This window comes from Ambystoma mexicanum, chromosome 3q, assembly GCF_040938575.1.
Source record: "Ambystoma mexicanum isolate Mex_15411 chromosome 3q, UKY_AmexF1_1, whole genome shotgun sequence".
Lineage (NCBI taxonomy): Eukaryota > Metazoa > Chordata > Amphibia > Caudata > Ambystomatidae > Ambystoma > Ambystoma mexicanum.
In genome coordinates this window covers 502,972,062-503,044,150 of record NC_090926.1, presented here as the reverse complement: position 1 = coordinate 503,044,150, position 72,089 = coordinate 502,972,062, and positions in this window count along the sequence as shown.

Sequence of the window (72,089 nt, the reverse complement as noted above, 5' to 3'; positions counted from 1 at the left end):
CACACACTTCACCTCAGTCACATCCATCTGGCCCCAATCACACCGAACACAGGCAAAACAAGGGTAAGTTGGGTGCGTCACTGAATCTGTGCATTGTCACACACATGAGTCATGCATCCATGGCATGCACAAGTCACAGACATGCAGGTCAGGCACACAGACATGGCTACCATATATGTACCTGGCATCAGCACCCATCCTTCACCCCCATCCATGTCCAGGTACAGAGACTGGCATGCTCTCATGTCCCAAATCTGCATAGTGCTCCCCATGCCGCATTTCAACACATGCAACAACCATGTGGGTCACACATCACTGGTCGCACATGCATTACCATGATGTCCCAGCACACATACATGCATACATGGCCCATGGCACACATACAGGCAAGTATCATAGAACCAGCACACCGCAACATGCCCTGTCTCACACAGTGATGCTTGGACACTTACCGCTCAACTCCAGACGGGTCTCCCTCTCAAGGATCTGGGCTTGGAGCGCTGGGCGTACGCGTTCCAGGACCCTCTTCTGGATGGAACTCATGTGGCCCCGGCCCCCCTCCATGAGGCGCCGGGCCTTCACAAGGGTCCTGGACCTCAAGTCCTCCCAGCGCTTCTTGATCTTCAAGACGTTGCGGGTTGCCACCCCCTCCGCGTTGATGGCAACCACACAGTCGGCCCAGATCCTCTCCCGTCCTTCCTTGCTGGCGCGGGACGATCCAAAGAGGGCATCATACTGCCCCAGGACATGCTCCACCAGGACACCAACTTCGGTGGCAGTGAAGCTGGTGCCCCTCTGCCCCTCTGGCCTGGGGTTGCCACTGGTGCCAGATGTAGAAGTGCCCGACATGGCAACCCCAGAGGCAGGTGTGGGTGGGCAACTGGGTCCTGGGGCTGGGCTGTGGAGCGATGTAATCCCAGTTGGGAGTCTTCAGTTCCAGCAGGGGTGGACACAGCAAGTGGACCCCTGCAGATGGCTGATGTGCAGGCACCAAATGGCAGGGCACGGTGGCAGCAGGCAGGCAGGCAGGCAGGCAGCAGCAGATAGCACGTGGGAGGCTGCTCAGGGCACTGGGGGGGCAGTAACTCGGCCTTCGGGGCAGGAGCGTGGTGTTCCGTGTGTTTTCGGGTGGCCAGCTTGATACGGAGTGATTTGGCACGTGAAATTCCTGCACGTCAGCGTGAAATCCGAGGAAAGGCCCTTAGCGCGTAAGTGCGTCAGCACGCATACGCGATTCTATTGGACCAGAGTCCCTCATCGCGTAAGCGCGTCTGACGTGATCCGCACGGGCGTTCCCCACTCAGCACGTGAAGACGGAGCACACGTGGAAATACTGCACGTCAGAGTGTCATCGCGTGTAATTGGCCAAAAGTGCGCGTACACGCCATTGGCCTATGTACGTGTATTTCATCGCGTGTAATTGGCCAAAAGTGCGCGTACACGCCATTGGCCTATGTACGTGTATTTCATCGCGTGTAATTGGCCAAAAGTGCACGTACGCGCCATTGGCCTAAGTACGTGTATTTCAGGGGCGCGCGGCCACTTACACAAGCAAGTACGTCAGCGCACCTGTATGCCTGCTGCGTGGGAATTTCCACACGCGATTGGAGTGGGAACTCGATTCCAGGGGTGCGAGGCTCACACGCTCGCCTACAACACGCGCAAGGCATTAATTTGCGCACTTTTCAATAAACAAGCCAGATGCCAGGATGAACATACCGTTCCTAGCAGCAGTGGCAGTGGGCTACCAAAGGAGGAGGAGGAGGAGAGTCAGGGCCAGAATATTCACACCCAGAACCAGCCTATTCGGGATGCCTGATGACCAGGTGTATGGGAGGTACAGGTTTCCAGCACACATCATACTGGACCTGGTCAGTGAGTGGGAGGATGACCTCACATCACCCACCCTGTGCTCCCAAGCACTCAGCCCCCTGCAGAAGGTCCTGAATGTACTGCACTTCTTGGCCACTGGATCCTTTCAGCGGACAAGTGCCATAGTGGGTGGTGTGTCACAGGCCACGCAGTCACGCTGCCTACACCAGGTCTTGAACATCATCACTGCACGGCCATCAGTCCGCAGGCACATATATCTCCCCAGGACTCATGCAGAAAGGCGGACGTGCATCCAGGAATTCTATGGTGTGGCTCAATTCCCCAAAGTGCTTGGTGCAATTGACTGCACACATGTGGCTCTACGTCCACCCAGGGCAACAGAGCACATCTATAGAAACCGCAAGCACTGGCATTCCATCAACGTGCAAGTTGTATGCAATGCCAAGGGAATAATCACATCAGTATATGCCAACTATCCAGGGTGCACCCACGACAGCTTCATCTACAGAATGTCTACCCTATGCCGGGACCTAGAGGCTGGCCAGCATGGAGATACATGGCTGCTTGGTGAGCATGAATGCCACTGCACATGCATGCATGTCATATACTGGGTCATGACACAACACCACTAATGATACCCATCACCACCTCCGCAGGGGACAGTGCCTACCCTATCAGCCCCCACATGATGACCCCAATCCGGAACCCCACCACGCCACCCCAGGTAAGGTACAACACAGCCCACATTGCAACACGGGGCATAGTGGAGCGCACATTCGGAGTGCTGAAGTCACGCTTTCGCTCCCTTGACCGTTCTGGCGGGCAGCTGTTATATGCTCCCCGAATAGTGTGCAGGATCATAGTGGCAGCATGTGTCCTGCACAACGTTGCAACACGCCGGGGCCTGCCCGTGGACATGGTGGTGCCCCCACATCCACAACCACATGCACGCCCGCTGCGCATGGGAGGGGAAAGGGCACGGGGGGAGGCAGCCCGTACGCAACTGGTGGCCAACTTCTTCACCTAGGAATCACAGTGCTGGCTAGTGCACACTGCTCTGGCACATACCATCTGACAATCAATGATGACACTACCTGACAATGTCTGAAAATTACTTGACAATAAACAGTCAGATACACATCAGCCTGAGATTGTTAACATGGAAGTGTCAATATGTGTGCACCCCTAGCTACACATACACCAGCAATGCATCACAACGCAAAGACACAACTCCATCAATCTAATATGCATTGCCACAGGCGATTCACTACATGACAACATTGCCATGTCACCCATTCCCTTCACAGTCCCGCCACTGAGGACACCATGTCATGGTATGTGACAGCAAACAAACTGGCCATCACAACATGACACCAGTGTCACAAATAGCAGTGCCCCAAATGGAACATAGCCGCACTTGAGCAGCTAACCGCCCTGGAGCCACTACTACACACCTGTGTAAGAGTATTTTCAATCAAATTACACACCAACCCACCCTGAAGCCCACCCAAACAAGACACATTGCATGTAATCAATGGTAGTCTCATTACCTGATTCTGCTGGTATGTCCTCACCGTCCAGATGTACAGTGATGGCGCCATGCAAAAGTGTCAGTGCACATCTACCGACATGTGGTCTGACTCCAGAGAGTATGCCCTTGTGAAGATCTGTGTGAAATACCTGCAAAACATGAGCAACATATGTAAGTAGAGGCACATATCAAACCATCATGCATAGTTAGGTGCAACAACAATGAACACTATGAATGTCTACACAGTATTGACTATGGACTGGCCAACAGCTCATGGGAGTCCAATGTCACCGTGTAATTTGCTGTCACTTGGGCACACCCTTTGCAAGCCCATGGAAACGAAAGCAGGAGGGGTGTGGATGTCTGCTACCCAAGCATCGAAACCAAACTCAGGACAAGCCTGCATGTGCCCAGCCACAATACAGTGTATGCCCAGGTACCCACACAAGGCAACACTCTTGCAAAATAAAAATAAAAATGAGAAAAAATGGCCATGAAAGGGCCGGCGGGGGGGGGGGGCACCTATGAGGTCCGAGGACAGGATGCACGCCACAATCCACCTGTGTGGATCATGGGAAAGGAAAACACCCCATAGGCTCGTGGCCCACACGGCTACTCTGTTGTGGGAGATGAGTCGCTATGGCTCTGGCCAGACCCTGCAGCTGACTCTGGAGGTGGGGGAGCTGCCTCAGAAGATGGTGTGACAATGGGAGGCAGCCCACGCAAAGCACGAGTTTGCTCCTCCATGGCTGCAAGCAGGCGGGTCTGGTAGTTCTGGTTCTGGGTTATAATCATGCGGAGGTCCCCATGCAGTAACTCCCGGGATGACCTGACCTCCGCACGAGTTGCCTGCATCTCGGCCGAGAGCGTCCGTGTCAGACGCTCCAGCTGCTCCTCTGTCCTTCTATGGGATGAAGCCTCAAGCTCTAACAGGGTCGACCTGAGGTGACGGAGTTCTTCCCTCAGGCCTTCCCTGTGGCGCTGGGACTCCATGGAAAGTGATTCCCGCAGAGTCGCCAGTGCCGCCCGCCTGTCCATGTTGGACGCCAACATATCCTCCCTGTGTGCCTGGCAGATGGACTCTGTAGCCTGCTCCAGTCGCTCCATCAGCCTTTCTGGGGGGACAATGGAAGTGGCCACCCTATCCATGGCCTGTGCAATCATCTCGGATGATGCTGCCTGTTGGGTGGCCATACCGTAGATGGATTGCTCCCAAACGGTATTGCCAGGTGGCATACGGCCACCACGTTGACGGGCACCACACCTGCCTGGGGCAAGGCGGACTGCGCCTTGCTGTGCCGGCAAGGCCTCAGGCTGCAGGACTGCATTCCCTCTCTGATCTGCAGCCCCAGGAACAGGATCAGAGATTGGGTGGTGTGGCCCTGCATCCGTAACCACCGGAGGCTGATCTGCCGACACTGACATCCCCATTGAGGGCAATGGCCCGGCTGCAGGTGGGTCGGACAGAGGAGATTCTCTCCCAAGAACACTCACCTGCGACTGCACATAGGTGTCATCCTCCGAGTCTACACCTGAATACTGCTCGGGGGAGGAACCCCCAGAGACACCCCTCGACAGCACGGCCTGCAGCACTTGTGGGTTTTCACCCACAAACACACCACGTCCCTCACTTGTGGTAGGTCGGCCCGGGTTGCCCTCCTGGGACGGCTCCACCACCACATCCCCAGCATCAACAAGTGCTTCGTCCCCTGCAAAGACATGAAAGAGAAAAATGGAAACAGGCATTAGCACCATGGCATGCAACAAGGGCTGATGAACAACAGAGGCAGTAGTTCTACGACACATGTCCAACATGACTGGGAGACCTCCTATGCATTCACCATCACTGGGTCTGTAGGGGAGGCTCAGGGCATACAATGTACAGATTGGAGAGCAACGCCTGCTCACCTTGCTGCCTAGCACTGCCATCACACATTGGCCGGTGATTGCCATGTCAAAGGCACATGCCATCACACACATGGCATGTGACATAGCCACCAAGTGAAGAGGGAGAGGAGGGCTACTTTTTTGGATTTCAACCACTCTGGTCCTGACATTGCATCGTCACATCCATAAGTATACATGTTGTACATGGATCTGCTAGTCCAAATTGGCAACGATGCACAGTGCCTTGTCTACATCAACAAAATGCAGTAAACAATGTGATTCCACCTCCCCATCACCTGTAAAGGATTCATATTGCATTCGTGAAGCACCGGTCAAGTAATGTATGAAGGTACAGCGGAGCACTGAGGGGTGGTGGGGCAGAAGGGGATGCCAGTCAACAATCCTACTGGTGCTGGTGTCATTCATGTCACGCAAGTGCAGGGGTGGGTGGCACAATGAAGTGCAAGGGGAAGTGGCGGCTGGAAGTGCTGTACAAGGTAAGTAGGACTTGACGTCAAGGGCAGATGGTGTTAGGCGCAGACAAGTGCTGGGGGGGTGGCCTATAGGGGTACAGAGACAATCATGCAGTGCTGTGGGCTCGGAGGGGACAGGGGAGGTACACACTGCTTCTGGCTCGGCAAGGTCCTTTCAGATTTCTATGTGTCCTGCAGAGTTGTCACATGCCGCAGATATGTGCCCTTGGATTGGGGATCTCATCTTGGTGAAAAGGGTGAGGCGCTATTGCCTTTGGAGCATGTGGCAGGCCAGTTTGCCAGAGGATGGCCATGATGCAGGACATTCCCTCTCTGCCACCCGGCACCTGTGGTTTGGGTTCACAAGATCCGAGTCATGCCAGGACTCTGCATTGGCATGGGGCTTCAGACAGGTGGTCATGACCGTGGCAAAGACATCCAGTGTACCTGACATGGAGTGGAGCATGGAGTGGGCCCTGTCAGGATGGGAGTGAGCCTAAGGGGGAGCTGGATGGGGGGGAGATTTTGGCTGCATGAGCCTCGACTGACACACACTTCATGGGTCGGAATACCAAGAAGGTGTGTGACAGTGGTGAGGGTGGCTTTGCCTGTGGGGTGGTGAGGGTGAGCTGGGAGGAGAGGAGAATGTGATCACTCCAGGAGAGAGGAGTGCAGAGATGGACGGAGAGGGGAAAGTCAGATGAGATCAGAGCATCAAGAGTGTGCCCTGCAGAATGAGTAGGGACAGACGGGAGTCTAGAGGGTGAGAGGGAGTTGCTGAGGTCACAGAAAGGTCACGTGGGGGCGTCAACAAGCATGCAGGTGGATGCGTACAGCACCAAGGATGAGGATTTCTGTGTCTGGGGACATGAGTGAGGAGGAGAGGTGAGGACACTCAGAAAGGAAGTAGTACATTTGACCAGTTTTCCCAGACACAGTACGCACTGTTTGAGAATGTCAAGGTGTGGTGGAGAGAGACCTCACACAAGCCATTCCAGAGTGGAGTAGGTCTAAGTAGGAGTGACAGTGGCAGGAATACCCTCAGGGAAGCCAAGGGCACACCCCCCCTGCACAGTAGTGGCGGGCCAAGGAGAGGGTCAAGGATGCAGACAGAGCTGGCCGTCAGACATGTTTCCATGAGACCAAGGATGTCAAGGTGCATAACCTCATGTAAGTGACAGATATCGGAGGAATGCCTGATGCAGCCGCAGTGAAAGGAGTGTAATTGTGGAGGAGGTTGACAGCCTTGTAGGACTTACGGGGAGTGCTAGAGATCAAAGGTGCAGCATGTGTAGGAGTTGGAGTGGGAGGCGGAGAAGGTTCATGGGAGGGTGCAGGGAGGCAGTGCAGGATTGATGAGGAGAGAGGAGGGGGGACAGCAGGAGAGGTAAGGAAGTTGATGAGATGTGGGTAGCATTTCTCAAGGAGATTGAGGTTGGCCTAAGGGCCTTGGACTGAGACGCTCCCATTACCATGCACATCAATAGTGGCCTCTGAGGATTGGAAGGAGGCCAGGAGTACACCCCAACGGGTCCCACCAATGATGGTGGAAGAGGAGCAAGGAGAGAGGACAGGGACCATGTGAAGGGTCTATGGGACAGGCAAAGGCATGTATGAGCAGATGTCAGTGAGAGTTAGCTTAGAGTAGGCTCAGATGCACTGGTCAGCAATAGGGTGGGTCGCATTGGAGGGCAGGGTGCCCTCATTTGACTTTTGGCAAGCAGGTGTCGTGAGTAGGGCACGATGGTCTGAACTGTAGGAGTCATGGAAGATAGACCATGAAGAGCAGCATGGAGTGTGAGGGAATGGGGCTCGAAACCAGACGGTACCAAAGCCCACAGGTAGGAGGTGGATGTCAAGGCAACATCCACAGTATGACAGCATGTTGGTTGGCATTTATATACAGAGGACGCATTAGCATGTGGTATCATTGCATGTCAGGCATGTGAAGATGAAACTTGAATGGCTGGGGGAAAGGATAGGAATGGTATGTAAGACATCAGATGAATAGACAGGGGAGTATGAGCAACAATGTAGTGACAAAATGACAATTCAAGGGCAACTTCCATGGTGTCGGCCCATATGTGCACTGTTGCCAGTAGGGATAGTGCTGTGGCCAGATGGTGTTGCACTGAACATACTGGATGAGGCACATGGGTGCCACTATCAACTCTGCCACACACCCCCTTGACAGGCACCCAACATGAATGCTTCACACACACACCATGCACATGGATAATACACACATGCATGTGCACTCACCGGATGATGCCTCGTAATCAGGGAGGTCTCCCACACCTTGGAGTTGTCCCTCGGTGACGTAGGATCCAGCTACAGACTCGTGTGGTGTGAGTTCTATATCCTGTGCTGGGGACCCACCTCCAGTCACCAAGGTTGCGGCATGACTTGAGGCCAGCTTATCCTTTGCCCTGCGCTTAAGGTCATTCCAGCGCTTCTGGCAATCACTAGCTGTGCGCCTCACTACTCCAAGGGCACTTATTCTGTCAGCAATGGTCTGCCAGTGTGCCTGGCGTCTGGCATGTGTGGTCTTGGACCCTGCAACGATGACCATTTCCCTATCATGATCTGACACATACTGAACAAGTGCATTCAGTTCGGCGTCTGTGAAGCTTGGCTTCCTTGATGGGCCGGACTGTGCAGCCGTGCCTGGGGCATCAGCCTGTGCCGGACGTGCACTCTTCCTCTTGCGCTTGGAAGGGGGTGGGGATCCAGAGTGTCCTACGCCGCTGTGGACACTAGGGGCAGGAGTCGTGGTGGACTCAGTACTGGGTGTGTGGGATTGCCCACTCAGCATGGGAGTAGGTGCAGGCATTGGGGGTAGTGGGATGGGGTCAGGCCTGATCTGAGGTGCATGAACTAGGACCGACACAGTCTTGGCACGGTGTATGAGAGGTGGGGTGGATGGAGCCACACCCTGGCTACGGGGGCCAGCAGATGACCTATCTGGCATAGATGCGCGTGCCCTGATGACACCAATGTGCACCGGTGCACGTGCAGTGGACCTGCTGACCTGGATGTCAGCGATGGGATCACCCTCGGACAGGTCTGGTGCCACAATGGCCTGGTCCGACAAGGGCTGATCAGGGTTGGTATCAGCCACATGACTCTCAACTGGGGGGGGGGGGGGCATGGGTGTCCCTGACTGGTCCTCCAGACTGGGGGGGACAGGGGCACCCTGCAAGTCACAACCACGTCCCCTAGTGGATCCTCCACGGCCACCACGTGTGGCTCGGCCACCTTTGCCACCCTTACGGCTTGCACGCCTCCCAACCATGGCACTGATGGTATTGTGCGTATGGGAGTCGGTGTGCACAATTGTCCTGGGCAATTGGGTGTCAAAGGGGTTGGGTACCAGATGGTATTCGTACCCTAGTGCAGTGGCAAGGCTATATGACACCCCTGGGGAAAGATGACGGGTCACGCAACGCACAGGCACCCCAAAAAAGTTAAGGAACGTGCACAATACCCCTCCTAGACCACGTGTGCTGATGGAAAACCCTGCACTACGCTGTGGCATCCAGTAACACAATGAACGTATGCGTGTCACACGCAGCCTAGATTGACCTCTGAAGGGGTAGGCTACACACGGGGCAAGCACAGATGTTAGATACGTGCGTGACTCACCGTCTGCCAGGTAAAAGAGCGTGAAAAATGAGCGCTTTTGGTTGGCAACACCCCCGCCAAAAGAAGATGTGTACGCTGTCTGAGGAGACAGGACAACAGTAAAAGGGGACACTGTTTGAGGGAACAGGCCCAGGTAAACCAGTACAAGAGGAAAAAGAGAAAAAGCTGTCAGAGGTAACAGGGAGTACGAACTGGAAACGCCGTGAAGTAAATCGCGTGTGAAACGACAAGAAGTACAGAATTCACCCACTCGCTCTCCACGAAAAGCACGTACAAGGAAATGGTGTTCAACACTACCTTTTATACAGGCCCACACGTACAGCGTCACTTACGGCGTGTACGTGCTTGGCCCATGTTCACCAATCACACGCTTTGTCACTCCTGCGTGTGGATCCTTTTTCACCAATCACACGCTTTGACACTCCTGCGTGTAGCTCACTTTTCACCAATCACACGCTTTGTCACTCCTGCGTGTAGATCCATTTTCACCAATCACACGCTTTGACACTGCACGTGCAGGTAACTATTGACGCACATATGCTGGTGACGGGTTTTCGCGCGATTCGCTGAGTGTGGGGTTTTCACATGCAAAATCACTCCCTATCAGGCTGTCCACGCGTTCAAACACGAAAGACCAGGCTCCTGGCCAGGAGGCCAAATTTAAGTCCCCCAGAGCCCTGAGCACGCTCCCACCTGCCATCGGCTGCTGCCTGACTGCCTGCTGGACACGTGCCCCACAGTGCTGGTGGGTGGGGGTGGTGGGAGACATGGGTGGGGGCCTGGTGGAGGGTGCCCCTGGTGGATGGGGGGTGGGGGTGGTGGGAGACATGGATGGGGGCCTGATGGCAGGTGCCCCTGCACTGCTGGGGGGTGGGGATGGTGGGAGACATGGGTGGGGGCCTGGTGGAGGGTGCCCCTGGTGGATGGGGGTGCAGGGGGACATGATCAGGTGTGCAGGGTAGTCCACTGTTTTGTGGGCTGCCTGCAGGGGCCGTGGAGGGTGTACAGGGTACACCTGTGAGGGCCCACCCAGCCTATTCGCATGTGATAATTCCCACGCACCCCTGTGATACACGTACCCTGGCCAATCGCGTGTTGAACTTCCCGCTACCCCTGTAATACACGCACCCTGGCTGTTCGCGTGTGATAATTCCCGCGTACCCCTGTGATACACGTTCCCTGGCCTATCGCGTGTTCTACTTCACGCGTCCCCCTGTAATACACGTTCCCTGGCCAATCGCGTGTTGAACTTCCCGCTACCCCTGTAATACACGCACCCTGGCTGTTCGCGTGTGATAATTCCCGCGTACCCCTGTGATACACGTTCCCTGGCCTATCGCGTGTTCTACTTCACGCGTCCCCCTGTAATACACGTTCCCTGGCCAATCGCGTGTTGAACTTCCCGCTACCCCTGTAATACACGCACCCTGGCTGTTCGCGTGTGATAATTCCCGCGTACCCCTGTGATACACGTTCCCTGGCCTATCGCGTGTTCTACTTCACGCGTCCCCCTGTAATACACGTTCCCTGGCCAATCGCGTGTTGAACTTCCCGCTACCCCTGTAATACACGCACCCTGGCTGTTCGCGTGTGATAATTCCCGCGTACCCCTGTGATACACGTTCCCTGGCCTATCGCGTGTTCTACTTCACGCGTCCCCCTGTAATACACGTTCCCTGGCCAATCGCGTGTTGAACTTCCCGCTACCCCTGTGATACACGCACCCTGGCTGTTCGCGTGTGATAATTCCCGCGTACCCCTGTAATACACGTTCCCTGGCCTATCGCGTTTTCTACTTCACGCGTACCCCTGTAATTCACGTTCCCTGCCTAGTCGCGTGTAGTACTTCCCGCGTACTCCTGATTTGAAGATTGCCCGCTTTTCTTTCCTTGTTTGCCTGCCCTGTGAAGTGGTCCAGGGTTAGCGCAGCCCTTAGCGATGATTTAGCGATTTTGATGGCTTTTCCTTGCGCGAGGGCGTTCTTGGGGGCGTTACTGGCGCTGCTGCAGGCTCGCTGCGATTCTCTGCGCCACGGCTGGTTTGGGAGCTTGAAATCCATGAATACGCTGTGCGCGGAAATCTGTTTTAGCGCACGTGCCTGGCGCAGACTATCGCAGGCGCACGCTGTGCGCCAGCCGCGTGCGCTACTTGTGCGCTGGATTCTATGAATTAGCCTGCTGGTATCATAGGATATATAATATGTTGTGTTATTTATAATGTATGTATCCCTTCCTTTGGTTGAATATATATATTGTATCCTCACCTGGTAGGAGGGATCATCACCACAGTGTGGGGCAACCCTGGAAAGAAATTAATTTATTTGGAAACATCGAACATGGATTTCCCTAATGCATTCGGCCATTCCTCGTCATGGAGATTCTTTTTAACCCTGCGATATTCCATGACAGGACAGAAGTATGGTGATACCTCTGTGATCCCTGATAGTCACACATGTATCTTCATCACGTTAGGTGGAGTATGCAATGAATGCCAATTCCCAGCGTCCATTCACAACAAGAAATCCTCAATCTCTGAGGTTAATTCTTCACTTAAATACATTTGTTGGGATTAAATAAAGGGGGGTGAATGGAACCAGCAACTAAAACCTCCACACTCAACCTATTCTGAGAATCGTGATTGATTTAAGCAATACACCCCCTTCACGTATTGTAAAAATGGCTTCATGATGTACCAAAGGTTAGCAGGAGTTGTTAGGACTTGGGCAATGCTCTTAGCTTTATACTAGAGCCATGTTGTTGCATGGTTCTACAGTCAATCGGCAGCAGGCCTTTGGCAATATATTCACTTTTAACAACCATACATATAAAATCTAATTCTGTGTTACTTATATCCTTGTGTTTGGAAAGTTGTAGGATATACTAAGGATAATTGAACAACATTTGAATTGACAAATCATCATACAGTTTTGTTTAAAAAGATAGTCTGCTTTTTTCTCCAAGTACTTTTACTTGAGACTGGCACGTGGTAGGTTATACTACATTTTCCACCAAGTGTGTGCTTTTAATCATTTAATCATAGCTTAATCCAAACAAACGTGCACCCTCTGTTATGAGTGAATTTGACTCCTCACAGGCACCAAACTTTTGAAGGTTTGGCTGATTCCTTGAATGGTTGATATTTCTTTTGACATTTCAGTTAATACTATTTGATGGAACCATAGTATAACTAGTGGAGTGGCTTCCTGTCTTGTAAATGTAGGTGCTGCCACCATCATTAGATATAGTTGTTTTCCCTAATGGTGACCCCCATTAGCAGAGATAGTAGTATCCTTTGATTCTACTTTACTAACGTATTTGCAATACACATCTCATTTAAACCATGTAGACCTTTTGTCATTCTCTCAGCTTGAACAGAGAGTGTCCTTGGCTAATATCTTTTTTACATTGATGCATTCCTCACAGCAACCATCATTCAACCTTCTAGTGGTATTTCTTTTAGAGATTTCTGGTCCATTTTACCCAAATGTGCAGAAGTTAATTTTGTTTAAAGTGACAAAATGTTTTATTAACCAATTCTCCTTAAATTGACCCTTTTTGGGAAAACTTACAGCTCTTATTCTATGTATCTGGCAACATATTAGAATAATTATGAGTCACTATATGATCAGCTATGGTGTTATTACAGATGGAACAAGAAACAATCCCAGTCTCATAAGCAGTTCAAGGGCACTTATTTGTTTTTCAATGGCCCTACCGCTACCCCTCTCTCATCTCATAATGCACCTCTTTCCTAACCTATGCATCCTTGAACCCAGGTAAAATATATTGTACTTCAACCCCTACAATCTAAGATCTATGTTGTACCTGATAGAAGAAACAACACAAAAAGAGAGGTGGAGGGGAAGAGATGCCCACTGCTAACTTACCCTCTAAAAAGGTCAAAAACCTTTAATACAACATATAAGGGTTAGGTGGGTATCAACATCCAATTTATCTTGGTAACACCGTAGATGAACCAAAGTGCTTCCAAACCAGACTGCTTGCTATTGCATTAAATCACCAGGCAATACAACAACTTAATGAAAAATATAAATCTGCAATGTATTTGTAATGTATATAAAACATATTAATACGCACGACAGTAAACAACAGTGTTTCGACTACAGAGAGACTGTAGTATAGTTGATGTACAGGGCTTACCCTATGTATTGCCCTCTAATGTCAATGAAGTCAAAGAAAGTGTCATATGCTGTGCAAATACGCGGTTATTTAAAATCAGAGTTTTCCATACAACATTTCACACATTCTCACCATGATCATTACATACAAATACTCGCAACACAACTCATCCAACATGTTTCTTTCCAACACACAAAAAAAGGGAGTTGAACAGTAAGTAAAGGGGAAAACGTCAGGGAACTGTCCAGGGTAGTGAGGTAGTCAGTCCACACTGTCAAGTGCAGTAATTATCAATGAAACTGTATCATAACACATTAGCAACTTGTCTAATAGCTGCTTGTATTGAACACTTCTGACACTAAGCAAAAATGCAAAGGCAAAAGAGCATACTATCAACAACTGCTGATAATGATGGGTTGAATCCGCGTCAGTAACGCGACACCTTGTGATACCATGTGTTACCTAAAAAAGGAAAGAGAAAAAAAGGAAGGACAATTAGGAACATTGTCCATATGTCTAGCCAAATGCTGTTATACTTAATTGACATTTCCAGGCTTGTTACGTAATCCTGGCATGGCTAAGGTGAGTGTATCTAAATTAACACTCTGGCAAGCTTACAGAGCTTTTAGGAGAACTTTAAACAAAAGACAAAACTAAGGCAGTACTCTTTGTCACATATATCTCGAACGGGTCAAAGTATGATGGTATCACGACAGGCTCGTAACAATGTGATGTCGCATTACTTAAAAGCATCTTTCACAACCCCCGAAATGCGGCAAAGATTAATTGCTGATGATACCCACGAGCGACAGGCTTACCCTCCAGTGGGTTTTCTAACGAGCTAGCGCAGCTGGTAAATGAAGGCTCCACGGAGGGTGACCTTACTTCTGCAAGGAGGCTAGGGATGTACCTGCTGTCGCTATTGTAAGGGTAATTGTGATGGGAGAGAGCACAACAGACATCGGGTTATAGTCATGCGTGACTCAAGTCCCCAGGTTTCACCGTATATGCGGTTATGAGGTGAAACGGGAAGGAAGGGAGGGTGAAAGCACGATAGTGTTGGGCGGCAGTGCTGATAAAATTAGCTAACCGTCACCTCCATAGACCAATGATTACCTTCAGTAGTGTCTACACAACACGACTCCAGCTAATGGGTCCTGGCTTCTTCGTGCTGCTTCATGCGAAGTTCCAGCAGGCGTGGCGGGTCCTCCTGTGGGTTAGCAAACAGTAGACCGCGGGGTGGTGTTGGTGATACTGTTGGTATACATGGTCGGCAGAGACCCTGTGCGGGTAGTCAAAAACGAGACAGTAAAGGGATGACAGTTCCGTGTGAGATCCACTGGTGGAGGTTCACTTCCTGCCTGTGCTAGTGCCTGAAGCAGATGTTCACACTCAAAAGGTTGCATGTTTCTAACCTAATTCCACTGCTCTCGTCCTCGCTGGTGTCACGATCTAGGATGGGCATGGCCCTGAGGTGCACAGATCATGTGATTGTGGCGTCTGCCTTAAATGCGCGAGGACGTCATTCTCGCCTATTTCCAATAGGTCAAGAGAGTTATGTGGTTTTGAGTGTTGCCCCTGGTAACTGATTTCGTCACTGCTCCTTGACCCAAACATGTTAGCTGGATGTTTAATCAGCCACGGCGGTAATGAACGTTGCAGTATTTCAATCACTGACCTTTTTGGAGAATTATGACAGCATAAGAACGGTAAACTGCCAGTCTTGCTACTCGTCTAAAGCTGGATGTTATCCAGGTTATGCTGGCATGGTGGTTTCTATAATTCAAAGCTGAGTTGTCAGGAAAGAGTACCCGGAAGTTCCATGCACTGCTGGCAAGTGTGGATAACTCATCATTTGAACATGACCTATTTTGGGAAAGGTGCTTCTTACCGTTGTTGCCAATAACAATGTAATTCCTATCAGATGTCAAAATGACAAATTCCAATGCTATTACCCACTGAGCCACTCCATTTTTTCATTTAATCCCGAGATGGTGCTTTTCGTCAGGAAAATCATCTGTTGTTCTTTCCGTAACAATAGGCATTTATCTTTATACATGTCTATGCCCGGTGGAAGTTTATATAAGATGGTCCACTTCAATTCTTCCGCCGTGTGCATGTATTCCACCCAGTGGTGCACCAGTGGGGCATTTGCGGTTCTGTTCCTCAAACAGCTCTTATGTTCACCAATTCTGAGTTTCACCTTTCTATTGGTCTTGCCAATATAGAGTCTTTTACATGGGCACCAAATGGCATAAATTACCATACGGCTGTTGCAATTCGTGTGCCACTTTGTTTCCATGGAGATTGTAGACCGATGTCAACCTCAGTGCTTTTGCTTGTAGATTTACAATAAATACAGTGACCACATGGGAAGTGACCCGAAATTGGGGGCATATTCCACATCTCTGTTATTCTCTTCTGTGGTTGAATTCTCCGAGTGATGTTGTTCCCAGTTATGAGGTCCTTGATGTTTTGACTTCAGTTTTTGGGAACGATTTTCTTGATTTTGTTGGACATGTTACTGTACGTGTTGACAAAAACCAGTTTCGTATTTTTATTTTTCTGAGAGCTATGTTCTCTATATTCTAAGAGAGATTCTCGATGATTGTTTTTTGCTCTTTTTAATGCTTTCCTGTTTATTTGTTTTGGGTAGCCTCTTGCTTCCAGATTTCTTTGCATTTTTACAGCTATCTCTATAAAGTCCTCTTTGTTTGAGCTATTTCTTTTAAGCCTTAGAAACTGGCTCAAGGGAAGGTTGTCGCGTACATGTTTAGGATGGAAACTTTCATAGTGAAGCATTGAGTTCCTATCTGTTGGTTTATTAAATGGTTTCATGAATAACTCTGGAAGATTTATTGATAGAAATAGTAATGTCCAAAAAGTTAATCTCGTCCTTACTCGAGCTAGAAGTGAATTTAAGGAACCTGTTTTGGACGTTGATCCAGTCCAAAAAATGTGCTAATTCCATTGAAGAGCCATGCCAAATGACGAAAATATCGTCTATATAACATCTCCATTTTTTGATGTTTTTAAAGAACGGGTTACCGATGTTCATATATTTGGTTTTCTTAAAAAGTTCCATGTACAGGTTCGCGACACAAGGGGCCAGTGTGGCTCCCATCGCGGTCCCTTGTATCTGTTGGTAGAAGTCCCCATCAAAGTGAAAGTAGCATTCTTGTAAGCTCATTTCTGCACACCAGAGAATAAACGAGACTGGAGTTTTCCCTACCACATGATCTGTAAATAGTTTTTCTTCTAGCATTTCTAGTGACTCGTTTTGCGGTATAATGGTATATAGCGCCACCACATCCAGTCTTAAGAGTATTTCTGTGTCAACATCAAAAGGGAGTCCTTCAACTTCCTTGATCATTTGTGTGGTATCTTGCACAAATGAATCCATCTTTCGGACCATAGGTTGGAGAAATGCATCGGTAAATCCAGATAGGGGTTTTAGTTTCGACTCCACTCCCTACATGATAGGTCTGCCTGGTGGATCAGACAGAGACTTATGTATCTTGGGAAGGGTGTAGAACTGGGGAATTCTTGGTTTAGATATTTTAAGAAATTCAGCCTCTTTTGATGTAATCCACCCTCTTTGTCTGGCTTTCTCAACATTCAGCCCAATAAATTCTCTAAGTTTGTCTGTCGGGTCTTTGTTAAGCTGGCGATAACAGTCCTTATCAAGCAGTTGTCTGTTGCATTTTCGTACATATTTTTCTTTGTCTTGTATCACTATGGGGCCTCCTTTATCTGCTTTTCGGATGACAATTTTTTCATTCATGAGGAGATTTTTCATTGCTGTTTTTTCACGAGAACTCATGTCGGTAAATGTCGTTTTGTGTTTATTTTGAGTTTCAAGTAGTTCTAAATCGTGAAGTACGCTTTTCTGAAATACCTTAGCCTCTGCGCTTTGTGCTTGGCTAGGAGCACAAAATGTAGATTTATTATGTAATTTAGAATCCGATGTTTCAGTTACGCAGTCTGTACCTTGAAAATGTTGGAAGAGATGAATTGTTCTCATGAACGTGTAGTATTCTTGTCTGAAATTGTAGGGGTCATGTCTATTGGTAGGTAAAAAACCCATTCCTCATTCGATAACTTTAGTTTTGTCCTCTGTTGGTGTGTAGCCTGATAAATTTATCATAATGCTTGCATGCTCCGGGTGATGCGTGGTTCCAAATCCCATTATTCTGGGTTGCTCTCTAAAAAAGGCTGAGCCCTTGGGGGGGCTGTCCCCTTATTTTGGTAAGGCCCACGGGTAGAGTTATTCTTGCCTCGATATTTATTTTGTGAGTTTTTAGGGTGATGGTTTGATTGGCCTCGTCTTGGGGTTGGATTCCCATTGGAACTCCCATTGCTGAAGCTGAAAGATGTGTTCCTAAACTGGACATTTTCTTTGGCCGCCTGACTGTTTGTCTCCATTGGTGTTGTTTTGAAAATAATCCTCTGAGGTGCATCTGAATGCTTTTTCATGTGAAAAATTCTTTAGATCTTTATTCATCCTGCGGACCCGTTCAGTTAAAGTACTGTCCTTGAAAGCTGTCATTTTGGTCAGTAGTGTGTCAAGTCTTTTTTTGTAAATGTCCAAAGGGGCAAGTTTTTGTATTTCCTCCTCCAGGGTTTTGAGATCCACTAGAATTTTCTATGTCATCTCAGTTGCTGTGTCGATGATGAGGATGACCCAATCCCTGCCACATTTGTTGGCTACGTAGCTCCATTGGAGGATGACATTTTTGTTGTCAAGGAAGAGCCTTGGCTCATTCCTGACAACTAGTCCTTGTGGCAGTGTGCCCTTCCTCAGGTACTAATTGAGCCGTGTAGTTCGGTCCGTATGAGACATTTTTTTAGTTGGTTGAGTTCGTCCCAATTGGTAATGTTGGATGTTGCCTCAGTAAACCCTCCTAGACCCGATGCTTTCTCAAGCAATTCTTTGATGTAATTTTCGTCATAACTTCTGCACTGTTCCAGTGCCATCTCTTAATTTAAAGACAGGACAAACTGCTGTTACTACTTCTGAGGGTAACGCCTCGGGTTAAGGGTACCTCCACACTATGTATTGTCCTTATTATTTATGTGGCTGCATAGATTATCAAATCTACAGCAAAAGTCAACTGTTCAAGTCTCATAATACTCCCAAGTATGCCTAAATTCAAGCTCAAATAGCTCACGGTGAAGCGACCGTGCTCGGAACCAACAACTCAAAAAGAGAGGTGGAGGGAAAGAGCTGCCCACCGCTAACCTACCCTCTAAAAAGGTAAAAATAGATAGAAGGAACTTAAGGACAGATACCTTTTTCTAATTTAACTCATTCAGCAACCTCCTAAAACTGCCCCTTCTCTATATAGTTAAAGCAAACAGCATGCTTTACTCAGTGTTTCTACTACCACATTCACATTCTCCTTTCCTTCTCCACTTCACTATTCACCACATCCAACCGCACTCGCCTCAATGCTCTCTGTTCTTATCCTCTGACCCTCTGATGTCTGATGTTGTTGGTCAGTAGTAGGAATTCAGTATTGGAGGGTTTGAGCTTCAGGTAACCAGTGGACATCCAGGACTGGATCAATGTGATGCATCCCTTGCACCTGTGGATGTATTTGATGCAGGATATCTTGAGGTAGCTCTGTGCGTCATCTGCACATTGGTGAATGTAGATGTTTTGTGGAGTGAGGAGGGTTCCAAGCATTTAAAGATTGAATATCACGGGGGACAGAATGGATCTTTGTTGGATTCCACAGGTGATGGGTAGAGTTGGTGATCCATTTGTATGAACTGTTGGTGATTCACAAGGTAAGTTTAAAAACAGCTAAGAGTGATCTTGCTGATCCCAATGCAGTGGTGTAGACTTTCGGTGAGTGTCTGGTGGTTTACTGCGTCAAATGCTGCTGAGAGGTTAAAGAGAACTAAGAGGCAAAGATGGTCATCATAGAGGATTTTAGGGCATGATCAATCACCTTGATGGTAGGCATTTCTGTGCTGCAGGTCGGTCTGTAGCCAGATTGTTAGGACTGAAGGAGGTCACTGGCTTCAATGTGTTGAAAGAGTTGTGTGGCTACTGCTTTCTCAAGGATCGTACCTAGGTAAGGAAGATGTGTGATGCAGCGGTAGTTTCTGAGATATGAAGGTCCAGTGATGGTTTCTTAAGAAGCGAGAGGATTTATTTGGTTGAGTGTTGAGTGGAAGGTACCTCAAGTTAGGGAGCTGTTGATGTTTTTCAGGTAAGAGATGAGGGCTTCAGTTGGAAGGAACTTGAATATGGAGGCAGGAAGTATGTCATCCTCATACAATGGCCTTGACGGATGCTAATGTGGCAGTGTAGTCTTCCATAGTTAGTGTTTTGAAAGTTGTCCAGTTAATTATGGATTTGCAAGATGGGCTGTGTAGTGTGCTGTCAGTTGAGGCATTGGTGTCTATGTGCTGGTGGATCATGTTATCTTGTTGAAGAAGAAAGAGTTGATGGCGTTGGATGGAGTGTGCTCCGAGTTGGTCAGACATATGGTTGATGCAGTGCTTTATGGCTTTAAATAGGGTTCTGATTTCATTGTTGGTCTTGGCTATGGTGTTTTGGTGGTAGCTGGCCTTGTCAGTGTTTATCAATCCCCTGCATGTAGCATGGAGTTCATTGAGCAGGGCAAGGTCTGATTTGCTGCAGGATTTTTGCCAACTCTTTTCTTGTTTTCTGATGAGTCGTTTGCTGTGGTTGAGTTCTGGAGTTTACCAGGATGCTGAAGGTTTAGGCTTGATGGTACGCCGTTTCACAGGAGCATGGTGGTTGATGTTGTTGGTGAGTGTCGCGTTGAGTTATTGGAGAAGTTAGTGCAATAGTGGTTTGTGAGAGGTAATCAACCCACCCTGGTGGAGTTTGGTGAGGTCTTGTGTGAGAGCCTCCACTGGGAAGTTCTTGAAGGATATGAAGGTTTGATTGCTTGGTTTGCAATGGGTTTGCTTGAGATGTGTGAAGTGACCGAGATTTCAAATGGATTTGCCAGGAGGTCCAACCAGCCGAGCGGAATAGAAGAGCTGTGATGGAGGGTGGGTAGTTCATTGAGGTTGGGGATATTACATTTATTGTACGTTAGCTATTTCATGTGCCATGTGATGTTCAGTGTGTCGAGTAGGCCACACAGAACTTCCTTCATTGACTTGGTTGCTGGGTTTCCAGGGATGTTGAAGTCGCAGAATAAGATCCCATTGGCATGTGCGAAGCCTTTGATGATTGAAGTGTTGGGCTTTGGTGGTCTGTAGATGAGATGAAAAGTGACTCTGCCAGTTGGGGAGAGTGGGAAGCAGCAGGATAGTTTTTCAAAAGAGCAAATGGTGGCAATGTCCAGTTGGCTACATGAGGATGATGTCTTGTGAATGATGGGGAGTCCTCTGATGATCTTGTTTCGAAGGCCTTGTTGTAGAATTCTGTAGCCATTAGGGGTGAGGCCATCTAGAATGTGGGTGGAGGTGGATATCATCCAGGCCTCAGTAATGAAGATGGCATCCAGGTCAAGTGTGGTGATGTCAGCTGCAAGGTTAATTGCTGAGCAGACATTTCACATTTGCAAGCATCAATGTTCGTGTAATGGTCAATGATGGAGTGGTGATGGGGTGTATGGTGACATGGGTGAGGTTGCTGCGATGCAGGGTCCATAATGTTCCTAGTGAGCAGCGTGTTTGGTGATGAGTGATGATGGTAGGAATGGGCTGTTGAGAGAGAGGGGTGAAACACATATTCAGGGAGCTTACCTGATGTTAAGAAGGGCAGGGGTTCTGGTCCTGTGTCCTCCTGATCCGAAGAGGTTGAAACAAGAATTGCCCACTTTATCTACTGCCCTTTACTGTGGATGCCCAGACAAGAGACGCCTTGATCTAAGTGTTAGGAACAGAAAGAAAGAGGCAGGGTTAACAAGGTGGGTGGGGGTTAGGCCAGGTGGCCTAGATCCACTTGCACCTGCTCACCAACTGCAAGGACACGAGACTGAAAGGCTGCTTAAGTAGGTTAAAAGACAGGCAAACCAAGAAGGCACCAGAAGATTAGAAGTGATTGACAGGTGGGTGGGGCCTTGACCACATGACCTAGACTTATTTGCACTTGCTCACTGACTTCAAGGAAAAGAGGCTGGAGGGCTGCTAAAGTAGGGGAGAAAGGTTGGTAAAACAAGAAGGCACCAACAGATTAGCAGTGGTTGACATGTGGGTGGTTGTTAAGGCTCATTTTGCAAACTATCTTTTAGCTCATTATTGCATAAGAAGGAAATCATGTCTCACATGGTAAAATAAATGCCATAATCCGACAGAGATCTGTCTGGGTTTGAAAACAAAACGAGGTTTATACAAATATTTTCCTTCCAGGAAATGGACTTTGAGGATATTGAATTGGGCTATCCCCCATTACCAATCACCCACCCCTTGGTAGGGCTCTTGGCCAACCTATATCAAATGCGATAAACGTCCTGAACACATTAACTGACTGGAAGAATGCTCATGGAAATAGCAGCCAGGATTTTCAGAAGATGGCTCGCATGAGATGTCAATTTAACTGTCAATGGGGAATTAACCCATACCCCTTTTAAGACGCCTGTGATAATGACAAGTCCATTCAATCCATTGGTACGTTGGAAGGTACTTTTATAAGCACTTTCTCTGCGATTCTGACACACATCTTTTCCCTTGTTTAAGACATGATTAAAGATGAGATTATTGTAATTACTTTGCCAGAGTATAAACAACAGAACAATTAATCATTGTGTTCCTGTGGAGTTCGCAATCATTAGAAGCTTGAAATTCATATTCTTTATTGACTTGAGGGCACATTTCTTACCCTTAAATCCTCTAATGACAATATGAAGGTGTTTCATCTTTATACATGGGGGGTCATGAGCCAATATGTCAGCCAATATTTAAATTGTGAATGTCTGCGTGGTGGCATTTTAATTGTCACAAAAAGATATAATCCAATGTGTATATTGAGCATTGTAAAATCCTTATTTTGCCATCTACACTAGTATTATTTTGATAATCAGTAAACAAATCATTCTAAGATCAATAGCGAAGAAAAGGGTGGGGGGGGGCTTTACACGGCTCTGGTTTGTACCAAATAGATACCTTGTTGGATACAGACTAGGGTATATCAGAGAATTCAACCAACATTTGCTCATGGCAAACCATTGTTAATGTTAATGTTAAAGGACATTTATACCATGCACTATCACCACTGGAGTGATACCCTGGCACTCTGCCAGATCTGAAAGGTAAGAGGGTGGGATGGGTTAGTAGGGCATAGTGGGAAAATGTAGAGCGAGAGTTGTAATTTCCTGTTGACATCTTCAGTTTGGTTAAACTGTTCGCGGAGCATCGGTGTGATTGTTTTGGATTGGTAGACTCCCATGTGCTGTTGTGCGTGGCTGTGTGTGGTTTGTCTTGTTGCTGCAGTGTAGTGTGTGCGGATTGCTGTGCAGAGATGTGACTGTGTTTCTTTTAGTGTTTGAGAGGTGTATGCAGAGAATTTAGGTTTTTTGCAGGTGTGGTTAATGGGCTTTTCTTATCTTAATGCTTGTATGCATAGATGGAAACATACCAGCTATATATTTCAAAGGGTGAAATATATAGCTGGTATATATGGCTTCTTTTAGATGTGGGCTCGACAAGCCTGGAGGTAGGAATGGACAGAGTAAATCAACTCACTGGAGCAAAATGATAGGATTCAAATGGGGATGGGGTCGGATCCGGATTCTTTTGTCACTGGATGTGGACATGACATGTGATTACTTGTGGTGCTAGGTCAGGTATGGACGCAGAACAGTGCAAAGAGTGTGCCTTGGCAATGCAGCTACTCATGTTAGGACGTGGGCGGGGTCATGTTTTGAGGGTGGTACGGGGAGTAGGTTGTGGGAAACACACTGCATGAACATGGGCTGGGAGCCCCCCGCTAACGAGAGGTGGGCAAGACACAGCACAACCTTACAGGGGGTCGCTTCACCAGGCCACCTCCCACAACATTGCTATTTTGTTCGAGGCCTTTAGACACCGAACCATGGCATGAATATACCTGCAACGTGAGTCTTCAACAATTTTCTGCAAGGTGCTCAGATTTATCATGGTTGCTTAGGATGGACCCTTGTAATATCAAGGCAGGACACACATGACAACGTGATACCATTGCAATCAGAGACAAAAAGAGTAACATATTCCCACCATAAATCCTGCTGTACATGTTCCAGAATGCAAAGCCAGCAATATTGAAGCAGTTCTCACTTTAAAGTAGGGCTGCTTCCATGTATGCGTAGCAGTTTTTGCATCCACATTTGGGATCATACATGTTCATTTGCTTCATGGGACTGGCATTCCCTCTGGCCGGAGCGGTTAATGTAGGAAGGGGTCATGGTGGGACACTCACTGTGAAGCACTCAGCACAGGTGGGATGTAACGACAATGAGGAGATGAGATGGCCAAAAATCGGCTTCTAGTAGAAGGCCAATGGGTCTGGGGCTAGAGCCGTTACATATACAATCACTGGTGTCTGAACGACCCTACCCAAGACATAGGAAATCTCCTTAAACCACTTGATGAGAGACGCATTCTTGATTCACATAGGCCAGAATAACCTTACCAAGTGTGTATTTCGCATGGCTAACATCAATTTGGAATGCAGTGGGAGTGTTAACAAGCAAAACCATTATGTTGACAAAAAGGAAGAGTCCACATAATCTTCACTAAGCGGTGTGGATACATCCTGGATATCTGGTATGTATGTTATGACTAACTCAGATTCCTTTCGCCACATTTGGAAAAATTATATGTGTTTGAATTAAATCTGGTCCAGCACTATTCCTATCAGTCTCCGACATGTTGCACCTAACAGCTATCCCAGACCCATTCCTGTCTGTAGTGTTCATAGAACTTGTCATGTTGTGGAACATCAGATCCCTTATCATACCCAAAAATGACATCATGAGCATCCTTGTGTCTTCACATAACTTTCTTGACACACACCTTGACGCATATGAGTCTCACCTGTCCGCCATGGACTGTAGGGTGGAATGCCAGTATAATCTTATTTTTAGCATTTTTTTTACCCACAGTGATGCTTCGTGAATATTGCTCCATAAGTCCATTGCAACAATTACAACCTCTAGAGTACAATAAGCTCCATCACAACCATCTTCACTTTTCTCAAGGTGATGCTGGATACTCCATTGGCCCGTGTCTGCTGGCGCCACTGCAGTATCCAGTAAACCCCAGACAGCACCAACACAATGCTACCCATACTCACACCAGCAGGAAAACTGAGCAGGCATTTGGACAACTCAAGATGTGTTTCTCGAGTCTTCACGACTTTATGTGCCGGCCTGAGAAGGTGTGCATCATAGTGGCACTGTGCTGCACATCAGATAACATTGCCACCCAGCCCAATGTGCTGATGCTTGATGAGTCTACAGATGGTGGCTAGGGGCATGGCATGGCAGTTAGCCATCAGGGCCTTCTCGAGAACACAACAATGCGGATGGGATTGCATTTGGCAAATACATCTTTCACAATGTCTTATGATAGAGATGAGTACATCATTGAAATGAAGAAGTTATCCCCTCACTGCACACCACTTTCCCACCACTAAATAGCCATGCAATATAATTACCACACAAACTGTGAACAGAACCACCATTTATTGACATGGGAAGGATGTGAGGATTGCTGCTACCCCTTTGTGGGTAATGTCAATACTTCCAAGAAAGAAAACGGCAGGTTGAAGTAAAACAAGACCCAGAGAGAGTCCAAGGAAAGCAATGTTGAGGGTAATGTCTATAATGAAAGGTCCTACACACATACTCCTGCATTTGTGTAAAGGTCTGCGCCTGGTGGGCCAGTAGCCAAGTCAATATGAAATCTGACTAGGCATGATGTTGGCTTTCCTCTAACATTTTTCGCCAGAGGGTGACATTAGTATGGGGCAGTTGATGCCCCATAATAAAGGGCATAAGGGCTGCTGCATAAAGGGATTAGTTGTGGCAGAGGCCTGCTCTCAGGTTAGGAGAGCATTTTTCTTAGCCGCAACGTAGACCTCTGCACCAGTTACAGAGGCTGGTCTCGGGCAATGCAAGCATCCTCACTATCCACGGGAGGCTGGTCTCGGGCAATGCAAGCATCCTCACTATCCACGGGAGGCTGCTCTCGGGCAATGCAAGCATCCTCACTATCCACGGGAGGCTGGTCTCAGGCAATGCAAGCATTCTCACTATCCACGGGAGGCTGGTCTCGGGCAATGCAAGCATCCTCACTATCCACGGGAGGCTGGTCTCGGGCAATGCAAGCATCTTCACTATCCACGGGAGGCTGGTCTCGGGCAATGCAAGCATCCTCACTATCCACGGGAGGCTGGTCTCGGGCAATGCAAGCATCCTCACTATCCACGGGAGGCTGGTCTCGGGCAATGCAAGCATCCTCACTATCCACGGGAGGCGGGTCTCGGGCAATGCAAGCATCCTCACTATCCACGGGAGGCTGGTCTCGGGCAATGCAAGCATCCTCACTATCCACGGGAGGCTGGTCTCGGGCAATGCAAGCATCCTCACTATCCACAGAATTGGATTCCACAGATGCAGCAGCAGCTCCAGGGCCTGATCGTCAACACCTCCTCTTCACCTGAGCATAGATCTCTGCAGTCACCGCTACTGCTACACTCTGTCTGCACATGATAAAGTCAGGTATCCTCTTTTACCTGAATGCAGCCAATTGCACTCATAACTGCAGCTGCAGTGACCCGCTTTCAGGCAAGGCTGGTATCCTCTCTTGCCTGTTACTTTGCTACCCGCATATCCGCGATAATGTTCTCTCACAGAAGAACATGAATCTGCTAGTTTCCTCCCATGGTCCTCTTCTCATTCCTGTGCTGCCTCCTTGCTTGTCTCTCTATGATGTGTGATGGGAAATTGTCAAAAAGAGAGGGCAGGAACTGTGCAAAAGGACGTTAGAGAGGGATAGGTGATGCCTGTGCAATGCGCAGGGGCCAATGCCTAAGTCCCCGAAAAAGGTGCATCGAGCTCCTTACTTGCCCTAGATTAACTGTGTGCCACAAGTGTGGTGGCGGCTCCTGCCAAAAGCACAATGTCCCCAGTGTCCATTGTGAGGATGGTGGTGGAGGTTTTATGGTTATGGTGAACAAGAAGCTACTGCATTCAGCTAGCGGCGGGCTGGGGGCAGATGGAGGCTGGTACTGGTTGGGTAGCCTCCCACAGAACATCTTCACAATGATCTTGCCCAGGATTGTTTTGCCCCCACTATTGTCATGTTCATCATCACCATCATTGCTGCTGTCCTCAAGGTGCCCTGTGGATATGATATAATATGGCATTTGTAACGCGACTATAAACAAGTGTTTCAATGGTGTCCTCATGCCAGAACTGCATATAAACCTAAATGTGTTTGTGCGTGTGTGTGCATACACTGCAGAGTGAGGAAGGTGATAACCAGTCAGTGTCCCTCTTCTGAAGTGAGTTCATGGGACATGAGACATTGCATGACAATTTGGAGGTGGAACAGAGAGTATCCGGGTGTGACTTTTCAAGGTGGAACTAGCAAAAATGTGGGAAAGCAGGTGGTAAAAAAATCTGTGTCCTCCTCTTGAAGTGAGTGGGTGAGACAAATGCCATCAGGTGACACCTGGAATGGGGAGAAGAGCATCCTTTATAGCAGTTAATGTGAGAGCCATGCTTGTGTTATTTAAAAGGTTGGAAGCAGTAAAGATTAAGACAGGTAGGTGATACACCTTCCTGTCTTGGTGTCACCTTCTATAAGCAGGGGTGGACTGGCCTTAAGGGAACTCTGGAGATTTCCCGGTGGGCCTCTGCATCCTGGGCCTCTTTTCTGTGGTATTTCCAAATGTTCTCATAGGAAAAGCATTGGGCTTGCTGAAAACGTGTCATATGGGGCAACTTTGAACTTTATTTCCAGGGCCTCTTTTGGTCCCCAGTAATTATTTCCAGGGCCTCTTTTAGTTCCCAGTCCAGCCCTGTCTATAGGCGGTCACTGGGGAGGAGGAACAGGTAATCCCGGAGAAACGCTAGTGTGGGATTCATGGTAGATTGATTTTGGAAGGAAGAAGGAAGGTGCGTGCATTTCCCCACCCCAGTGCTGATGAGTACAGTTGGCAGCAGGAGAGGCTTCGCGATTTATATGTGCTTGGATATTCACATTCATCACGGAATACATCACGGATACTAATGGAACATTATTGTGTGACTTTTGCGTCAATTCAAGCAGCTTTTACAGACACTTTCTTCAATTCCTTGATTTTTGACTGCCAGCCCCACTCCCTGACATCACTATAAACAGTGCAGGCCGCGCGCATTAGCAAGTGCAGCTGGCAGTTCGCAGTCTAGCTGCTATGCTGAACTCGTCATTTTCATTCAAGTGGGCCCCATACTCTATGCAGTAAGCAGAAACCCTTAACACGTAAGTATAACACAAATTGCATTGTGCCCGCCACAATTAGATACAACCAATGTTGCCAGCCGCCAAATGTCTATTTGTTTTGCGTAGTAGAATCTTTAATATATGGTTGTAATCTGTTGGTTGTATTTTTGTTGATTGTTTATCCTTGTAAATAACATAGCACATACGAGAATTTCTTGTAGAAAATTGATTACTAATTTAGAGCCCGATTAATATAAATCGACATTTAATGTGACTTGGCAAGCGTGCGTTTTTGTCTGGCGCGGGGACGGTTACCCAGTGCGTTATCTGGCATTTCGATTTTATTTAATCCCATACGTTTTTATTCAATCCTCGTGTCCACGATGTCCAAGGGACCATATACGCTTAAGACAACAAGGCCCCCCATTAAAGTGACAAACTAAGTCAGTGTGCAACTCAAACGCACGCCCCATCGTACACCGACAGCCTCCACATCAGCCAAGGGAGCACGCCTAACTCAAACGCCTATACAGCAGAAGGTGCCAGCTGGTGAAGTATGCGGGTTTTACCAAGCAGAAAAACAAAGAACCCATTCCATCTCCATGAGGGACAACGAGACAGGTGTGAACATGCCATTATCGTCCAAATCACGTGTTGATCCAGATGATGTTACATCAGTTAACATCCCAGATTCTCTCCTAGCTGCTGGATTTACCCTGACCCTGCACGCTCCCTCCCCGCCTATCGCACTCACAATGAATCTAGCTAGCAAAACACTTGAAATGAGCAACTCCTCAATGAGCTGTACAGGGGCTCCAGAATCCCGCATCAGTACCGAGCTAATTAGCCTGTCTGGAACACAAGACAAGGCCCTCATCGGCCTTGATCCCTCAATCCCAACAAAACTGATGCCCCAAGTATCAGAACAAAACCCCTTAAACATTGAACAAACTGACTGACCGGGTCAGGAGTACGATCATCTCTCTTCACACCTTTCCACCTTCACTACATCTATGTCCTTCGTTCTTTCAACCCTCCCCTGAACAGAACTTATCGTGATCACCCAACATGTTCGAACACTCCCGTCGGAACTCGTTGGCCCTTTCCATTTCATTTACTCACCCCACACCGAGGAAATTTCCCAGTGCTCCATCAATGGTCGAGACTGCAACTAACAGCGATAAACTATCACTGGTAATTTATTTATTTATGTATTCTTTTATTAGTATGTATATAGCGCACAACAGCCCTTGGGCAACGTGGCGCTGTTACATGAAGGCTTGCTGGTTACAATTGGTTGTAGCTTAGTTACAGGTTACTAGCATAGGTACATGTGCTTTGTTACAGGACAAATGGCATACATAACGCAGGTTACTTGATAACATAGGTACATGTGCTTAGTTACAGGCAATAAAGTGCATTTCAAAGCATACATAACGGACGTTACTTGAAGAGGGTGGTTCTCAGAGTTTTGCGGAAGACAGTGAGGGACGTTTCAGCTCTTAGTGAGTGAGGAAGTGTATTCCAAAGCCTGGGGGCTATAGAAGGGAAACCTAAGCCGCCGGCATTCATTCTTTTGAAAGTGGGGATGCAGAGTTGGTTGGTGTGTTGGGTTCTTATTGGTCGTGTGGAAGTGATTCTGGTGATGGTTTCAAATAGGTATGTAGGCGCGGAGTGACTGAGGCATTTGTGTGTGAGGGTGAGGATTTGGAAATCCACTCTTTCCTTGATAGGGAGCCAGTGGGCAGCTCGCCCTGCCTGGGAGATGTGGGCTCTTCTAGGAATATTGAGGGCTTCTCTGTGCACATGGTTTTGAGCTGTTTGTAACTTATTGCTGTTTTTAATTGATGTTCCTGCCAGGAGGGCATTACAATAGTCAAGTTTTGCTCCGATAGTAGCTCTAGCGATGGCGAGGCAGTTTTGACTAGTTAGGTATGGTTTTATGGCATTGATGAGTTTGGTGGTGTGGGCAGCAGCGGAGGAGATGGAGGTGACTTGGCGGTGCATGGAGAGAGAGGAGTCTAGGTAGACTCCTAGAGTTTTTACAGAGGATGAGACGGGTATGATGGAATTGTCAATGTTGAAATTTTCGTATTTTTTGTCGAGTTTGGGTAGGATTTCTTTAGGACCTAAAATTATTAACTCTGTTTTGTTCCTGCTGAGGCAAAGCCTGTTGGTTACCATCCATGTTTGGACAGTATTGTAGATTTGTAGGAGGGCTGTTTTGTCATGGTCGTTGTCGCCTGTGAGGGGAAGGAGTAGCTGTGTCTCATCAGCGTAGTTCGTGTACGATATGCCAAGCGAGTCAAGTTTGTCGAAGAGGAGTTTACTGAAAAGATTGTAAAGGGTAGGGGTGGTGCAAGATCCTTGGGGAACTCCACGGTGGATGTTGGTAGGGTTGGCAATGGCTTGGTCAGAGTATACTTTCATGGCCCTACCCTCTAGGAAGGAGGTTATCCAGAAGGTGGTGTGTGGGCAGAAGTGGGTGCGTTTGTTAAATGGAAGGTGAGGATGTCATGATCTACCAGGTCGAATGCAGCTGAGAGGTCTAGTAGAAGTAGGAGGGCTGGTTTGCCTCTCTCCATTATCTCTGTGATTTGGATTTTTAGGTCAAGGAGGGCAGTTTCTGTGCCATGACCTTTGCAGAAACCTGATTTTCTCTTGCCTAGGATGTCATTGGATTCAAGGTGGTGTTGGATCTGTGTGTGGGCAGCTTCGTCGAGGATTTTGAAGAAGAAGGGGACTGTGGTTATGGGCCGGTAGTTGTTAGGGTTAGTTGGAGCTAGAGATTTTTTTTTTATAAGTGGCCGTACCCAAGCTTCCTTAAGGCTTTGAGGTACAATCCCTGTGGAAAAGGATGCATTGATAAATGCAGTGATGATAGGGGATAGGGCTTCGGCGCATTCTTTGATGAGGGTAGGCGGGCATATGTCTCCTTTGCATGTTGATGGTTTTATGTGTTTGATAAGGTCAATGACCTCTGATTCTGTGATTTCTCTGAAGGAGAAAAGGGGGATGGGATAGTGGAGCGGAGTATGTGTGGGTGTTGGTGTACTGTCAGGTTTAGGTAGGGTAACTTGTTGAGATTGGATTTTGGTTGGGAGAAGTTTGATTTTGTTCAGAAGGGCATCCTGAATACTTCAGCACCAAACTTTGTCTTTGATGATTAGGTCTGGGCTGTGGTGGGTGTGATGAGGACTTTGAAAATGGTCAACATCTCCTTGGACCTGGAGTTAGCGGAGGAGATTTGCTGGTTGAGAACCTCAGATTTAGCTTTAAATATGGCTTTTTTGTAGATAGAGGCAATCCTAATTGACATTACCCTTACAGTCATGGACTCGGCTCTCACATCCCTAACCAAACTATTTGATACACTAGACGCCATAAATAATCATCAGACGCTATTAATAACAAAATTATTTCACAACCAAGAGATCATGAATGCCAAATTAAACCAAACTCCAGAAACCAACGCACCGTGGCCCAATGCACCACTACTAAACTTCACTTCCCAATTGCCTCCCCAGCTCATCACTATTCGCAATAACTCTCTTCATGCAACCCATTCATTCCCCAAATCGCTGCCCACAATTAAAGTAATAATTTGGCTTTGGGAACACGACCTTGAACAGGATGATCTGGTAGACTCGATGCAATCTTTAATCACAGGTGCCATAGCGTCCATAATAACAAAACAGAAGCAAATGGGCAAAAGGATATTTACCATTTTTGATGCAAGCACAAACAAAACCAACAAGCTATCATAAGACAACAGGAAAACATCAAAAAATATGAAAACGGCAGCTGTCAAAACTCCTCTAGCTGCAAACGGTTTATACAGTCTATCTCCCAACCAATTAAAATAACAAATGTTGCTAGCCTAGCTATTTCCCAAAAATATGTGAAGATTGTGCAATCCAGGAAGGCAACTACAAGAATAGACAAGATAGACAAACTGACACACAAACTTCTAGATGATTCTGTGTTAGCGGTGACTGAGCAGCAAATGGCGAAACCCATAAACACTAACCCCACCTATCAGCCATTGAACTCTGCTCTGACTCCGCTTCGCCCAATCAGTCCGATGGTCTCTAATAAATCAAACCTCACACTAAAACAGAGATGCAAAGAGATCCCACAATCCTTGGGTCTTTACCTTGCATCCTATCATGAAGTTATAAACAACAGCAACTCCCAGTCATTCAACTTTGTTTAGCCTCCGCTACACACAATTAGTCCTATGGTCTTCAGCAAGTCATGTCTCACAGTAGAACAAAGACGCGAGAAGATCCAAAAATCAGCAGATCCTTACCTTGTCTCCCATCATGAAGTCACAGACAATAGTAAAGAACCACTCCATCGATGGCAACTAGATGGGCCCAAAAATCTTGGAGCCTCTGTAATCAACAATTTTAAACCCCATGTCCCAACTTTGATATAAGTCGGGACACTAGCTTACCTACACTAGCCCGGCAAGCCTCCACACTTTCCAAAACTAAAGATAGCTCTCAACCTGGTACCCACTCCAAAGTCCATCAGATGAACTATCATCACGTATTAATTAAGTATCGCACAGCACCATATGAGACTTATGATCTCAATAGGACCAGCATTCTCAATATATTCAATGACGTGCCAAGTCTTGAAGACATTACTACATCAGACATACACCTGGTTGAATTTGTAGAAGAAACAAATCTATCAACAGCCAGGCTATGGATTCAGTCAGGCGTAGTTCTCAGTGCCATATGGCAAGCAAGAATGGAGCTTCATATCCTTGTTTTATTCATCACCCCCTATACATCTATAAACTCCACCCGCAGTGCCATACAGTGCTTTGGCAACAAAACATTGTATCTGCTTCTGCAGCTACTATATTAAAAGTTACCTATTCGTCAAATGCACGCAAAGTAGCAGCTCACTCATCCCCCATGGCAGACCCTAGCAAAAACACCTGGTCCAGTAACCAAGCATAACTAAACCTAGTACGATTGTGAGCTGGAATACCTGTGGATTTACCCACTTAATGAGTGCTTGCATAAACCATCTGAATGAATATGACATTGTTGCTCTGCAAGAGACCAAGACCCGAAACCCCCCTCTTAGGGATGGCTTTGCAATCACATTCAATCCAGCCATTCGACCAGACAAAGGCAGACCCTCGGACGGGTCTATCCGTAGCAACATAAATAAGCACGGGACACTCACTTGAAGTCTGGGCCACTCCAAATCCCTATATTCAATTAGTCAAAATGACCTCTCAAAATGAGACAATACCTCTAGTAAACATATGCTGGAATCACGTGGGAATCACCACCGATGAGTTCCTATTAGACCTCAGGAAGGTCTTTGACTTCATCATGCATGATTCCTCTATTGCATACACCATGCTGGCAGGAGACTTAAATATTCAATGTTTATCTCAGTGGCCCCGCAATCGATATCCCCTGCAACGACATTGGCAAGCTTTCATAGAAGGAAAGAGTATGGTGATGGCCAATGGAGCACTCCCTAGGGACTTCCCCCCAAAGCCACATGGCGGAGAGGCCACCAGGAAGCAATCATAGACTACATCTACTTGGACTGTAACCTTTTTGCTATGACATCCCACTTTGAAATTAAGGTACAAAGATATAGTGATCATGCATTTCTGACCTTGAGTTGGACATGGACAGGCACCTCTACTGATCCCCTGTGAGACAAATATGAAGGCAACATCACGGTCACCGGAGGCCGAAATCGTTTCTGGTGGACTGAGCAGTCTCTATTCCAACTAAATTAATCTATATTAAAACAGCAATTTTCCATTGTGCCCTCCTTAGTAAACTCTAATTATCAAAATGTTGCGGCTCTTCTCTTCTATTTATTCAACCGGTGACAACTACAACAAAAAAGATACATAAGAAAAAACATATTTATGACCCCAATTTACACGACATGTAAACTAGTCACCGACAGGCTAAGAGGGCTGCTAGAGCTCTCTCCCCAAGTAAAAGGGTCCAAACTCTTAGAACTTTAAACACCAATTATAGATATTGGATCAGGGCTCGACGAGCCTTCATGTATCAAACAGTTGGTGAATGTATGTTCGAAGCTGTAGCCTCAAAAAGCTTGTCCCAAATTTGGACCATGTTAAATAGCACAAATCAGTTCACGCAAACACTTATACAGATTGATGGAGTCTCGGAGCGCCAATGGGTCGAGCACTTTACAGCAGTATATGCAATGCACTCAACTTGTTATATGTGCGAGTTATACCTTAAGAAATCTACCTTAATATTACTAAGGAAGACATATTGTTCCTTATTCAGAAATCTAGTCACTCAAGAGCGCCTAGTCCTGATGGGCTTCATAACGCAATGCTCAAACAACACACAGAGGCTTGGGCTCAAGTCTTATTTAACATCTACAACCATTTACTTAGTACAAAAACATTACCATCCTCATGGCGCAAATCTATATTTGCACCCATTTTCAAGAAGGGCGATAGACAACTCCCTGCCAGTTATAGACTGATTGCGCTGCTCGACAGCCCTGGCAAAATACTTTCCTGCCTCATTTAAAGAGATTTTAATGAATGGACGAGCCAATGTCCCCATCGTGACCCATTTCAGACTGGATTCATATCTGGGTTGGGCACCTCTGTAAACCTTACGTCCATCAGTGCAATAACAGCACATTGTAATTCCCACCACCAACAAATATTCATGGCCTTTGTGGACTTCCGATCAGCCTTCGACTCAGTATACAGGCAAATTCTGATGACCAGATTGTATAAAGCAGAGTTTCCAGTGTCGATTGCCACCTTAATTGAATCTCTGCACACAGACACCACAATTCAGGTCCGACTAACTCTTGATGGTTTGCTTTCAATGCCCATAAGGACTTACAGATGACTGAAGCAGGGATGTATTCTCGCCTCAGCCCTATTCAACTTCTTTATTGCTGATGTTAAAGGCAGATTCAACAAGATCATAACTGATGCCCCAAAACTAGGAACTTATCTCATCCCATGGCTGCTGTATGTGGGCGATTTAGTCCTGCTGTCAAAGACACCGAAAAGCCCTCAGAACCTTCTAGACACTCTCAACACTTATGCCGCAGAGAACCAATAATTTGTCAATCTAGACAAAACAAAAATATTACATTGTGGCAAGGAACTTAAAAACAGCTGGACATATCCGTTGGATGATACAGCAAACCTGCCATGAATTTGGCATGATTATTGTTATCTAGGCATTAACATTAATGATCATCCAGAAGATCCACCATACGTTTTTGATATCAACATCAAAATCCAAACAGCGATTTCCCAAGCAAGAATCATTCACCTAAAATATGGCAAATTCTCATGCACACCTGTTACAACCTTCTATAAGCAGAAAGTAACAGTCCTGTATGGTGCAGAATTTAAGCCAACAATACCAGAATCATTTTGGAGAAGGAGTGAAGCAACGTTTTGGCAACAAGTTATATCAATTCCACAGAGCTTCCCAGTTGCCATGATACAATTTGAACTATGGTTACTATCACTTAACACCTTGTATATATGGAAGATGTGTTTACTATATAGAAAATGCCTAATAGCAGTTAAATCAGAAAGGTTAATGTCTATTCTGGCTAAATACATAACAACATCAAACCATAAGTGTGTTACAACTTGGAAGCATCTAGTAAATGACACTGTTCAAAAAGCTGATATATCAGTTGATTGTTGATGACTAACCCAGGTTCGCGCTAGGCAAAAGTTATATCAATATGATTGGATCAATACAAGTCAGGAATGTTATATGTATACGGATTTTAAGAACAAACCCTGCAATCATAAAAGATATTGCCAACTAGAGCCTTATCTCGTCAAATGGCCAGCGCCTGACACGTCTTTATGAGACTCAGATTCAATCTATGGCGAACGATGGAAGTTCAGGCTAAACGGAAAATCATAAGTAACAATACAAAAATATGTCGATTTTGCAGAATGCACAACCAGCCATTATCCCTGAAACATTTATCAACTGAGTGCCCACAGCGCAAAGAAAAACGGTCGCGCTACTTGGAAAACCACTTCCAGCACTTTCAAATTCTGACATCAGATTGTCTGTGGCAGCAAATCTTTAATACAAACCTTATGTCCGTTAGAATTGCTGTGATCAATCTACTTAATGCACTGAATTTTAATGATAGCTTGTGAATATGATGATGTCATGTTATTTTAGTCTAGATATTCAGCATTCCTATTGTTTTATTCAAAGCCCATTTTTAGAATGTGGAGGGAATTCCTCTTCTTCTCGACATAAACTAATGACAATTGATGCCTCAATTGGAAATATTAAACAGGAAAAACGAACAGATGAAACAGAAACTTTAATAAAGGAATTTTAATGTATTTATGTATGTTAAACATGTTTTTAAGCATTCTAAATTGTTGTTGTTGGGTCCGTCTATATTGAATATCACCTTCGCAGATCCTCCTTTTCATCTTTTAGTCAGGATTTCTAGTCTCGTGACTTTTAGTGGCATGATTGCTTAGAAAAATATCAATGCTGCTGAATATACTAAAGTTCATTATATTGTAATTTGATATTGTAATTGTTATTTTTTTTGTATAAGTTCAAATTGAACTATATACCAAAAAAAGAAGGAAACTGTTGAAGTGGCTGATACACAAGTCAGTGTTAAACTCTTCAAGTGAGGGGATGAGACATATGCAATCAGGTGACATATTTGAAGAGGCGCAGAGAATCCTTGAGGGCAGCCAGTGCAAGAGATAGGCTCATATGTTTTTGAGCCCCTCCACTGTGACCTCCAGAATGGAAGTAGGGAACAGCAGAATGTGCAGTTCAACGAAGGCTGCAACTACCAAGTAGTCAGGCTCGACCTGCAGACAGGCACCATGCAATGCAAGCAATGGCCTCTTGCTTGACTCATCTCAGGATCAAAGGGGTTCTTCCAAAATGAAGGGCTGCCCTCAACCACTTGCTTCTGTCCACATTTGCTAGTGCAATTGACACTGAGTTGACAGGCTAGTGGCTGCATGGGGGTTTGCAAGGGATTTCCTATAATTCCATGCTGCCTCCTGGTCCTGAGAACTACTAGGAATTTCCTCACCACCACTGGAGGGGGTGGTGGTGATAGCTGGTTCAAAGTGGGCTTAATGAGGTGGGGCACTCACTTGTTTGACAAATTTGGCATGTTAACAGGAAATGTGATTTCACAGGGCACTCATCACCAGTTTGTGGCACTTACCTTTCTGCCCCAACTTCACTTGTTCCTACCGCCCCCACCCTGCAAAATACACCTACTCCTCGTTGGCAGTCATCTCTGGTGACAGGGCAAAATACTACAACATCCAGGTAGGTTATGTTGGGGTAGAAGTTAACACTTTCTAGGTCTTCTCCTGTGTCTGCCTTTCAGCTCCAAAATAGTAGCTGTAGGACATGACTCTTCCTGCTCCAGCTCCTCCTCCTTACTCTTCACCTCTGAATGCTCAGATGGGTCCACCACCTGCTGCAGCACCACCATAGGAGGGTCCTCCCCTCAAGGTTCCTCCTGCTGCATCTCCCTGTCCTCGGCACTCTTGGCCAGCTGGTTGAAGACCACATCCTCCTCAAGGCCCCAACCAAATGTAGCCTGCCCATTCTCCTACTCTAGGGTGCTTGCTGAATCTGCCCCCCTCTACACATGAGGAATATGTCCATGTCCTGGGGAGGAGCTGCTGCTTCTTCAGTGGGGGAATCCATAGGAGACTCTGCCTCCACTGCTTTCGTGGAAACCTCCACTGGAAGCAATGCCTCCCTTGCCTCCTCTGATGGCACTGGCCCTCTACCAGTGCTGTAGGTAGCTCCCCCACCGATTAATATGGGTGGTGATGTTGCTTTGCCGAGGCCTATGATGCAGGGCCTAGAACAATACACAGTTCCTCCCTCCTCTTCCATTGAGGGAACACCTTCTTTCCTCCCATCGCCTGCCCTTCTGAGTGCTGCATGTCCGCCATGAGGAAACCAGTTAACCAGAACCAACAAAGGGAGCCAGGAGAACCTAAAAAATACTCAAGACACTAAAACAGTGAAAACATCCCACGAGCCAAAAACACCTAGAAAAATCAACTTACGAAACTACAATATACAACAAAATCAGCACCGCAAGACATGGGAGATGACATTAAACACACACAGAGGGAACTGTGAAAAGCTAATAATTTTCCCGAGGATTTTTGTGTTTGTATTTGGAATAGGATCAGGGGCAGGAAAGTTTTTTTTAAAAAAAAACATGTTTTATTAGGAAAAAAAGAAAACGGGACAAAATGAAAGGGCAAACATGTTTCTTTTTTAAGGGGGAAACTAATAAAGCACGAAACACACCCTCACTTAGCCTTTGGTGGTATTACCTATGAGGATCTCTCTAAACAGAACTACTGTTATCGTATGCAGTAATAATGCAGTAATGAGAAGGTTTTACATGATTCAGAATCATGCTGACCTTTCAGTTATTCGTCATTGTGTTTCCATTAGGGATTGCATATTGTCACGTGTGGTGATTAACACAGGCAATCTTGAAAATCTAAATTGGGTGGTGCAGTAAAACTGCAGCGATCCCATTAATACGAAATGAGGGCCTAACACAAAGGAACCTACAAATTAACAACAAAACATTGCTAAAACAAATCATTAACACAGAAAATTAACACCTAACGCCTAAAAGGCCTCTAAACTCCCCTAAAAACTCACCAACACAATCCAAACACTATGCAAGTGGGAGCCTTTTCTATGTTCACCTTTCCTCACAGACTAGTAAAACCAACAAAGTAAAACAAGGTGAGTTTGGTCTTTTACAGGGGGATGGCCATTCCTTCAGATATTCAAGGTGTGTGATTGACAGAAAAAACTCAACAAACTAGCCTGAGAGAGTTCTGATTGGCTGAATGAACCTGACAAGTAAGACCAGAACAGAGGCTCCTGTTTGGACCATTCATAATTGAGACAGACGAGATACCGACTATGAGTACAACCTGGAATTCACCCATGCCAAAAGCCTGTGATACATTTGTGGAATTGGATGTGCAAAAAATGTTTGTGGGTGCAAGGAGGGATTTTTAGAAATCACCAAGAGACACGGGCTTGTGTGGGCAGAGGGTTTACACAAACAGATATAAATAGGTTGATACTATTTTAGGCAGTGCTGGTCAATGGTCGGCTCTGGTTGGGTCCGAGATCCGGCATCAGATGTCTGTCTGGATTTCGGGATCCGGCCTGCCTCAGCCATGATCAGGTTTTAACCGAGCGCCTAGCTCTGCTGAGGGTAGCTGGGAGCTCAGTGATCTAATCTGCGCTGTCCTCCTTTCCCCAGCCATCACTGCGTGTTTCCTGGCCGGTTTGCCTAGACAGTTTTTTTTCCTCTATCCTGAAAGGGACACCACGGGAATCAATGGGCCATGAATATCACTGGGGCGGGGCCATCACTATTGAAAGCAGGCAGTCTTCGTGCTGTTCACACTATTGTTTTTCAAATGTGCATTTTACACTTGTATAGAAAACAAAGTAATTTCCAAACTCAAAAATGCTGCTTGCATTCACCAGTTCACTAGTTCTCCTTGAAATTATTATTATTATTATTATTATTATTAACTAGTTTCAAGATCATAAATCATTCTGATGCTGCTCTCCTTGCAGTTACGGGCCATGGCTGGCTCCTGGCTGGTTGGGCCTACAGAGTACAACAACAACAACAGCCAATGAAAACCAACATTCTGTTGTTACTATGCAGTATCTGAACATTCTATAGTAACACAGAATGTACAGTTTTCATTGGCTGTTGTTCGACTCCAGGCTCCAGCCAGTGAAATGACATAATGACGTGAGTGTGTGGGGGTGGGTGAAGCACGTGGGTCTGTTGTTGAGCAGAGGAAGGATTCAGGGGCACACTTGTTAACGCGTGGCGACAGCATGAGGGTGAGACTCGTGCTCCGTTCTGTGTTTGCGGCCTGGGCCTACTTAAGTTCCTCAGGGGCAGGCCGCGCTTGCTGAACAATGCAGTGCCGCCGGTAAGTGAAGTGCAAGTTGTGACTGTCTTTACTTGACTATCTGTACTGTAGTTCTAACTTCTAATGTTCGGGGCTGCGTGTGTCCATCGGCCGTCCACCCGCCGCCACTGTGAAACGTACATGCTCAGTTGTTGTGTGCATCCACGGCGGTGGGCCGCGGGCAGCGTGCCATGCACACCATGGCAAGGCATGCTGCCATCCATATGTGCGATTGCGAGTGCAGTGTGCGACCCCCGCGCCCCCAACTTTGACCACGGCCGCCGGTGTCGTGTGGCGTGCAATGCTTCATGCATTGCATTGCAGCAGTGTGCCGCTGCCACGGTGCCACCTGTGGTCACCGCGCCTGCTCCGCATCCGGGCAGGATTTGGTGGGCCTGAGGCCGAGCGCCCGAGTCCAACTCAGTTGCAGCAGCAGCAGGCCATGGCCCGCGAGGCAATGCGAGCGGGCCAGCGGCAGCGACATTGGCTACAGCAGGCTATGGGATCATCTGCATGCATCAATATTGATGATGCAGATGAGATCCTACATAGCCAGTGTGGCCGCTGTCCGGCCCCGCAATAAGGCAGGGTAAGGAGCTAAGCCGAGCGTGAAACACGGAAAGCACCCCGCCCACACGGCAGCCTTGGTCAGACTCAGACGACCAAGGCTGCCTACCTGTCTCTTAAACTAAATCTGTGCATGCTTGCAGTGGTGGGAATGAGTGTTGGTTTTATGGCTGGGCTGTTAGGCTAATACTATTCTATGAATATATTGCTCTTCTCAGCCTCTAGATTTTAGTGATGCCTGTTAATGGTGATTAAGAGCAATCTGTTACTGGATTTGCCCACATCACTGATCTCTAATGCCATCAGCTTTTTGCTGTATGTGCAGTGAGTCATGGTTGCTGCTGAGCGTTTGGTGTAAAACAGAAATCCAATCTTTAAACATGGAGGGGAACCAGAATGATGGTGGCTCCTTAAGGAAAGACGTCCTCTTTGAATGTCTAAAATGTAAAGAAGACTTCATAGGGGAGCCATGCAGAAAGAGAAGAGTGGGGACCTGATGCACACAGGGGAAGGGGGATGGGGTGGTGAAGGGGCACATTGCAGACTATACCTTACTGCCAGCAGCATGACCAATCAGAAGACGCCATTCCACATTCCAGTGCGTTGATTAATATCATAGAAAAAAAGCCAATGGTTTTCAAATTGTATGATCTGTGTATAAATTACGCCATGCAATCGCAGTGGATCGTGTCGGATTTCCGTTTTAGAAATGTCAGGATCTTCCTTCAATCTGCTTGGTAGTCACCTAGATAAACAACTTCTTACAACAAATTCATTTATTTTAACAAACAAGATTAGGGCCATTTTATTGGCTTTTGTGAACAAAGACGATTAAACTTTAAAAAGAAAAAAAAAAGAAAACGTTTTTTCCAAATAACAAACATTTTGACTGAAAATAATGCATAGTTTCTAGTGTTTCAAATATACTTTGTGAAAGTGAAGAAGCATAGCAATGGAAATGGTAAGTAACGTCACAGGGTCCGATAGCACAGCGAGTAGAGCGCTCACTCTGATATCTATGCAGAGCCTGCTGATTGATGCTGGTTCGAATCCCAACATGACAAAACTCAACCTTTCATCCATAAATGAGCAGCACACACCGTGGGTAATAATAAGCAGCGCACGGATTTCCGATGGTTCGTATTGCTATATAAATGCTAAATTATTATTATTATCACCCCTGCTAATGCTCATGATGTAATTACATTTACTATTTACATTTCTCTCGGTGTGTACATACTGTGTGGAGTCCTGATTATAGCATGCTCTGCTTTTCTGCTCAGTTTTGCACACTGATTCCTCACAGAAGTGGGGCGCAGCTCCTCTGCTCTTCACAGAAAAAGGCCGTCCCTGTTGTGATCAGCAGTGGAGGCGTCTCTTGACTGACTGGAACCTTCTGGTAAATTCGTTCTTTGATTGGCTAGGTGTGATACTTCCTAGGCTGTTCCATTCTGTTTTCACCCTATTATTGGCACCAACTCACACCATCTCCACGCCCTCTCCATTGGCTTTTAATTTCGGGCCCGCTCTGCTGTATTAGAAGTCCTCACTGGCAGGTTGCAGATGAGATGAGGGCGCCCTGGGGTGGCAGATTCACTTGTGATGCTGAGATCGAGCCTGCAAATACTGAGATGCCTAATCCACAGGAGCAGATGGTGATGTGCTCTGGGGGGCAGGGAGGTAATCTGGAGGAGTCTTCTCCAAAGGGGCGATGCATCTCCACTCATGTGGTCCCATTCAGAGCGAAATAAGCCTAAGCAAAGATGGCCTCTTCCTCTAGGGGATAAAGGCCACCCACGCAGGCATGTCTCCACATAATAATCTAGTAATTTGCTCGCCCTTTCCATCTAAACAGGTTCCTCTCTGAGTCCCCTTGCATGTAAGGTAACCCTCTCAAGTGCTTAGGGGTGGGGGTGGACAAAGGGCCCCCTCAGTTACTTAGCAGCACGGCAGGAAGCTCACTTAGCCCCAGTAGAGATGTTTGCAGTTGTCTGTGAATCGTAAATGAGAACATGCGAATTTGGTGGAGAGTAAACACTCTTGGCTTCTAAAATATGTACAAAGACTGCATTATTGGTAATCCATTGATTTTTTTGAAGTATACAGAGTCACATGTGGTATTGGTTTCTTTGAATGCTGACTGTGAGTGCTAAAGCAGAAATGTACTATACCAGTAGCGTGTTTAGAACTCCAATTTTAAACCATCAACTCTCAGAAGACTGCTTTAAACAAACACTTGGAAATTCCAGTGCAAAGTTTAATGGTAATGAGAGCTCAAAGAGTTCCCATGAGGAGGTGTATTGGGCGGGCAAAGGAAGGAATGGGTGGGAATGGCCATAGGGATTAGCATGGCCGTGGGCAGCCAATGGGTGGGCACATAACCAAACAATGTGTAAAGTTTAGGTATATTTATGAAGCATTAGCAGCACCCTGGGAGGTGCCTGCTGTTCAGCATAAGTGTGTAATCCTGGGCAAATAATTTAATCTCACCTGACTTCCACTGCAAAGGGTCACTGCTCTACCCTCTTCTTCCCCTCTGCATTGATGAAGGCAAGTCAAACATGTCTGCAGGTGCTGTCTGTGAGAGGTCAGTAGAATATTGAGCAGTGTAATGTCCTGTCATGTTAAATCCAACCTGCCGTAGAAAGTTTCCCTCCCCCATCCAACCCACTACTAACCTGTGCCAGCAGTTGCTGCGGCACCAAACATGTGACATGGAACAGCAGCAGTGTGGATGGGCTGGTGATGGGCTGATCTAGATCTAGCACTGAACTGGCAGAGGCCGCACGCACTGCGGGTGGCGATGCGTGCGCAGAATTATGGGGCCAATATTTTTTGGGCACTGACACTTATTTTTTTACAAATTAAGCACTGAATATAACACATCTCAGCAACGGTCTGTCAACCTGCTGAGCTACATTGGTAGCCTTGGTCTGTAGAGCGGGTCTATGGATCCCTTAATGTACTACATATAACTGCATTACCAACATTACTTTGAGTGAACCACTGCCATAAAAGTGATTAAAAGTGAAATCGATGTACAGTGTGGAGTTTGGAAAGAAGCAGCATGAAATAAATCGCATCATTTTAAAACTATCATTTTGAACATTTCCTTTGAGCGGAGTCCAACTGCTAGCTCCACCTCCTCAGAACTCTACCCCTCAGAACTCCACCCCCCCCGCTCGCCCTTGTGGGATCCCCCTTTAAATTCTTTCCATTTCTATTACTGATTTTTGGTATGCTTGTTGTGGGTGTGGGGCTGGGGCTCTTGTGGTGTGTCGGTGGGGATTTGGGTGCAGAGGGAATTATTTTTTTGGAAATGGAAAGCGAAAGCTGGCTCCTTGTTTCTCCACTCCAGTCTCTGCGTAGTTTTTGCACGGATGCTGAAATGATGCAAAGTTGCATTTCCGTGGCATAATCACAGATATGTGGCTTGCTTTTATGCTTTCAAAGTCATGAAAGTGGCATAAGGCTTAAAATATCAAACAATAGGCACCTTTACCTCACTTTTAAGCAGACCTAGATGTAAATTGTATTTGAAGAGCACTTTTTAAATTCTCAGCTAGATGATGGCCATACTGTTCAATTGGCACAAATCATCATTTATGCAGTGGTCGAAGTGTACGAAAAAAGACATTCAGACTTCCAATGGCTAAATGAGTGTGATGAGACATAGTCTGGCTATATGAGGAAGAAAAAGATAACATACTGGGGCAAAAGGTCAGACTTTGAAGATCTGGGCAGTTTGAAACGGTATAAGGAAGAAAATCAGTACTATTTGCTTTTATATAGCGTAAGATCATATTTGGTTAAATTTCCATCCCAAAAACACAAAGAATTGCATTGGACATTTCGTTTAAACTGCCTCTCTACTTTAGAAGTCTTTGGTCCCAAAGTAAACCTGCCTACGGAACTGAGAGCTTGTCATATGTGTGGGGTGGTACCACTCGAGACCCTTTTCCATCTAGTAATTGAAGGCCCAGTATTTCTGAAGGAGAAGATAATGTACCTGGGTCCTTTTGTACATTCCATATCCCAGGTGTTGACTAATTGTTTATGGGGCAGACTGATGCTAACGTTGAATCAGGCAATAAGTTTAGCACAGACCAAATTATTGATGAAGAATTTTGTCTTATTGAAGGGAGCAATGATGCATGGAGAATTGGATTGGCATACGATCTGGGAAAATTAGCAGGGGGGGATGACAAAAGTTGGGTTAGTGATCGTTTAGTTAATATGGGAAGACGGGAACTCATGTGTTCTGGGATTTCCCATGTGTCCATTTTTTCTTTCTTATGTTGTGTTTAATGAGGAATGTGTATGGTCTTTTAATTAGTTTGGTTTTTGTTTTATGTATTATTAGGAATATTGCACAAAGTTCAACGTAAACTGAAAACACTTTTTGGTTATAATAATAAGAAAAGAAATAGTGGGACTACCTTCCCTGCTGGCCTGTGCCATCTCCCAGAAACCTCATTGCCACTCCCCCTCCCACACGCAATCCAAACCCTCAAAGAAACACACCTGCTGTTTAAGGGAATGTTCAGTGTAGTGCACTAAAGTGCAAGTTTCAACTTCTTCCTATACTTTTATTTTTAAACAAAACCATTCCAGAATGTTTTTTAAAAAAAATAAAAGTATAGAAACAGTAACACTTTTCTTTTTTTAAAGTAGATGAGCACCACTCCCAACCGCTGCCACACACTTCGACCAGTGCATGCATGTCAAAATCCTTGTTTATTGAATGATTCCTAACTCCTTGTTCATATCCACCAACTACAGATGAGCTATAAAAGTGTGTGGCTTATGCATGCGTGGTTGAGCAGGGGTAAACTAAACTTTATTACAATGACCGATCTTTCAGATAAGGCTTCATTGAGGGTGTGATGGAAGAAGCAAAACAGGTTGTATTTAAAAATGGTGCCTGTTTTACCACTATACCGAACCCAATAACATTGCCTGATTGCAAGGGGAGGCAAAATAGATGTTAATGGTGATAATGGGTCTCCAAAATAGGGTAGTATTCCTGCCTCTAAATAATGTGGTAACTGGTAATAACTATCTGTGGTAACAGTTGTTGAGTTCGGCGGTATTATCAAAGTTAATATCGCCACAATCATAATGAGACCCATAGTCTAGAAAAAACTCACCAGATAATAATTGTAAATGGTATTCAACTTTAGACCATGAAGTGACAGGTTCTTAGAAAATAAACAAAGCATGGCAATTATGTCATGCTCATTTTACTTTGTGACTTTTCACTACCCTCTCTCCCTCTCTCATTCCATCTGACATTCACAAACACGCACTCTCTCTTAGTCTGCGTCAATTAATAGTCTATGAGACAAATTCATGGACAGTTTTGCGTGGCTCAAACAGAAAAAATGCCCTTTGCACCATGCAACACTTTGCTGATTCATGGAACATACTTTGCATGTGTCTGCACTCACTTTGCACCGGTCCTTACCTATTTTGTGTGGTGCTGGGCGCTTTGCTCAGCACACAGCGCAAAGTTTGGGAAGGACCTGAGCAACAAAACAAATAGTGGTGGAACATGTATATTCCCCATTCTTTGCACAAAATGAGGATGAAATAAGGAATAACATGGGCGTGTTGAGGAACTAGCCACTTAAAAACCAGCATGCCCGGTCAATTGCAAACATAATCCAATTCATGGATTCCTAACCACAACTTTGAAGATTGAAAAGGCACATGCAAACCTTGTGACCTCACTGTCACATGATACGCGATACAGCGTTCAAAGGCCGCGCAAAGCACACCATTACAAAAGTGGACTTCAAGGATGAATCCCGCTGTAGTGGGAGTGATCGTACATGTTCATCGAAGAAGGAGGAGGAGGTTGGTGAGGGACACGATTGTCCATCCTCGCACAAGGATCATTGGAATGACATATGATGAGGGGTATGCAAGGTACATATTCCCTTCCCATGTCATCCTAAACCTGGTCAGGGATTGGGAGGAAGACCTTGCATCACCCACCATCTTCTCCCATGCACTCACACCCCTGGAGAAGGTGCTGACAGCACAAACTCTTTGGGCTACAGGCTCATTCCAGCACACCTCTGCCATTGTTGGAGGCACATGACAGGCCAAGTAATCACGGTGCCTACACCAAGTATTAAGGTGCCTGATATCACGTGTGCCTAGGCACATATAAATGCCATACACACTGCAGGCAAATCAGAGTGTGCCAGGATTTTTAAGCCATATCAGACTTCCCATGGGTTTTGGGAGACATTGATTGCATGCATGTTGTGTTACATCCTCTCCCAAGTGAGCGGGCACATGCACCCGAAGCATTGGCATTCATTCAATGCACAGGTCATCTGCAATGCGAAGGGAGTTATCAGGCGTGTGAATATACATTTCCATGGAAGCACACATGATAGCTTCATTTACTGTCTTTCTCCACTATACCAAGCTCTGTCATCAGGAACTTTTGGCAACACCTGGCTCATCAGTGAATATCAACTATCACACACATACAAGCAGTCACATGACACACAGAAAAACAGCATATTACATCCATTTCCACATTTGCAGGGGACAGGGCCAACCCGCTCTCATCATTCCTGCACATCTCATTCAGGTATCCTGCCGCCCCAGGTGAGGTAAGGTATAATGCAGTGCACATAGCTACTAGGGGCATTGTGGAGTGCACATTTGGGGTGTTCATGTCATGCTTCTGCTCCCTTGACCACTCTGGTGGCATATTGCTATATACCCACCCAGTTGTTTGCAAGATCATTAAGGCACCTTGTCTCCTGCACAATGTTGCTACATGGTGTGGCATACCAGTAGAGCTGCAGGAGGGACATCACCATCAGCCACAGGCACAGCCCATCCCCTTGACAGGCCAAAGGGCACAGGGACAGGATGCACGCAATCAGGTTGTGCAAACCTACTTCACATGAATAGCATCCTCTGGGGAGCACACACAGTAATGACAAATCATTGGTGCTCTTCGAAGATGAATTTGGGATAATCTACCTTGCCCATAGCAACACCATGAGAATGTTTGACTGGGAGAGGCAAACAGTGTGTGTCCATGACCATCAAATCAAATGCAAAACCACTGACACAGTCATATCAATTGGAAACAGTATCCTTGTTGCTCACACAAAAGCAAACAAAACACTAAATTAAATCTGTTACCACTTTCTCAGGCTCACCACCAATAATTGTGCACTCAGACACCTAACAACAAACAAGAAAACACAAGTAGAAAGGTACAACATATAATGAAAGCAAGAACATACACTTGTGAGGACTGCTCTGGCCTCCCTAGGTGTGTCTCACCCTAATATACCAGTGGAGTGGCTACTCCATTCCCTGTCAACAATATAGCTCATAAAACACATCTCCATCTAAATATTCATGCAGACTGAGAGAAGTGCAAGTTCAGTTCATAAAATATGACCATCCCATGTCAGCTTTTTCCCTTGACAGTCTGCTCCAGCTGGCCACATTCATGTAGAAATGCACCTCTCTGTGCGTGCTGAAACCAGCTTAGATTGCTGAGGTGTGGTACGTGCAGGCATTCCACAGCCCTGTGTCCTTAGATAGCAGCAATTGTCTCTGCTAGTAGAATGCCTCAGAAGAAAGAAAAACACAAGGTCAGCAACAGATAACAGATCCCTGCACCCTGTGCCCCCCTGAGTGCTATGCATCAACTGCAAGCAATGACTCGCCAGCCTCCCAACTCCTAGCCCCCCTGCCGTACCCATGTAGTAGGACGTGCTGACCTCAGGTCAACGCACTGAAAAATCACCCCACACAGTGACAGCATCCCCACCCACAACAGTACCAACATGTGCCCCCCTGAATGCCATGCAACTGTAATCATTTGTGTCACCAGTTTAAACAAGGGTATCAGAGTGCCATCTATCCTGAGTGAAACGTCAAAGGAAACCAGACATTAAATGGCCTGAATGTTCATCTGGCCCCATACCCATGTTGGCCAAACAATTAGTATGTTAGGACTGTTACGGACCGCTTACACAGTGCCTTCTGCCATCACTCTGGCCAGGAATAGTGCTCCAGTTCTCAGGTCCTGTGACACATGCTCATGTCACACCTCCAAAACAGAGTGGATGAGAGGTGCAGGTGGCATGCAAGGTGCAATGGTATCACACTTCAACTGGTGTATGCTGGCCTTCACCTACCTAGTGCCACAGGCTTTGTTTTGGCTCACCAACTTGTACATTTCAGTCTGTGTCACAAGATGAGTAGGCCGAGTAACTCAAATCACTGCAGACCCCTAACTCTCTTTGTTGGCCTCTCAGACTGGTGGTGCTTTATGGTTGGAGTACACTGAGGACAGTCCACCCCAGTTAACAGTCACATTGGGAGACGGGGTCTCTTTCCCCTGTCTCTGCCCTGGTCACTCCTGAAAGATGCTGGGATGGTTGCCAGGGGATTGCATGCTGGTGGCTAGACACCTGTGGCCATGTGGACATGTCAAAACTGAAGCCAGGAGTCAGTAACACCCTTCATCAGAGTGGATAGCCACCTGCCCCCATGCGTCTTTCTCAGCCAACCCCAAGCCTGTTGCGTTGCATTACAAAGGAGGTAATGTGCCCTGTGTTGGACTGGATGTACCCAAGTGGTGGTCCTGCAAGGGAATCTGCTGTGTCTGGTGACCAGAGTGCCCACTGTGTCAACTGCCCACATGTTGATCTCTAGATGGAAACTATTTAAAGTACATTTAATCTGTCACTCACAGTACTTGTTGGATATTGGTCTCATAACCATACTCATCCTTGGATGCAGTCAACCACCTTTTTTGCTCAGATTTGACCTTATCCCACCGTGCCGGTGGACGCCACCAGGCTAACAACATTCATGCGGTGTGCTCTGAACAGAAGGACTTGGGCCCCTTGAGTGATGCTGGGGAGTGGGTCTTCTGTACACCACATTTCCTCCATCCGTCGCTAGACACGTATACGGTGCTGGGCTCTTCCCTCTCCACGTGCTGTTACTGAGGGAATCCTGGTTAGTTACTTCATCCCTACTTAATGAGATGGTCACATTCAGCATCTCCCCACATCTGTTCTGAGGCCCTACTGGGTGAGCAGAAAGTTGGGTGGCTGGGCTTGAGCCCCGCCCTGTTGAGGTGTTTCCCCAGAATGGTACCTCGTGCATTGTCAAGTGTGTGCTGTCCTGATATGCAACAAAAAACTGGATGCTTGCCTGATGGACGTGGTTGCGAGGCATGCACCCCACACCTGTCCCATGCTGGGAACTGTGAAAAACCACAGATAGCCACATGTTGCACAGCCAACTGCTCTTGGGTAGGGGAATGTGCATTGGGGGGTTTAGCCAACCACCACCACCACCATGAGGTGCATGCTGTGGCATGCCTCACTTAACCACATGAGGTGTGAAACTGCGAGACCAGGAATCCCTTGAAACAAGTAACTGCACCAGGTCCAGGAATCCATTGATGGTGGTGATCTGGGTCTGAGGATAGGTGGACAAAGGTTACAAGGACTATGTGACAGCTGCAGCTACCCCAGGGAGGGCAAAGGGGCAATTGATGTTAAAGTGACCCTCAGACCAGCGTAGTCTCAGGAGGAACCTGGAGCTACATGGTGAAATTGAAGGGACGATGATCAAAGTTGCTTACAAATCACACATTCAAAATTGCAGCTAGCTGCATTCTTCACTGATGCGTGAGCTGAGTGATTTATTTATTTATTTTATTTATTTATTTATCAGGTTTTTATAATGTGCCTATACAGAATGTGTTTCAAGATAAGAGGGGGGGCAGGGATGACAAAACAAAAACGGTCCTACTAGGTCTTGGGATATCCGATTGTATCCACCAACAAGAGTCACAGACAACTTTCATCCATGCAGATGTCAGCCAGAACCTGCTGGTGCAGGAGAGGTTGGGAGGAGGCAGCCTTAGCTGTCCTGCTCGCATGGTGAACACATCGTGGAACACAACAAACATGTTCCTAATGCACTGTCATTTAAATCTGCTTGCTGTCCTCTGTGGCAAGCATGACAGCCAGTCACATAGTGATGGTGGCCAGGGCGGGGGCATATGTGTGCCTTCTTGCAAGACCACCGGGCCAATTCCAAGATCCAACTAGGTCCAATTATGAGTGCAGCAACAGTAACTTACACATGTGTACCTGGCCTCCCAATGATTGCCGTTAAAGAATGTGAACTGAGCACATCCCATTCAAAGAGACTCAGAACAATCCTTTGACATCGATTGAAGTCACTACCTCCCTGAATTGGGAGTGACCTATTAGCATGCCTGGCTCGCTGAGCTTGCCCAAACTCTCTCTGCAATGTTTACGTGTGCTTTGTTGCGTTCCTCTTGGCACCACCAGGTATACTTACTCTTGTTGTTTGCTTGCCTTTATTTTTACGGCTAAAACACAGCTACTTCAAGCACTTTGTCACCATGTGTTTGGGAGCACAAGGCACTCGCAAGGTGCCAGGGACAACATCATTGCACCCTTGCTAGTTCTTTCTCTCTCATTACTTAACACACGCTCAATAATCAAAATGGTGTGGAAGTAGCAGATTATGTTGCTGAACATAATCCTGATATATTTGGAGTCACTGAGACTTGGCTTAATCCCGCTGTACCTACTAAAGCCATGCTCTGTATGCCAAATGATTATACTCTTCTCAGGGTGGATCGCTCACTGGGCAGAGCAGGGGGACTTGCGCTCATGCAAACTTAGACTGTCATGTTATTCCCCACATCTGACAAGTGTGAATCCCTCGGATAAAATAAAACATCACTAAACACTTCTTTCAATGTTCTGACACTTTACAGACCCCCAGAAGGTATGCCCCTTTTTAAAGAGCAACTATTGGATCTTATTGCTCACATCTCCAAATCCAGAAATTCACTCATAATAATGGGAGACTTCAATTTCTGGGCAACCGACCCACTTGACAAGCCAGGTTCCACATTGTTAGATTCCCTCACATCCACTGGATTTAAACAATGGATTACAACACCTACTCCAAAGAGCGGTCATACTTTGGACTGGCTCATCTCGCCGAATCTAGACATTTCTCAATTGACAGTGGTCCCATGTGTATGGTCCGATCATGCTCTTGTTCAGGCTAGAATTACGCTACCCAATCCACCATCCAGACTAAGTTTGTTGCTCCGCATTTGTAAACTTGCTAGGAATCTCAAGAACATCACTGCTGCCAATTTCTCTGTGTTGTCCTCTAATCTGCAGCCTCTTGATAGTTTTTCAGATCCTTACTCTTTGGTAGAACATCTAACCATATCTATTAAGGAAGCCATTGATGACCTTGCCCCTAGGAAAATGAAACTGATCAAACCCGAAACTAAACAGAACACCTGGTTTTCGGAAGACATCATTGCCGCGAGACAAGCCAAAAGGGCACTTGAAAGAAACTGGTGCAAGAATTCTAATGAATCCAGTCTCTTAGCATACAAGCAGTCTGTGCTGAAATGTAAGGCGCTTATCATATCAGCTAAAGCTACCTACTATAATAAAATAATAATGAATTCCCAGTCAAAAGTTTACAACATTTTTAAAATTCTAGCTGAATTCCAAGAACCTCCAGCCACCCACAGTGATATTATTAAGAACTCAGCCTGGTGCCAAGAAGTCCATAATGGCTTCATGTCTAAAATTGCAACCCCTAAGGAAAATATCAATAACACACTCAACTCTTGTGACTCTGCTTCATCAGAACAAAATCTAACATCTCCACTAATAATGTTAATAACACTGCATTTTTTCCTACAGTCATTATTCAGAAGAACAAGTGTGAAAGGTTGTTCAAGACCTTAAAACCACTCAATGGCCAGGAGATGACTGCCCCACCAACATCTTTAAATATTCACATTATTTACTTGTTCCCTGGCTCACCAAGCTAATCAACTTATCTTTTTAATTAGGGCATTGTTCCATCCTCCTTAAAAGCTGCCACCATTGCTGAAAAAAGACATTCTGGACACTTTGATTACATATAATGACAGGCCTATAACCAATGCGCCTTTTGTTCTTAAAATCCTAGATAAATTAGCTTACATTCAACTTCAGGCAAATGTGGAGGAATATAACATCGTAGGCACACACCAGTTTGGTTATCGAGCACAGCATGGTACCGAAACTGCTATGCTTGACCTTAAATCCACTCTGGCTTGCATGGCAGATAAAGGTCATCCTCCACTATTGATGCTCTTAGACCTCTCTGCAGCCTTCGACCTTGTCGATATTACACCTCTAGTGACAAGGCTCGGAGAGGCCGCCAACTGTTCCACCTTAGCATCCAATTGGATTGCTTCTTTTTTGGGACCACTCACTGTACCATTTTGTGTAGGGAACAACAACTCTGGCCCTATTACACAAACCTGTGGTGTCCCTCAGGGTTCCTGCCTATTACACCTCCTGTTTAATATCTACATTCGGCCCTTGCTTGACTTGTTGAACAGCCTGGGAGTCCAATATACAAATTACACTGATGATACCCAGGTTGTTCTTCAGCTCAGCGGGCATTACAAGCAGGACCTCTGTGCCCTCAACACCATCTACAACGCCACCCATAATTGGATGGCCTGTAACTCTCTGGCCCTCAATTGCAAGAAGACCGAACCCATGATAGTTGCCACCAAAAATGGTCAAAGCAAGTTAACATCTGATTATTTAAGTTTCTTGATTGCGGGTCATATTATTCTGGTCTCTAAAAAGGTGAAAACTTTAGGAGTAGTCCTATATGATGAACTGTCCATGAAGCCCCATGTATCTCACATGTGCCCATTTATCACCACTGAAAATTTCACTCTGCTTTCCACTGCTTTTAATCAATTCCAGGCTTGACTATTGCAATAGCCTGTTGGCCGGTACCACTGCTCTTACAAATGAGCCCTTCAGGTCACGCAGAATAATGCTGTACGTACAACTTTCAAGCTCTCTCGTCGCACACAGGTCTCCATATTTAGGAAAGTCTTACATTGGCTTCCCATGAAAAAAAGGATCTCACATCAAGTTCTTACATTGGCTCAAAAGTACTTGTCCCTTTCATGTCCAGCATATCTATCTGATCGTACCAAGAGTTACACATCCACCAGCAATCTTTGGTCATCTGCAACACCCACACTTATCAAACCAAGATTTAAACTGGTGCATTTTGGTGCTAGAAGATTTGAGGTCCAATCTCCAATTCTCTGGAACTTTCTTGCTGTCTCCATATGGCTTATGAACAATTGTTCTTCATTTAAAAAAAGTGATTTTTTAATTTAAAAACATGTGTTTATGGTTAAATCAAAAACCTTTACAAAATCAATCAAATTAACATAATAATATGCAATTACACCAAAATATTCATTTACAATTAAAATTCACATCTTACTATCTAAACAGAAAACCCTTCAATACATGGAAAAACAAAAAAAACAAATTAGACATCTTTAAAATCATCCTATCGAAAATAAATTTCAAAAGAGCAGTAAGAAACATAGCATTTTCCATTACAATAACATTTACAACTGTGACTCACAAGACTGCAATGCGGATAACTCAACTTCAATAAACTTCAGAAGTGAAACTAATGCAAAAATTAAGGCTTTCTGATGGCCTAACATTAAACGTTTCCACAGAGATGCTAAACAATCCACATACTCAATGTTAACAAATTGAACTAACAACTTTGTTGTTGGAACAATGAAATGTGGACATTCCAATATGAGATGTTTTAGAGTCCCTATCGGTTCTGAGCAATTCGGAAATCTACAGAACGTAGAGCTAACCGCATCCTTGGAGGTACCCCAATGTCTAGTCCTTTCTAAAGTATGGAATTGATTCAGTCTATATCGCAGAAGGTACATGCGTGTGATGTTACATGGAAAAAGAGCTAAGTAAGAACAACAGCCATCCCTTTTCTGTGGGAACCTAGCGTATTCTATATATGTCGTATACTGAGTAAAATCTTCTATAGTCCTAGACCAATCTAATTCAAATACTTTATTTTCCACATAATCAGGGCACAGTGAAAGATCTTTACCTTCTACTCCAATTTCTTTCAGCAATTGTTTCATCCTTGCTTCATATGCTATGAAAGAGCAGAAGTTGCCTCCCGTAGACAGTTGGTGCAAATTCTGATAAAGAGAATTCTCTGGAGCATTGAGAATTCTACTATAATTAGAAAAGGCTCTCCATTCCGATCTGCTAGCCAGTGATATTAAGCCCAGCTTGTGACGAATAATGCAATTCGGGATAGCTTTCGAGAGATTCAGGGCGGATTTTAATAAACACCCCTGTAATGTGTTAAGCAGTTTGTTTAAATTAATCAGACACATGTCTAGTGCATAAAGAAGGACATATTCAACTTTTAAAGTCATAAAATCAAGCAATGGATTCAAAAAAAATGTACAATATCTATGGAAAATGATCTTCAATCGGCTTAATAATGGTATTGCTTAACTTGCAGATGGTCAGTCCAATATTTAATGGAGGAGGTTTTGCTTAAAGGATAGCCAAGTTATCTAATTTCTGATGCGTGGGATATAACTTCACCATCGATTTCCCATCAATATTGTTTTAATTTTTTTTCCTGTGTCAAACACCAAAATATTCGTTTTTGCAGGATTAGGTTTCAGATTGTGTTGGAATGCAAATTCTCTAAATATGTGCAGCTTCCTAAGCATTGCAGACGGAGTGAGATTGAATAATGTGATATCATCCGTGAATGCTAGCCAGTGCATCCTTAGGAAACAAAGCCTGGCAGCAAACGTGATACTGTTCTTCCAGAGATCATCTACATCGCACAAGTAAAGATTGAACAACGTAGCTGCCAAATTACAGTATGACATAACTGGGTCGGTAACTGCACCACCTTGGGTAATTCTGATCTTATATGACATGTTTGCATGGAGTTTGGCAATCCAATAGATTAAATGTTTCGGGATGCCTAAATTAGTCATCTTTACCCATAACAAATTACGCACAACAGAATCAAACTCTGCAGCCATGTCTATGGAGGCCATATAATTTGGACCTAGTTCCTTAGATTAAGTCCAAACTCGCAAATGCGCTATGATTGTGGCATTTAATGTTGTGCTCATGGATTTTCTAAAGTCTGATTGGAATTTCAAATAGATGTTATATTTTGCAATATGATTTTCTAGGTCAAAGAGGATCAAAATTGAAAATACCTCAGCCGCTGCCTCAGTTAGTGAAATTGGCCTGTAATTTTCGTGTTTTTATGGATCACCCTTTTTGTAAATTGGAATAAGGATAGAAATTAAGCATGATTCCTGGATTAGAGTTGACAGAAAAATGTTTTCAAATTTAATTTTCAAGATCTTGGCCCAGAAAATTGGTTCAGCCTTGTAAACACAAGAGGGGATACCGTTAGGACCGGCTACTTGTGAGTTAGACAATTTACTAATGGCCCATTCGATATCCAAAATCGACCACCTGAGAGGGTTCACCAGTTGCTTAGATGTTAAGTCGTAATTGATGTTAGCAAATCGAGCTGGAAGCTGATATTTGCTGCTGATGAATTCCTTCCAGGTATCAGCTTGCATAATATTTTTTGATTCTTCCCCACTATTGACACTACAGTTCTTAATTGCTGACCAAATGGCCCTTGTGTTATGTTGACAGATAGGCCTGATAATTGCACAATTCCTTTTATTATGCACCAAAATATGCATACCCTTTACCCTGTTTTTATATGTTTGTAAAATGTGTTTTTTGAGATAAAGAAAGTTCAAAATACTGATCGATTATCTGTAAAGCATACACAAATCTCAATTTTTTTTTCTGTTTTAGCAACTTGAAATTAAACGGGTGATTGGTATCTGTCAAGTATGTAAATGCCTCATTGGTATATAAATCATCCGAGACTCTCGAGGCCAGCCGCCGGCACAACCCTGGATTCCTTCTCAAAGACACATGTCAGAGGTTGATCTCAACTGCCTTCAGAAGATCATTTACATCAAGGACATCATGTGGAATTAATAATGATAATTGAATGGGTGCATGGTCACTGTAATTGATTTTGTGAATATCCACCGGTTCATCAATTGATATTAATGATAATGACACACAGAAAATGTCTATCATTGAAACTGCATTGCCTCTTTTACATGTATATGCCGGTGAAGAACGATTATAATGAACAAATACCATTCCCCAATCATGAACATATGATCTCCAACGTTCACCCCTGACACCTGCCGACTTATTCCCAACCATATAATTTGTATGCATTCCATCAGGTGCATCATTGCACAATGAATTAAAGTCACCACCTATTATACAATCAAAATGAGGACTATGAATATAAGAATTCTCCACTCTTCTCAACACGGTTTTAAAGCACAGGTAGGGATCAAACAAACTTCTTCCTCTGTGGAGGTATATTTTACATATCCAAAAATAAGTTCAATTCTCTATTTAGGTGTCACCTTTATCTATTCCCACCTCAAGCGGAATGTATCAGCAATTATTTACAACGTGTATTAATCACAAATCATCATATTTGATAAAACATAAAAATTATCATAGTACATAAAACATTTACAAAAAAACGAAAACAACACAAGTAGAAACACCTTGAGTGAGTCTCAATACAATAATTCATAAAGGATCAGTGTGTGTGACTCATTTACACTTTGATTCCAATGCCTCACTCGTTTCAGCTTATTTCATATTCTTATTGGTACATTTCAAAATACCTGACTTGCACAAGTTTCTGTCCTTTATATACAAAAATGTAGGACATTCTTGAGGGGAATGTGTCTTGTGTCGAATCCTAAAAACTTCTCACGTTAGGAGTAGTACCCTGTTAATCAAACAGACACCCTATTAATGCTCAAAGCTAGTATTAATCTCTTATTACATTTAATAAAACCCTTATCCCTCAAAGGGTATATCAGTATGTTCATTATTACATACCTCTCTTGCCATGAAGTTTTCTTTCAGACCTTTACTGGTTATTAAGTGCAGATTCCAAATTTCTTGTCGGAATTCTTGCTGTTCTTCCTCTCCTTTCTAATCTAGTACACAACAATTTTTTACGGTTAAAGTATTCATATACATCACTTGGTATATATTCAGTGGTTAGGTAATACATGTTTATAATTCTTACCAGGCCACCATTCTTAAATTGTCTTTGTTTCCATATGTTAATGCGTCTTTGTCTGCCGGATCACACATATTCCCTGCAGATCAAAAACAAAATCCATACACCCTGTTTCAATTGGTCAAAACTTATGGACCTAACATTCTACTCATAGTCATCAAAACAACTACTACTACACCATTCACCAAAAGTCATTTACTTGCATCTATTCGGTGCAGTTATTTGTTTCAAAAATCCACTATATGATAAACCCCATGTCAGTGGGTTCCCATGGCCCCAGGATTCCACTTCCTTGTTATTGTCAAGCTCTGAAAATAGGCCAAAAGTATTTCAATTAAACAATGGCTCACCACTTAGCCATGGTGTCCAGCATATCTTTTTACTGAGCCACTCGCCCCACACTCAAATTTGCTTACTTTAATATTCTTGTGTGCTCCGCTTTGGTGACTTTTTAGAAAAATGCTTCCTAGTCCGATTTAGCCTCCCTGTGCGGTGGATAAAATGACCATTGCCGAGGGAGGTTAAATCCAGCTAAAACCAGCTTAATATATTTGAGTAACCACAAGAATTCCAAGAGATTACGACAAGCTTATCCTTACTCTCAAGCTAGGTCAAACTCATATCCGTTTTAGCAGCAAAGATTGTTTTCAATAATGGCCAGCGTTGGGCTGGCCAGTCAGCTGATCGGTCCGTGGGCAATTGGAAACTGGACTTGAGTTGGTAATGGGCTGGTTTTATGAGCCCCCTGGGGCCAGTTTTTTAGCTTTGCATAATTTTCTTAGGCAGCAGCCGGGGGTTTTTACTTTTCCCGGATCAATCTATTGTTCTCCTGCTGTGTCTGTGCTGTGCACATTCATCAAATCAATTTAACACTTAATTCCTAAGTGTTAAGTTTGCTTTGATGAAATGCATCAAGCATGAGTGCCCTGGCCCAGCCATTGGCTGCGGCATGGCACCAGTGCCACCAGGCCTGTCAGGAGACAGCCCTGAGCTCACCACGCCCTCTCACTCAATGACGGTTGAGTCAGTCAAGACAACGGCAGCCGGCCTGCTCGCACAACAATGGGGGTGAGCTGGTTGCTGGGCTAGCCAGAATGTGTGAGTGTGACTGAATGAGCATAGCCGCCTGAGCTTGTGTCTGTGTCATAACTTGTGCAATTGCAAGTTGCATTGCACTTGTAACTTTGCAAGCTCTCTTTACTGCTAAATTAATGTGTGGTCCTGCCTGGGGTGGAGGGCAGGTCATGTGGTGTGGCTGTGCTAAGTTAATTGCTACTTGTAATGTTATGTAAGAAGTATCAGCGCCGGCCAGGCGGCAGCCACTGACTCCAGCCAGCCAATCATTGCACGTCCTGCTGACCCATCCCCAGGGCCAGGCCATTCATGCGCATTGCCATTGCCAATGTGCTGTGGGTGCAGCCATTGCCACGGATAACCCAGCACATGGTGCCGGGACTCGTCAGAAGTGGCAAATGGGAGCTTTTAATTAAGAAGAAAGCAAACAAAGCCAGGTGTAGATGATGGGAGCAGAGCAGCACTGTGTGAGCAGCAGCAGGCCTGAGATGACAGATGAGATGGGGCGAGCCCTAATGGAGGAGCGAGCTGCTGCTCAAAGTGCTCAGCCTAGCCGAGGCGAGCGACCGAGGAGTGGAGAGGAGGAGACCCAGACAGTCAGGAGGTGAATAGTCACTACAATTGTGTTCATAGTGTGGGACCGGCTGGCGTTGTGCAGTTAAGTAAGTTAATAAAAACATAAGTTAATAAAAACATAAGTGTTATTTAAGTAGGGTGGCCTCAGCAGTTCCAGTCAGGGGATACAGGCAATCTGTTTGATAATGCTGGTGCCAGGGCCAGTGTCCTACTGTTTGCTGCTTCTGCTGTCTATGGAGGCTGAGGGAGAAGGGATGCGTTCATACCTCTGGGCGGTAGCATTCCGTTCAATGCAGGGACAGGCGTAGGCGTGGGCCCCTGCTCTCCATTTCCTAGTGGCCTCAGTCTTATGGTTGATGTTTTTCACTGAAAATGTCGAGACACATTGCAGCCTGCCAGCCCCATCCCTCCAAACCTTTGTTTCCCATGCACAGGCAGCTCTATTGACTTAAATTGCATCTGAGAATGTATCTGTGTTACCTCCACTCCCAATCTCCCTGCTAGCTTTGCTCCAATGCAATAGTTTTGCTTTATAGGTACTAGTGCTGCCTAAATATCCAGAGCTAAAAATGTCACTATGTCCTAGAGCCAACTAACCATTCTCCCACTCTGAAACCCTAATGCTGATGGTGATGGATGGCCACATCGTCCTTTCCATTTCAGCATTAAAGGCAGATTATGTTCCCGGGTGGTGCACTCTATAAAGTCCCTCCCCTTGTAAGTCCTGCTCTGTGGACCCATTGCGCACCCATTGTCCATTGAGCACATCATTTGCTGGCAGACTGCAGTCTGCACACTGGGATATTCCCGAGTTAGCTTAGAATACAACAAATAACCATTTCACTGCATCAAATGTTATGATGCGTATTGACAATTGCCAAGTTGAGTGAAACGCTTTCACAACCCTAGGAAGAAAACCCAGACACGTAGTCTCAGCACCTAGAGGTGTTCACTTCACATTGTGGTATTCACAGCCTAATTATCTCATTCCCAAAATTAAGATGCTAATGTCCTCTAGTTGTTGTATGTAACATGTCTGGAAGGTAGGCCAATGCTAGCATTTTATTTCGTATCAACACTGATATTTGAAACTAGTGTTACTCTAAGAAGAGTGGCATGCATTCTCCATTATGGTTTGTTAGTAGTTCAGTCAGTGGCCTCGTTATAGGATAAGAACTGGTGGCGCTGCTATAAAGTGTGTATTTTGTAAATGCGAGCATGAAAAGATGCCTCCCTTCTTGTTTTATGCTGTCATTCAAGGTCTACAAAGTAATAATGTCCTATAGAGTTTATTTAAAATAAACACAAATTACATTCCATTGGGGGGAATCACGGCCTTTCACACTCGCCTGCTTGCTGCAACTCTTCCCAGCCCCTGAACCGTGGCGAGAAGAGGGCTGCTTATATAGTGCGTGACAGTATTGTGTGTGGGTTAAAACTGTGACCTTGTTTTGCTAGTTAACGTAAGTTGTAACAGGATAATGCCACGCAGAGCAGTAGCAAGGAGAGGGGAAGACAGCTTGGTTTCACTCCCACAACATCATTCTGTGTACCCTCCAACAGGCGCTGTGGAGGGTCTAATTACTTTTGGGTAGTGGTCTGGAGTTACAGTGGGCCTTATCATTGAATCATATCCCACCGCTTAAGCCCTGTGTGGTGGACCAATGTCAGTGCACCTTTTAGGCGGATTTAGACCAAACACAGTGCAAGATGCTTCTCAGTACAACAATCCTTCAGAAATGTAATGTAATATTTGAGCATAAATGCTACTGCAAGGTACTTTCCGGTGTCATCATTTGGATGTACTACTTATTAAATGCTACTCCATTTTCATTACTGGCGGCAACGAGTGGCCATGCCTTGAGTCTGGTTCTGCAAAATAAGTATTTAGCTATGTGATGATGTTGTTTTTTTTTAAAGAAGATCAGGAATGTTATCAATTTCTCAAGCGTTTACACAAAACATAACATGCAACAGACACGTGAACCCTCCATAAGTAGTATTTTCTGTGAAGTCGTGAATTGACGCGATTCACGGACGATGGTTTGAGGGACACTTTTTTTGAGGCGAGGCGTGGGCCACTTTTATTTGGGTGTCCAGGCCTATTTCTTATCCCAGTCCGACCCTGATAATGGCTCAATCCAAGACAATTCTTTACTGTTCCTGGTAATAGAAAGTAACTGAGAAATACATAGCTTCTCCTCGTGAGTACAACTGGGCTCCCCACTTTGTGGCCCTCCCGCTGATTCTTGATTAATCAACTGAAATTGTAAAAATTCCACAGCAGCAGTCACATCATTAAACGTATGAGGAGTAAAGCCTAAATCCAGTAATTCCCTTCTATAGGACCAAATTAACTTTAAGACATTTTCAGAATGAAGATGACAAGTCATTCTGTAGTTGTTATGGGATGCCAATGATATGTTTTCAAAATCCTTAGATGTTAGAATTCTTAGAGATGGAATAGAATAGAGTAGATCAAGTAAAAACCTACAATTGAGTCTAGCCTTTCCAATAATATCTAGGCGACCATCATGCCCTTTTATATTGATGCCATTACTTTGTCAGGGTTCAACAGATTCATCTGGGACTTTGGAAGCAATTGGCTTCTGCCAAACTCCCTTATCATTTTGGGGTCCAATAATGGAATTTGGTTCCCCTCCACAAATGAGTGAGCCACTGAAGTTGCCAATTCCTGCACCCCAGAATCATGCGTCTTACACATAACAGGAGTAAGCGCAATATATTGCGGGTCAGGGGGTAGCATACCTTGAAAGTTAGGATGTAATAGTTTGTTTATAGTATCAACTGTTAATGCTCCCTCCTTAAATGCCTTTTCTAAATCAACCAGGTTATAGCCTGGAAAGTGATCCTCAGGGGTGATAGACCCATTACTCTTTGAGGTGATAGTGCCTCTTGAATTTAACACACCGATCCATTACAATTAGAGTTTACAACAATCAGTGTGTTGGAAGTATTTACCGCATTTGCATCTTGGCAGATACTTTGCTCATGAGTGGTGGCAGCAATGGGCATCTTAAGTTCCCTGCATTTACCAGAACCTTTTATAACAACAGGATCGATAGGGACTGACAAAGCAGGGTTGATATAATCAATTTTTGGCTGACTGCAAATCTCTGTGTAGAGATAGTTCTGACCGATCTTGCATACTTTAGAAACGTTGTGGATAATACTTGCATTAGTTGCCATAGTCCCACTTAACCCCTTACAGTGGTAAATCTGAGATGTACATTTCCTAGCTTCCATTGGAAAATAGTTGGACAATGTTGTTTGCATTTTCTTAACTACCTCCAATGGGTCAGTTTGTGTTTTATTTTTTCGCTCCATCATTATAGTTGAGGGGTATCAGCGATGGTACATGTGGATCACAACTTGGGGTCACAACTACTTTACCATTATTCAACTTCGAATCATTACCCCCTTTAATACACAAATGAGATTGGCTTTCTTTAGTAAGTTGATGGCGGTCAATCGGAACCTCGTCCCCTACAGTGATAAGGGAATCATCCAGAACAGGATTCACAGTATTATCGTTAGGTGCATTATATTTCTTTTGGTTTACATTTTTCATTAGCAGATCTCCTTTTTTTTCACCCGCTTGACTGCATGTGGCTGTTGTTTACGATATTATTATTTAGATGAGAGTTCCCTATCATCGATAGGAGCAAAAGACATACCTGCATTGCTCAGATGGCCGCAGAATTCTTCCGATAGAATGGGCAATTCTCTCAGTTCCACCCCAGCAATTGCCTGGGCGGAGTAAACCATATGAATATCCATAATGGTCTCTTTGACCAAATGGTTCCCGGGAATAGTAATAGCTGGTAGCTTTTGTATATATGCTATTCCTCCAACCTTGTTATGAATTGTGCCGAGTCAGTTACTCGAAGGAAGAAGCGATTCGTCCTAGACTACAGGAATATCAAAGTTAGCATGTATATCAGTATGTTCGTTTGTATGCGATTTTAGAAGACTGGTGCCCATGTTAGAAATGGCAGGCTGGGATGGAACCAAATCAGTACACCTCCTGCTCCTCAGACCGCTTGCCATCATATACCACAGTACGAGTGAAGTGCTTATACAGCCAAATCAGCAGAGAACATAAGACAAAGAATACCGATTTACTTAATGTTCAGCAGGATTAAATGGGTTGCCTCCTCGCCCACATACCCAAACACCACAACACCACACTTCAATACACGTGCCAGATGCGTGTGCACTGAAGTATTTGTGGACTGCTGGGTAATCCAGGGGCACTACTAAAGCATGCAATGCATCTACACAAAGAGGGAAAAGAGAAAAATATGTGAGGCTCAGGATAGCAGGGTGGCCAATCACAGTTGCAATGAGCTATTTGCTGACACAGACCAGCCCACTAGTTACGCTCCAGCCCATGGAGCCAAGACCAACCCACTGAAAGCAGTCCAGCCCACTAGTTACCCTCCAGCCCAAGGAGCCAAGTCCAACCCACTGAAGGCAGTCCAGCCCACTATTTACGCTCCAGCCCATGGAGCCAAGACCAACCCACTGAAAGCAGTCCAGCCCACTAGTTACCATCCAGCCCAAGGAGCCAAGTCCAACCCACTGAAGGCAGTCCAGCCCACTAGTTATGCTCCGGGCCACAGAGCAAAGTCCAACCCACTGAAAGCAGTCCAGCCCACTTCCCGAATGAAGAGTTTGTGGGAAGAAAAGTAAATGGTATTTCCATTGGTAAAAGAAGTCCACAATGGACGTCCGTGTTTCGGGTAGATGTCAACAAGGTACTTCCTCTCGTCCAAAAAAGCCTCGACAACTTGATAAATGTCAAAAAGGAACTGCAACAGGGTAGTGAGTGTGCAGACGCTCCACCACAACACCACACTTCAATGCACTTCGGATGCGAGCCATTAAGACTCAACTTTTTTACCTCAGTCCTGTCTAAAGCGTCCCTTATTTTCTCTTGCTCCTCCCTGGTCTGACCTCTTTGCCCCTTGTGTGTCTTGTCCTGTTTTGTGTGCGCCCTGAGGTCTACTGGCATGAGGCACGATACACACATTAAAATAAATAAATAAATACATGAGGAAAGGTGGTCCTCCACTTGGTGGATGCTGAGTGGGAGGGACTTTCAGAGTGTGGAAGCCTTGACAGAGAAAAGGGTACTTCCATTTTGAGTGCAATTGAGAGAAGTGATCACAAGGATCCTGATGTGATGTTTATGTGCTGTCAGTAACCTGTGAATCAGTGTTGGAGGAAGTCAAGGCACATCTCTTGGAGGGCACAGTTGGTGATGAAATTATCTCTGACGGTGGGGTGTCAGACAATGGGAAGCCAGTGGGGCACCTGGAGTACTGGAGTCATGAGTTCGCTGGGTGTGAGTGCAAGGGTGAGGCAGGCTGCATTTTGTGAATCTGTTATAGCTTTTTCAGCTGATAGGCAGGGGCGCTCACATACATGAAATAAGAGCAGTCTAGGTGGGAGAGGATGATAACCAACATTGCTGTGATGCGGTGAGGGTAGGATAGGCAAGGGAAGGATAATCTAAGGATGTCGATGTGTAAATTACAAGATCTATAAGCAGCATTAATGTGATTAGAGAGTTCTGTCAGAATCCAAGGTGCATCACAGGTTCTTCACTGAGCTGCATGCTGTGGGAGTGGGGTCTAGGGAGCACAGACAGGGGTGGGTTGGAGTCAGAGTGATGTATTACTGCAAATCAGGATTCCACTTCCAACAGACTTCAGAAGGAGGAGGTTAGCTGACAGGCAGTGATTGGAAATCCGTGTGGCCTGAAGTGAGGTCTCGATGGAGAGAAGCCAAAGTCTTGGGGACCTTGGAAAGGATGTGGGTGTCATCAGTGTAGTAGTAGCAGGACAGGTCATGTGAGCAGATAAGGGTGGGGAGGGGAATCAGGCACAGGTTGAAAAGTAGGGCGGATAGCGGGCAGGCCTCTGTTGGAGACATGGTGGGGGTGAGAGGAGAAGGGTGGTAGGAAGAAGATTTGTGAACAATCAGCAAGGCAAGAGATCAACATGTAGAGTCCATGAAGCCTAGAGAGTAGATTTTGTGAATATGGATGCTCTCTTTGATCACATCAAAGGCTGCTGATGGGTAAAGCAGGCTAAGTGCAGCACAGCCTTCTGAGTCTGCTGTCCTTTGTGGAAGTGCAAAAAGAAACTCAAAGCACATGCATGGATGATCAAGCTGACATGCACACACACAGACATGTAGCCCAACTCACATCTTTAGTGACAGTGATGATCACCAAATCGCATGATCCATGCAAACCCTGTGTGTGTCACTGCATGCCACTATTGGGGTGCAAACATCACCAGCCATGAACATGATTGACAGTGCAAAACCCTACCTGCTGGCAGAGCTGTTCTTCTGTGATTCCCTTACCACCTCCACCTAACACTGTGCCTCTGCATTGGGGAACGGAGGGCCAGTGTCTGGCACAGAGTATGGGGACTAGGGTGGGAAAGGGGTGCTGGGTGGACCTCTAAGGGAGTGCAGGTACTGGATAAGGCAAGATACCTGTAACAAAATAGGACATTGGATTGGACCAGCTTAAGGAGTAATGTATACAGACTGCACATCTGTACATCAATGTAGATTGTAATCTGCACCTGTATGTGTGAGGCTGTTGCAGTCCAGTTAACCGTGGCAGTTGACTCCACTGCGCATGGCTGCATGTCCAGTCTTCCACTCAGGAAGGCCTAAAGACATCAATGGCACATCACTGATAAAAGGAAAAGTGTCCATCTTAGACAGGGTAAACACAAATATGTCCAGCTTGTCGGGGGTTTCGGGGTGTCTGCATAAGTGAACAAAAATGATACCCCCTTCATGGGCTCATGGACATCAGGGCACAGGTGGGACAGTTGGTGTGGGTTGTCTGTGAGTGCCATCCTCTATTGGATCCTCAGGTGGTGGTGGTGGTGCACTCTCTCCATGCAGTGTCAAAACCTTGTCTTCAATGGCTAGAGCCACTCGTGATACAAATGCATGAATGAGTAACCTAACGGGGGCAAAGTCACAATGAACTTCCTCCTGAGTGGCCACAGAGTCTGCACGTGCGCTAATTTGTGAAGCATCAAAGTGCTGGGAGAGGGTTTGTCTTAAGGTATCCATCTGTATTCAGTAGACAGAACATGTGCCGAACAGCTCATCATGCAGTAAATTCCTCAAGCTCTTTCTGTCAGAGCGATGGTAGGGTCAAGATGCCAACATCTCCAGCTGCAGGCTTTCTTTCTGTGCCAATGCATCTCAATGCAGGGAATCCCACAGAGATGCCAGATCAGCGTGCTGGCTTTTGATATGGGCCTCCGTGTCCAGTTTGTGGGAGACCATTGAGGCCTGCTTATCAGAATGCAAAGCCCTCATCAAGGTGTCCATCAATTGCTGATGATGGTCCTGAGAGGCCAGAGGCTGTGCATCATATGCACTTGCTGGGAAGATATTGTTCTCAGCCAGGTGATGGATGTCCCTGGCCACCTCCATCAGGTTGTCACCATGTTAGAGGGTCACCCGCAGCATCTGCTGCTTCCACTCTGACTGGCTGTCATGCACTTGACCTCCATGTGCACAGGGATGACTGGAATCCAGGCCTTTCCCCTATTGCAGAGGTCACCTTTCGCAGAGGGACCCCTGTCTTTAGCTGCTGTTCTCTATCCTTCCATTGGACAACAGCCCCTGCTGCTGAATCCAACACGGGCAAAGGGGATCTTGCAGCCGTAAATACTGTAGACATGGGGCTTCCCACTAACTGGACCCGTGTCTCATGGCTCACCTCCTGGGAATCAACAGCACAATCCAGACTGCCCATTGGGGAACCCTATATATCCTTCAGTGAGTCCTCCACATCTGATTCAGCAGCTTCATGTGAAGAGTATGAATAGTCAGAAGAGTCTGCAACCCTACCAAGGAGGGATCTCATTGGGGCATGATTCCCTGGCCTCCACTTGTGGCCTGACGTATGTCCCCTTCCTCTTTTTCCTCCACATCTGCATCTGCTGCATCATTACCTGCACAAAGACAGAGAACAACCTTCAGAGGTATGTGTACCTGACAAAACATGCATATGTGCATTACAATGCACACAGACTGAAAATGGCTAGCCACACATATATCACATATTGTAACTTAGCACATTATAACATGTACAGCACAGATTTATGGCATTTAGTAACCTCTGCAATCGTGGCAGGCCATATCAGGCCCTGCAACACATCATGGTTTGTGGGATTAAGAGTACATACATACACACGGACATGATTGAGAGTGATTGCCATCAGTGGAAGGTTGGATGTCTCTGCATTAACAGTGAGTCCCTACTATACACCGACCTTGTCTTATAGCAACACGTGGAAGTCTAACCTATGTGTCTGCTTACCCAAAAATGCATGCAGGCAAATGTGCTGCCAGATCTCCCAAACCACCATTGCACCCTGGCAGAAATGTGGTTGGTACCAATCACATGCATCTCAACAATTTGTGAGGAGAGTGTGCTTTAGTAATGATGCAGGCACGCTTGCAGAGCCATTGCCCCATTCACACTCCAAATGTGAAATGTACTACACTAAAACATCTATTGGCCATCCACATCTCATCCCATCTGGAAGACAGCCTCATGTCTCAATACACAGACATTGTTGCTCATCCCTGTCCTCCGGCAGCCAGGGCCAGGGAGTGGATAACTGCAACATCATGCACACATAGCTGTGATTCTCCATGAGTCATGATTAGCATTAACAATAGACTATAAGCATGCATGACACTCTGAATGTGTCAGATTAGATGTTGGTTGCATGCCTTTGCCACACATATGAGTACTGGTACAGCAGTCAAGCCCAGCAGACAGTGATGTGTACTGTGACACCAACATGTACCACACACAGAAACCATGCATATCACCTCCCTGAATGCAGGTCATGTGATGGAAGTGTAAACTGTAGCATTCATGCAGTGCGCATGGATGGCTGCCAGCTGCAGCCAACTGTACTCCAACACATCTATGAGCATGTAATTTTCAACACAAACAACATGCACAAAAGCCGCTCCCAGATGTTTCAACATAAGCATCCATGCCTCCCATGATAAGTACCTGCTCACTTTTGATCAGTCCACTTGCAACCTCTTTGAAAGGAATCCACTCCTCCTCCTCTCGTTGACCCCTCCAGAGGCCTGTACAGAGGCATGTTGCTACAGGCTTCTGCTTTGTTTTCCAAATAAGGTCACCCATCCACTCACAGACCTGTTGAGCAATGCGCCTCTCCACAAAAAAGGGTTGATGAGGTCTGTGACCTCCTGCCACATCCTCTGCTGTTGGGTGGGAGTATGGTTGCTGCCATCCGAGGGGTAGAGGTCCACATGGTGCTTCTACGCATACTCCATGAGGATTTCCAGCTCCTCATTGGTGAAATGCTTTCCCCCTGGTCCCCCCTTCTCCTTCACCTGTGCCTCATCATGGAGTGGTGCCTCTTCCTGTTCTGCAGGGTATCCCCCTTGTCCCCAGTGGCCCTTGGTGGTGCCGGGCCAACTGTAGGCCTCTGGCCATGTGCCTGTCCTGGTGCAGGGTCAACTCTAGGATGAAGCTCACCATATCGTCTACCTGGGGCTGTGGCATGTGTCCACACAACTTCCCCATCCTCTCCCTTTCAGAGTCTTTCCACTTGTGGTGCAGACAAACAGAAAAGCACAAACCAAAATAATTAAACCACAAAATGATACAGCCTACGTGATGGACGATGTATATGAGTGGTCCTGCAAGACTCCAAGGCACCCCACAAAAGAAAATATGGTATGTAATGCATAGAGGGCCCTGCAAATCACACAGAAAAGGAAAACGTGTCATGCAATGCATAGGGTGCTCCACAGTTAACCCACACAAATATAATCTGCTACGCGATGCATTTATTCACCCCAACCCAATAAATGCCATATAGGCACCCCCAACAAAGATAATGCATACAAAATACCATATAGGCACCCTAAACCAAAATAATGCAGTACACGTAACATGAAGGCAACTGCTTGCGAAGCACCTCCAAAAGCGTGTCAGCGATAGTAAACCCTCTTCTCTGTACCTTCTCATGCACAACTGGTAATGCACGTCGCACATATTAGATCTCTCCATCACTGCTGTGTGCTGCGTAGGTATGCTGCATGCAACACATAGCATGTAACTTACATGCTATGGCCCCTTACTCTGTTTTCTGCTGCATCAAATGCAACACAGACCTTCTCCAGCCTCTGTCCCATTCTTTTGCTTCCTCCTGCCCTGTTTTGCCTCTAAACCTCACCATCTGCTGCTTCCTGGTAGAGTGTAAGTGCGGCTGCCCACCAGCACTGTCTTGGAGTGGCAGCTCTTCACCCATTGCCTGTTCACCTGTATCGGCTCTGTGACCACCTCATCTGGCATCATGTGACTTCCATCTCTCTGTACCACCACCACAGCTCCACAGCACATTGACAGGACACAGCTAGTTCACACCTGCCTCAGAGGTTGCCACGTCTGTTCCATCATCCTCATCACTATCGAGTGGCACACCATGGTAGCGAGGCAGAGGGCTGCCAACTTTACCTCCACCAAAGTTGGCATCCTGGTGGATCGAGTCCTGACACATTTAGATTCCCTCTTCAACCCAGTAACGCAGCTCGGGACAGATGGGTGTCATTGGATCTGGGAACACATCATGGCTGCCATCAACACAGAGGGGCTGGCCGTCCATACCATGAAGACTGTGAGGAAGGGCTGGGAGAACCTAAAGCACTGGAGCCATGATTAGGTCAAGGTAGTCCTTGAGGCAGGTGACACCGTGGAGGTGCACCATGCAAGCTGCCATTGGATATCATCCCTTCAGCTCTGGATCTTCGAGAGGTTCTACCTTGCACTAACCAGATCCTTAACTGGCAAGCACGTCTTGAAGCTGCTGGAGCGTATCCATGGGGTGCACTGCTCTATAGTGTGTGTGTCTCATGCATGAGTATGTATGATTGCAGGTACTCCATTTGGTACACAGCATGTGTGTTGAGCTGATCTACACTGGCATGCCACCTCTTGACGATGCTGGACATATGTGATGGCAGACATCTGTGAAGTGCAAAAACATAGGTATGTGCACTGTGAGTTATTGGTTAGTTGGTGCACTTGTGTGCATGCAATGTGAGTTGGTGACAACAAGTTCTCTGACAGGTACAGATGGCAGATTATGATGTTGAAGTCATGTGAGGGGCATGCATGTATGACACCTCCATGGGTTGCACATTTGCATGTTAAATTGCATCATCCACATTCAGCATGTGAAACTGAGACATGTGTATGATTGTCTGGAAATGTCATGTTGGTACATTGACCTCTCAGAGACGGGATTGTGATCTATCAGCCCACTGCACGGGGAGCCAGAGATGATGGGTGATTGTGCCATTTGTTTGGTCTGGGAGCAACCGCATAGGTGTGTGTTCCTCAGCAATGTGTGCCTGTATGTGTTGCATGCTTACAGGTCATACTGTCAGGGGTCTCTGTTGATAAATGTAATTGGGTTTGAAGGTCCCCAAATTGGTGCCTGGAGACCTCCCACTGATGTGGCTGGTATGGCCATGCTGTGCTTTATCAAATCATGACAGGCTTATGTGGTCCTGCACAGATCGGGGTGCCTTGACAGCTATGACAGTGTTGGTGTTGCAAGCATGCACAGGGGGATGTGGGGTGAGTGGGGGTGTGGGGTCTCCCAGACCAGCTATGCTCCCATGCATTCAGTGTTTGCCCAGCCTACCAAGGGTCCCACTGCCCACCCCTCTATCGCTGCTATCGCTGTTTTGTACCTCCCAGGGCCACACAGCGTGGTGGTGTGGTATTTGCCAGGAGGCCAGGCCCATAGCCCACATGTGCCCATCGTGATACTTTGGACCTCCCATTCTTCTGATGGTGAACCTTGGGAATGCATGTTGGGACCAGGCGGCTGGTTGGATGGGACATGATCTGGAATATTTTCCTCTTGTGTCCATGAGGAGGAATGTCACCTTCCTCTGTCACCTTCCTCTGGCCACTGTGTAAGGGTCATGTCTGCCCCCCACTTGGAACTCGCTGACACTCGCAGGCTCTGCACATGCCCAAGACGGACCAGGGCCATGCACCATGCAATGTGTCCACAGAGATTTGCCTGCTGGGTGTGCTCTGAGTGGGCGAGTAGTTTTGTGGCTCAGCAGGGTGTCTGGTTGTCAAATAACCTTCAATGTCTTGCAGGGTGTCTGAGGTGGCTGACTGCTACATTAGGGCATGTTACTTGAGTGCATCATTGTTGCATGTCCAGACGTCCCTTAGTCACATCGGATGATGTGGGAAGTCCACACTGCACAGGGCCATTTTGTCACCTAACATTGGACACGGGGCATGTGACATTTTGTGGCCATCATGACAGCACCACTCAGGGGTTCCAAGTCATTTTGATGGGGCTCAACCTACAGATGAAGCTATGCCACTAACACACCCCATCAAACTGTCTGTGGCTGAAGGCCAGACCCTAGATAGTGCGCTACTGGCTAGCACTGCCTCATGGTCACACACCTGTCTGTTCATTTGGCCAGGCCTAACAGCCCATGTGACAGGGCAAAGCCATCCAGATAGCCTGCGTCACAGCGGAGTCGCAGCTGGCTCAGCTGTGTCCCACATTTGTCTGAAGCCATGTTCGATGGACCCCACTTTTCACATGCATTGTAGTCTGTGGTTGGTGTCTCCCTGTGTAACGGACATGGGGCATGGGAGCTTGCGGGATTCCTCTTTGCTGGTGCCGGGGCACCAGTGCAGGTGTGTGACTACAGGC